We start from the raw sequence: 72,089 nt of genomic DNA, 5'->3' as shown, positions 1-72,089 counted from the left end.
TATTTTTTTTCCCCAAAATTGTTAGTTGATTCTTTTGTTTATGGTTCATCATGGTGATCAAATACAACCGAAATTAAGCTCTATTTGTGGGAAAAAAAGGACATTGATTTTGTTTGGGTGCAGCGTCGCATGCCCCCGCGCAATTGTCAGTTAAAGTAACGCAGTGCCATATCGCAAAAAATGGCCTGGTCATGAAGGGGGGTAAATAAACTTCCAGGGGGCAAGTGGTTAAGTGATTCTTTTTTTTTTCTTTAAATGTAGGCCTTCTTTGAAAAAGTGCTTGCTATTTTTTGTTTGTTGTCTCTTGTCTTTCATTTTTGTTTTCTCCCAGTCGTTGTGTAGAACTGAAAAAAGAAGGATTACAAACTCACCTGGTTCCTATGTACTACACAGTATAACTGGGATGTGTAGTCAGGTGAGGCAGGTGAGGCAGGGCCATGAACATAAGAAAAAAAAATCGAGGGTCATAGCTCAGCAACCTGGGGGTCATAGAGACCCCAAATTTGGGGGATATGTAGCCTAATTCCTACCCCACAACTGGTTCCAGAGATACGGGGCTTCTATGATCTATGGTTCCGGAGATACGGGGCTTCTATGATCTATGGTTCCGGAGATACGGGGCTCCTACAATCTATGGTTCCGGAGATACGGGGCTCCTATGATCTATGGTTCCGGAGATACGGGACTCCTATGATCTATGGTTCCGGAGATATGGGGCGCCTACGATCTATGGTTCCGGAGATATGGGGCTCCTTGCACAGCCTGTCAGAAGCTACATACAGAGCGGCCACTTTAAATACAAGCTGGAACACTCTGTTTGCAGCAGATTGAGGATGAGCTCACAGTGCCTCTCCTCACTTCTTGTCAGAAGCACTGAGCTCAATGAACAGCTTGGAGTCATAGACCAATGGTAAAGTATCATTGGTCCCATCTGTCCAATAAAAATGCTGCAGTGGAGGTACGCCTCTCACTGCAGTGTCATAGAAGGGGGCGTGTGTCTAAAAGACAAATACTCCCTTCCAGCCCAGCCCTCTTAACTAGAAGGAAAAAGCATGGGTTTATGTGTATAAGATTTACCCACAATCCCATGTTTTTCTCACACAGTTAAGAGGGAGAAACGGATTGTGTTGAAAAGGTACAAGCTAAATCATATATTATTATGCTATATGTCATAACATAATAATTTATTATTTATCTATTTACTGTGAAATTACTGGTTGGAAGTTATAACTTCAAACTCTAGCAATTTGTCCGTTAAGCCACCTGCTTGAGTACAGATTTTGAAAATATAGTAAATTACCTTAAAAACAATATATAATAATTATATATAATTTTAGCAGACACCCTGTGGAATAAAATGATGGTTGTTGCCTGATTTTTTTTTTGTATATTGTGAAAGATGATGTTACGCCGAGTGAATAGATACCTAACATGTCACGCTTTAAAATTGCACACACTTGTGGAATGGCGCCAAACTTCAGTACTTATAAATCTCCATAGGTGATGCTTTAAAAAATATTATTCAACAGAGAGGCGTGGCTATGGGGGCAAAGTTTGCCTCCAGCCTCGCCAATCTGTTCATGGCCAAGTGGGAGGAGGATGTCGTCTATCATGAGGGTGGTTCTTCCCTGGTACTATGAGCCAGGTACATAGACGACATCCTCCTCCTGTGGGACAGCAGCCCTGAATCTCTAAAGTCCTTCCTTTCCACATTGAATTCCAACGATCGAGGAATTTCCTTGACCTACAAACTTAGTTCCACTCAGGTACAATTTCAGGTACAATTTTTGGATATAGAAATCACGATTAATTTTGGACGTTTCCAGTTTCAAACGTTTTTTAAGCCAACTGACAGAAATTGATTTATTCCCATTGATCGTCCCAAGAAGTCAATTCTTAAGACTTCGTAGGAATTGTAAGGACACAGAGACTTTTAAAAAACAGGCTTTGATCTTGTCAAAAAAGTTTCTGGATAAGGGGTATGACCCAATGTCTGTACACTCACAATACCAGGAAGTTTTAGAGACTGATAGGAGTTCTTTGTTGTTGGATCGTCCACCTAAAGATCGAGATAATTCTTATAAATGGGCCATTCAAACTTCATATTCAGTACAACATAAGGATATCAAAACTATACTGAACAGACATTGGGATGTCCTGAAAATGGATAAGGTGTTACGCCCTTTAATACCTGAACATGCTAAAGTCACATTTAGGGAAGTACCCTCATTACAAAGTAAAATCGCTCCAAATATAATTAACCCTCCTGTTCGCCCTTCCTTCTTTCATAATCTGAAAGGGTATTATCCTTGCAAAAAATGTGTTGTATGCTGCCACAATATAAGTGGCATGTCCAAAACATTGGAATTTAGCTCCACTGTCACCAATCGCGTCTACCAGATAAAAGGTTTCCACACTTGTGCCTCAAGATATGTTGTCTATCTGATAACATGTCCATGTGGGAAGCAATATATTGGACGTACCACCCGTACCTTTTCAATTAGAGTAGGGGAGCATATCGCCAAAATAAAAAGTGGAGACATTAAACATACGGTCCCAAGACACTACAGGGAACATCATGATCTTAACCCTGAAGGTACCAGCTTCTTGCGGATTGACAGCTACATCCCCCCATGGAGAGGTGGGGCGTTAACCAGAGGGGTTTCACAACTCGAAACATATTGGATATACGAACTCCAATCTTACCAACCTTGGGGGATTAATGCAGAATGGGATATAAATGCCTTTTTGAATAAAGCCTAGTCCCAATATGTAAGATCACACATTATGTTTGGTGGTATTAAGATATTTGGGTATTGGGGTTAACCACATAAACTTCTAGGTTTTGCATATCTGAATTATGAGCTTTGACTTTAACATCCCAGTAATCAATTTCAAGCATTATGATCTTTCCTTCCTTTTTTTTTTTTTTTTTTGATCTTTGTTCGTCCATTAGGGGGTGGGTCTTAACTTATGTTGATTTTAATATGTATCATGGTCATCATTATTCATATTTTATATTATATTAATTTTATGCAATTCTTGTTTGATCCCATCCCATACAGTATATATATATATATATGTTTGGGGGTTCTAAGTAATTTTTCTAGCATACTATTTTAAACTTGTACATAACAAATGTCAGAGAAAGGCCTAGTCCTTCCATCTACGATAGAGGAAGGAAGCTGCCTACTGTGAAGGCTTTTTTAATGTCCTGTTTGGCCAAATGGATGGCAGTATCTTTTTTTTTTTTTTCCTTTGCATTTTCATTTGTGTTTTAAAACTAAAACATACTACAGTTTTTACCCAATGGCTTCCTACTCTATACTCAGGGATGTGTGGTGAGATGGGTGGCTGGTGAGGCACTGGCTAGTAACCGAGCCAGATAAACACAGGTTACATGCGCCGCGATTGTTATGCCCCGTGCACGCGATAGGATTTTTCAACGGAAAATGTTCGATGGGAGCTTGTTGTCGGAAATTCCGACCGTGTGTAGGCTCCATCGGACATTTTCCATTGGATCTCAAATTTTCCAACAACAAAATTCATTGTCGTAAATTCCGATCGTGTGTACACAACTCTGACGCACAAAGTTCCATGCATGCTCGGAATCAAGCAGAAGAGCCGCGCTGGCTATTGAACTTCATTTTTCTCGGCTCGCCATACGTGTTGTATGTCACTGAGTTCTTGACTTTCGGAATTTCCGCCAAGATTTGCGTGACTGTGTGTATGCAAGACAAGTTTGAGCCAACATCCGTTGGAAAAAAAACATGGATTTTGTTGTCAGAAAATCCTATCCTGTGTGTGCAGGGCATTAGAGTGAGAGCAATAATTCTAGCACTAGACCTCCTCTGTAACTCTAAACATGTAACCTGTGAAAAATTTTAAAGCATCGTATACAAAAAATGTAAAAAAAAAAAATGCGCTGTCTTATACAAATGTTGGTAGCTGCCAGCACATCAGATAATCTGTGAACGAGTAAACAAATAAAGTAGTATAGTGCAGCGCTAATGAGGATGGAATAGGCAGAAAAATTATCCCAATATAAAGTAGATATGGTAAATAAATGTGCAAAACACAACAGTAAAATTACACAGCAATAGTGATAAAATAACATAAACCATGTTAGTGCATATAAAGTGCGTATAGTCCATATATGACATCAAATATCGTGACTGTGAATCTGTGTGAACTGGTTGTCTGTAGATAATCCACCACCGTAAGGAAAGAGGCTTACCAGACAGGTTGAACCCAACTAGGCATATGCCTGATGAGTCAACCGAGCTTTTGGTGTAGCACACCCAAGGAGGTACAGCAACCACAACTTCCAATGTAAACCAAATCAGATAGGGATCCGTGACAATTTTGACATCAGTGGGTATCCACCATAGAGATAGTGACCAGAATTCGTGAGTGGTTCCTCTCAATATGGCATATGGCAAAAGGAGAAAAAATTGGGCCACATAGTGTGATTCCGTTTAAGAGTAAAACATTTATTTGAAAGAATGATAAAATGGTCACTCTCATTTGAGAAGACATTAAAAGCATTTGGATAAAATCAAAGCAAAGCAGTGGCATCAGCAGAGCCCGTCCCGACGTTTCGTCCTAATAATGCATCCTCTGGGGTGCTGGTCCACTGCAGCCACTGCGTATTTATAAGGTAAATAATCACCACAAATGAGGGCCAGCTCCATGTCAGCCAAAAAAACATAAACAGATCACTTCCGGTTAGTAAAGATGGCGCCCATGGCTTGCAATTCAAGCCTCACTTTGATTTGTGACTCAAGCCTCAATGTGAATGTAAGTCAGACAATGTGCTCTAGGCCGTGCTCCGCTATGCTAATTAGACAGAGAATATCCAAAAGCACAATTAGACTAATCTTAAAAATTCAATACGTTCCGTAATATAATATTAAATCCTGCTGTTGTAATCGCCGTATGGGGACACCGCAGCAAGAGAATGGGACTGAGCATTTTGCATCTTATGACGCCAACAAAATGGGGCCCGAGGAAGCTGACAAGGTCCTCTATTGGACGTCACCACCAAAATGGCGGCAATACCAAAAGAGTATCCCAAGCCTCATTTTGGTCTTGAGTGATGGGAACCAAAAATGATAGATAACTCGGAAGTGAATGGAGAATAAAATGGCGGTTGTTGCAATATTTTATGTCACGCTGTATTTGCACAGTGGTCTTTAACCACTTGCCGCCCGCCTTATTACAGAATGACGGCGGCAAAGTGGTTTGATATTCCTGATCGGACGTCATATGACGTGATCAGGAATATCGAGCCGCTGTGCGCCCCCGGGGGTGCGCATCGCGGCGATCGTTGTTGCGGGGTGTCAGTCTGACACCCTGCAACACCGATCTAGGTAAAGAGTCTCCGACGGAGACTCTATACCACGTGATCAGCCGTGTCCAATCACGGCTGATCACGATGTAAATAGGAAGAGCCGGTGATCGGCTTTTCCTCACTCGCGTCTGACAGACGCGAGTAGAGGAGAGCCGATCGGCTGCTCTCCTGACAGGGGGGGTCTGTGCTGATTGTTTATCAGCACAGCCCCCCCTAGGGTCTACCCAGGACCACCAGGGAAGCCGCCCAGGACCACCAGGGAAGCGATCCACACTGGATTACCAGGTATGTCCCTAGACCACCAGGGAAATGCCACTGTGTGCCCAGGCAGCTGCCAATCTGTGCCCAGGCAGCTGCCAGTCAGTGCCCACTTCAATGCCTACCACAGCCAGTGCCACCAGGGATGCCCATCAGTGCCTCATATCAGTGCCGCGTATCAGTGCCCATCAGTGCCACGTATCAGTGCCCATCAGTGCTGCCTATCAGTGCCCATCAGTGCCCAGCAGTGCCGCCTATCAGTGCCGCCTATCAGCGCCACCCTATCAGTGCCCAGCAGTGCCCAGCAGTGCCGCCTTTCATTGCCCATCAGTGTCGCCCATCAGTGCCCATCAGTGCCACCCAGTGCCACCCATCAGTGCCACCCATCAGTGCCGCCTACCAGTGCCCATCAATGCCGCATATCAGTGCCCATCGTCAGTGCCCATCAGTGCCCGCTCATTGGTGCCACCTCATCGGTGCCGCCGTATCAGTGCCTGTCAGTGCCGCTTTATCAGTGCCCATCAGTGAAAGAGAAAACTTACTTATTTACAATTTTTTTTAACAGAAACAAAAGCAAAACTTTTATTTTTTTCAAAATTTTCGGTCTTTTTTTATTTGTTGAGCAAAAAATAAAAACCGCAGAGGTGATCAAATACCACCAAAAGAAAGCTCTATTTGTGGGAACAAAATGATAAAATTTAGTTTGGTTACAGTGTAGCATGACCGCGCAATTGTCATTCAAACTGCGACAGCGCTGAAAGCTGAAAGTTGGTCTGGGCAGGAAGGTGTCTAAGTGACCTGTATTGAAGTGGTTAAAACGCAATTTTTTGGGGAAAAAATACACTTTCATGAGTTAAAAAAAACGGGAAAATTAGCCCAATTTGGTATAATGAGAAAGATGATGTTACGGTGAGTAAATAGATACCTAACATATCATGCTTTAAAATTGCACACACTCGTGGAATGTTGACAAATTAAAGTGCTTAAAAATCTCCATAGGTCACGCTTTAAAACTTTTTACAGGTTACCTGTTTAGAGTTACAGTGGGGATCTAGTGCTAGAATTATTGCTCTCGCTTTTATGATCGTGGCAATACCTCACATGCGTGGTTTGAACACTGTTTACTTATGTGGGTGCAACTTACGTATGGGCTCGCTTCTGTGCGCGAGCTCGGAGTTATGGGGCACTTTAAATTATTTTATTTTTTTTCTTATTTATTTTACTTTTTATTTTTGATTTTTACACTGTTACTTTAAAACAAAAAATTTTGATCACTTTTATTCCTATTAGAAGGAGTGTAAACATCCCTTGTAATAGAAATAAGCATGACAGGTCCTCTTTATTGTGAGATCTGGGGTCAAAAAGATCTCACATCTTACATTTGGACTTAAAAGCAAAAAAAATAATGACATTTTACATTTACTTACAAAAAAAAGACCCTTCAAGGCCTAGAGGAGGACATGGCGTCAGATGTCGCTTCGGTCCTCCAAGGGCATAAAGTCGAGTGGGGGCCATCTTGCCCTCCATAAACTAGAAAAGCTTTGACCCTTAAAGACAAGAGCATTTTCTCCCAGCAAAAAATACTTCAAAAGACCAGAGCAGGTATACTATAAAGAAGTTTGTGTCCATTTCAGCTGGGCAAATTCTATCACTCACATTCCCCTTTATGCTGAGAAGGTGTGGATCCGTGGGATTGTACTATCTGGGTAGGATAGAAGGAGCACCGGTGTCCAAAAAACTACAACTTTGATGTATGGTTCATATGACGTTTATTAACAGTGTAACAGTGTATCAACAGTTTATTAATGTTTATTACAGTGTAAACGTGTACACTGTCGTGTCAAAAGTATTGGGACACCTGCCTTTACACGCACATGAACTTTAATGGCATCCCAGTCTTAGTCCGTAGGGTTCAATATTGAGTTGATCCATCCTTTGCAGCTATAACAGCTTCAACACTTCTGGGAAGGCTGTCCACAAGGTTTAGGAGTGTGTCTATGGGAATGTTTGACCATTCTTCCAGAAGAGCATTTGTGAGGTCATGCTAAAATTAATAGTCAGCAGCTGCAGTAGCATACCAAGACATTTTGGACAATTGCATGCTCCCAACGTTGTGGGAACGGTTTGGGGATGGCCCCTTCCTGTTCCAACATGACTGCGCACCAGTGCACAAAGCATTGAAAGCTTTTTCATCCTTCTTGAAAGTATCCTTCCGACTGGACTCCCTTATTGAGGGCTGTTTCAAAGTTTGATCTCTTGGTGGGTCTGTGTTCAGGCCATACCAAAGCCCCCTTGCCTGCTTTGATTGCCCCCCCCCACATGCGGATAACTGTATAACAGCTTCTCCATTTGCCCATGGGGTGGGAAACCTTTCTCTTCCTCCTGCCTGATGTGAAATTCAGATTTGAACCCTTGTTTGAACAATCCCTGCAGATTCAGTGTTAATGTAACCAAGTGCCAACTTTGGTGTGGTAGCACATATCCCCTGAGGAAGCCTACGAAGTGGTGAAACATGTCAGGATTGCTACACCATGACAGGCAACTGTAATGAATCTACTATGTGGATATCAAACGTTAATTATTTCCATGTTTTTAATATGTCTATATATATTTTCCTTACTTATTAATATGAAATATATGAATAAAGTGATTGAATTTTAGTATGTGATTACGACTAAAGTTATTGGCACCTCAAAAATCCCAGCTGTTATATAGAGTATTTCAAGTGTCCTGTGTTCAAGATTAAAAATAACCAGATGCTATGTTACGGTCTTTTTTGTGCTGCCACCTTGCTGTAGATACACTTACTATCTCCTTTTCTTACACTACGCCATGTTTCTTTACTCCTTCCAGGTGTTGTTTGTATTTTGTTATTTGCAAAACTGAAAAATAATGTAATGCCTAAATATATGTAGCAATAACTCACAGTAGAGCTGCTGGTTTATAGCGGGCTGTTACCGTCACCTTCGTTACCTCTATTTCACCAGAACCGGGTCTAGGGTCCCGTTGAGTTTAACACCAAACAATGTAGGCACCGGACACTTGGGTATCTTTTCCAATGCTTTAATAAATGTAGATTGAAGGAAGTAGCAGGAAAGAGGTAGAAGGAGAGTTGCAGGGAAGTTCAAATACCTTTTCTTAGTGTAGTATTTGGAATTGAAACTTGTAGATGAATATACTTTCTCTGTAGAGTTAAATCTTTGCCCGCCTGGATAGGTTTCCCTCACTAACCTAGCAGCCAGTATGCAGCACGAACAAAAGTCTCTGCCACAGACTTGATTGGAACAAAACCCGTACGATCCTCTGCCACAGGATGTAATGGTTTACGATGCATAGCAAACACAGCACTAGAACCTTTAAGCCAACCCGGCAGTACTATGCGGTAGGATTACTTTAGGATGCGTCCTCCAACTGAGGCACCAAGCCCCTCTCCAGACCAGCACTCTGCATGATCCTTCCATGACGGGTCCTCCCCTGGGATCTTCTCAGTTGTCCAGCTTCTTCCCGTAGGACAGACAGCACAGGACCATTCCTCTGCTGCTGTGGTAGGCCCCAGACAGACCTCTGGGCCCACCCACACGCCGCAGCGACGTGGGCCTCCCGATCGGAGGACCACGAGGTAGTACTCCTAGCACATACCTGTCGGCCAGGAGGGCCAGCAGGCGGAAGGAAAAGAAACCTAAAACATGGCGTCTGTCCCATAAATACTCTCTCCCAGAATGCAACTCGGAGGACCACCTCCACCGAGTTATCCCCGGGGACAGAGGAGCACTCATACGCTTCAACGTGTTGCCTTTCCAACACCGACCCATGATGACAACAACACCCACAGGTACAGTGTGAAACTACATGCAACTCAGCCAAGCTGGAACAGAGGCAAATCTGACTATGTATAACAGATAACCCACTAAATTTACCTATAAGCAGTAGATTGAAAATCTACCAGCGCTACATATATATATATATATATATATATATATATATATATATATATATATATATATATATATATATATATATATATATATATATATATGTTTGTGGACACCTGACTATCAAACGTCTATATTAGCTTGTGGGACATCCCATTCTAAATCCTCTGGCATTAAAGAATTCTTACTTGCCGCTTGAGACAAGTGACGGCAAGAGGAATGCATTCCTCCATTTCAAAGCCATTGTTTCTCATTTTTAGGGACTCGTTAATGACTGCAATAGTACCACTGGATTGGTGTAAGGCCAATGTGGTGCCTCTATTTAAGAAAGGGATCAAAGTCTTTTCAAAGTTACCATAGACCAGTTTAACTTCTATAGTCGGAAAGATACTGGAGAGTTTAACCACTTGCCTACTGGGCACTTAAAACCCCTTCCTGCCCATGCTAATTTTTTTTTCACACAAATAGAGCTTTTTTTGGTGGTATTTAATCACCACTGGGGTTTTTGTTTTTTGCTAAACAAACAAAAAAAGGCAGGAAAAAAAAAAAGTGTTCATAGTTTGTTATAACATTTTGCAAATAGGTCATTTTTCTCCTTCATTGATGTGCGCTAATGAGGCTGCACTAATGGACACTGATAATGCGGCACTGGTGGGCATTGATAGGTGGCACTGATGAGGCACTGATGGGCACTGATAGGTGGCACTGGTGGGCATTAATTGGTGACACTGCTAATATGCACTGGTAGGTGGCACTGGTGGGCACTGCTTAACAGCAGTGGGTCTGGAGTGTGTGAGACCGATGTCCCGTTTACTCGAGACGGTAATAGGCATTTTTTTTTCTCCTCGTGCTTACAGAGAGGGAAAAAAAAGCCGATTACCGGCTCTGTTTACATCACGTGATCAGCTGTCATTGGCTGACAGCTGATCATGTGATAAGGGGCAGAGGGCGCACAGGCAGCTCATGCACAGGAGGACATACATGGATGCACTCCTGTCAATTTTGGCCCACGCTGTAGCCGTCTTTCGGCTATGGCGTGGGCGGGAAGAGGTTAATAAAAGACCACATAGATGAGTTCTTGCTGGAAAAAAATATTTTAGGCAGTAGCGAGCATGGATTAATGAAAGACAGAAGTTGTCAAACAAAGCTGATTTCTTTTTATGAAAAGGTGAGCAAAACCTTGGACAGAGGGGTGGCTGTGGACAAGGTATACAAGGACAGAGGGGTGGCTGTGGACGAGGTATACATGGACAGAGGGGTGGCTGTGGACGAGGTATACATGGACAGAGAGGTGGCTGTGGACAAGGTATACTTGAATTTTGCAAAAGCATTTGATACAGTTCCCCACACATGGCTCATGTGTATGGTAAAGTCTACAGGCTTGGAAAGATCAAATTGTAAATGGATAGAAAACTGTCTAAAAAAATGAATTCAGAGAGTAGTGGTTAATGATTCTTGCTCTAAATGGTCTAAGGTTATCAGTGGTGTACCCCAAGGTTCAGTGTTGGGACCCTTACTGTTTTAATACATTTATAAATGATATCGGGTCTGGGGTGAAAAGTACCATTTCAGTCTTTGCAGATGACACCAAGCTATGCAGTGGAATAACGTCCTTACAGGATGTCTCCAATTTACAAGCCAACCTCTGCACTGTCTAATTGGGCAACTATGTGGCAAATGAGGTTTAATGTTGATAAATGTAAAGTTATGCACTTGGGGGCTAAGAATATGCATGCATCATACATACTAGGGGGAGTACAACTGGGGGATCCATAGTGGAGAAGGAACTGGAAGTTTTGGTAGATCATAAGCTCAATAATGGAATGCAGTGCCAAGCTGCGGTTTCCAAAGCGAGCAAAGCCCTTTCTTGTATTAGGAAATGTATGGACTCCAGAGAGAGAGATATCATTTTGCCCCCCTGTACAAATCATTAGTAAGACCTCATCTGGAATATGCAGTTCCGTTTTGGGCACCAGTTCTCAAAAAGGATATCGGGGAACTGGAGAAAGTGCAGAGAAGAGCAACCAAACTGATAAGAGGCATAGAGGAGCTCAGCTTTGAGGAAAGATTAGAGGAACTGAATCTTTTCCCTCTTGAGAAGAGGAGATTAGGGGGGGATATGATCAACATGTACAAATACATCAGGGATCCATAAAGTGAACTTGGTGTTGAGTTATTCACTTTAAGGTCAACACAGTAAGAGCTGTGAAAATGTGGAATAGACTCCCTCCAGAGGTGGTTCTGGCCGGCATTTTTTTTCCATTTTGTTGGTGGAACTAGATGGACTTGTGAGTAGTAGGTGGGGGAGTTTTTTTTTTTTTAATTCTGGCATGATCCCCTGGGTAAGGTTAAAGTTATAGAAAGGGTATTTTCCATGCCTCTCCTGAGGGGGAGACTATGGGAGATGGGGATTTTAAAGTGCCCAGAAACAATAAGTCACTATGGTAAAGCAAATAAAATCACAGAATATTTTAATTATGCAAAATTGTTTAAAAATAATTGCGAGCCAGGCCTTCTTGTCCAACATCAGTGCCTGACCTCACAAATGCACTCCTGGATGAATGGTCAAACATTCCCATAGACACACTCCTAAACCTTGTGGACGGCCTTCCCAGAACAGTTGAAGCTGTTATAGCTGCAAAGGGTGGGCCAACTCAATATTGTACCCTACGGACTAATGCCCTGTAAAAACGATCGGACATTCCGACAACAAAATCCATGGATTTTTTCCGACGGATGTTGGCTCAAACTTGTCTTGCATACACACGGTCACACAAATCTTGTCGGAAATTCCGAACCTCAAGAACGCGGTGACTTACAACACGTACGACAAGCCGAGAAAAATGAAGTTCAACAGCCAGTGCAGTTCTTCTGCTTGATTCCGAGCATGCGTGGAACTTTGTGTGTCGGAATTGTGTACACACGATCGGAATTTACGACAAGGGATTTTGTTGTCGGAAAATTTGAGATCCAGAGCTCAAATTTTGTGTGACGGAAATTCCGATGGAAAATGTCCGATGGAGCATACATACGGTTGGAATTTCCGACAACAAGCTCCCATCGAACATTTTCTGTCGGAAAATCCAACCATGTGTACGGGGCATAAGACTGGGATGCCATTAAAGTTCATGTTCGTGTAAAGGCAGGTGTCCCAATGCTTTTGGTAATATAGTATATTTAATGTTGAGCTCAAGGTATGATCTGTATTACATAGTTCTATTGGTTCAGCTTGGCACAATGTAAGTATGGGTATGTCATACCTGATGGGGCGCTGGAGAAGCTGACAATCATTGTAGTACTCAGCACTACTACAGTGACAGCTGCGATCTTGTGGATTCTGTGCCAAGCAGCTTCCCCTCTGCACACTGTCCATTTTACAAAAACGTAAAATTTAATTCAAATACTTACCGTAATTTTCCTTTCCATGGCAGCACAGCTGGGTATAGGCTCCGCCCCCCCCCCCCCCCCCCCCCATGCCTCCAGGACTTAACTCATATAAATTTGAGCCCACCTACAGCCTCTGCGTTCTGTAACTAGTCCTACCAAGCTGGGTGGGATCTGTGCTGCCATGGAGCTCGTCAGGAAAGGAAAATACAGTAAGTATTTGAATTCAATTTTCAGTTTTCCTGACGGCTCCATGTCAGCACAGCTGGGAACTAACTAGCCAAAACAGGGGAGGGATAATGCTACACACTCCTCAATTCTGACTAAAAAAACAGAAGCCAGGATGCCTCTGCCAAACTCAACCGTCATTAAAGGGGTTGTAAAGGTAAAAATGTTTTCACCTTAATGCATTCTATGCATTAAGGTGAAGAAACTTTTGACAATACCGCCGCCCCCAGCCCCCCGTTTTACTTACCTGACGCCTCGAATCTTCGCTGCTCGTTCTCGTCATCTTCATTGCAGCTCAGCCTGGTCGCTGATTGGCTGCAGTGGATGGATTGAAAGCAGCGCAGCCATTGGCTCGCGCTGCTGTCAATCACATCCGATGACGCGGCGCGCCGGGGGGCGGGGCTGAGTGATACAGCGAGCGGCTATAGCCGCCGGCTGTATCACGGGAGCGCACCCGCAAGCACTCACCACTATGCGAGGGAGCTCGCATTAAGGTGGTGAATGCTTGCGGGGAGGAGCTGAAACAGCCGCCGAGGGACCCCAGAAGACCAGGTTCGGGGCCACTCTGTGCAGAACGAGCTGCACAGTGAAGGTAAGTATAACATGTTTGTTATTTTAAAAAAAAAAAAATCTTACCTTTACAACCCCTTTAAGCCATGAATATGAATATTTTGGTGCCCACGTAGCTGCCTTCCAGATAGTGTCAGGCACTCAGCCTGCTGCCACTCCCAAGGTCGAGACCCTTCTAGTGAAGGCTGTAGTGATTCTCCTGGCACGGCCAACCCTTTCAACTTCTAGGCCAAGGAGATGAACTTTACCAACCAAGAGGCAATAATCATGCTGGAAGCCGTAAAATCATTATGTGTTCCACCTGGAATGACAAACAGATGCTCTGACTTCTTGATGGCAGAAGTCACCTTGATTAAACATTTTAAAGCTTGGCCCACATCCAATGGGCTAATTTCTTGAGTACTCCCCAAAGGAACGTAGGAGGACAACCTCTTGTGTGATATGGACTCTGAAGGTCAGTTCAGGCTCAAAATTTGAGCATTGGCATGAGTACCACCCTGTCTGGGAAGTATGCGAGTATGGGTTCTTTAAACCTCAAGGCCACCAATGCTGACTCTCTTCTGGCTGATGTTATTGCCACTAGTAAAAGCAGTTTTCAGTGAGAGGTACCACAGGGTGATTGAAGGCATCTAGTGCAATAACGTCCAACAGCAATGGGAGATCCAATTTTGCGGAAAAAATTTGAAAAAAAGTTTCAACCAAATTGCATCTTGAAAAACAGTATAATTAAGTGTTGGATGCCCACTGTATGCCGGTGAAGGCAGAGATAGCCGAAATGTGTGCCTATAGCATACTTACGCATAGACCTAAATAAAGCCACGCCTGCAGGCATTTCAAAACAGACTTCTGAAGAGTCCAGCATAAAATCTTGATCAGCAATAATACTGGGAATTTATGCCATATTCTACTATAGGCGAGGTTAGCGCTGTCCTTTTTTTGTTTTCGTAAGAGTATTTACAATCTTCACAGAGCATTCAAAATCCATTAGCCTCTGCCTCTCTAGACCCAGGCCATCAGCCTGAGCCTGTCGGATGCTGGATGAATTGGACTTTGGAGAAGATTTGAGCTTACATACAGAGGGAGTCAATCCTTGACACTTATAAGGATGAGCAAGGGGTACCAAGACCCCTTTGGCCAATCTGGGATCATCACCAGAACTGTCATCTTCCCCTGCCACAGCCTCAGCTGGAAGCTGAGAATCAGAGGGAGCAGCAGAAAGGCATAAGCTGTCACCGTCAGCACCTCCACCCTGATTGCTTGCGGATTCTGGGCTCTGGAATGGAACTTCAGCAACTTGGTGTTGACTGGGGATGTGAGCGGTCTACCTCTGGAAGAAAAATTCCAAGCTCTGTTGGTTCTCGAAAGACTCGCAGTAGTCTGGACCATTCATTGTCGTCCAGACTTGTCCTGGACAAATAGTTTGCCTGAAGATTCTTCTGACCAGGCACATAGGCCGCAGATAGCTGCAGAAGATTGACTTGGGCAGATTCTAGAATTAGAGAAACCTCCTTCAGAAGGAAGAGACTGAGCCTTGTTTCAAGATGTAGGCTACAGTCGTTGCACTTTACAATTTACCGGGAGAGGCTTACCCTGGAACATTGCAGACAATTTAGTTTCTTCAACCACAAGTTTAGGCCACTGATCCAGAAACCCGACTTGAATGGGAGCGAGAGTTAAACTGAGCCTACCTGAGCTGCTGGAGAGAGGCGATTTCTTTGGCTTAGTCTGAGACGTGAAGGATGAAAGATCTCCAAATATGGCCTAAAATGCTTACCTTAATGGACCACGTGTCAATCACCAAAGCCGTACCTATGTCCACAGAGGAGCCACATAGTGCCCCTAAGGCATGTATTTAGGAGGCACAATCCCAAAATAACAAAGCATCCTGACATGGTACTCTTTACTGACTTCTTGGTTTATGCGTTGGCTTCCCAGTTTTTCCTGGACTCCCAGCCAGAAATGCAGAAGCTAACCTCTCTGGAGTGAGAGTGAGGGTGGAAACTGACCCTTGAGTTTTTCAGTCTCCTTTAACTCAGCAGACATTCATCTTGAGGCAGGAAGCCAAACTGACCACTATTAAATTTAGGCTTGACCTTCTACAATCAAGAAAAATGCAGTGATAGCTTTTGTCCTTGAAGGCCACATATTCTCATGGTATGGACATGTATATGGCCAATCCCAAAAGGGACCCACACTGACCAGAGGGGTGATTCCAACCCCTGGACATCTTTCAGTTCAAAAGGGCATAACTTTCACATCCTGCTATGACAACGTACTCCAATCTTGTAGAACGAGCACTTGATCCATCCAACATAAGGGAATTGTCAAGCTGTCCTCTGGAGGTACCAAATACTTCCAAAACTTTACTTCTATTTAAAGGCATTTCACCAACCTTACCAATCTGGACAAAGGTCGTCCTCATCTTCCTGTTCAGAAGAGACTGAAAAGGATTGCTTGGCTTGAGAAGGCCATGGATAGAAGACTGGACATTGCCAGAATGGATGGCCCTTGCAGAAGATGAATTCAGCAATTTCTTTAGAGTATCTTGACCATATGCTTAATTGTGACAACTTGGTCACCATCATCTTAATCACAGCTTGCCTGAACAAAGTAGGAATCACATGTTCATTCATCTCTACTTGGGAAGAAGCTGACAAGGGTTAATTTGCCTGAGGAGGTTCTGAGACTACTCATTGGCACCATATATGATCCTTTCACAGAGTGTGTGGAAACAAATCCTTTAGAGTGTATTGACCACAAGCTTAATGAATGTGACAACCGGTTAGGTGTTGTCGTCATCTTTATCCTTGGTTGCTTGAACAAGGCAACATTCTTGCAGGCATGCTCGTCTGTCTTCTCTTTGGAAGAATCTGAAGCCGATTGCTTGCCTGGGAAGGCTTGGAGACTGCTCGGTAATCCTTTCACAGGGTGAGTGGAAACACTCCTTTCGAGTGTATTGACCACAAGATTAATGAATGTGACAACCTGTTAGGTGTCATCATCCTTATTCTTGGTTGCTTGAATAAAGCAGAATTATGCAGTCATGTCCATCCGGAAATTTGGAAAATGGTCTGTTTCACCTGGTTTCACCTAGGCAGCTTCTCATTGCCAGAGCAGATAACCCTTTCAAAGGGTGAGCAGAAACCACTCCTTTAGAGTGTATTACTGTGTTTATTGAATGTGACATCCTATTATGTGTCATCCTTATCCTTGGCTGCTTGAGCCAGTGGGATACATACTGTCATGCCCATCCGTGTATTCCTCTTATAGAGTGTGAATAGGGATGTTTTGCTTGGGAAAGCTGTGAGACTGCTCCTTGTCAGAGAATTAAACCCCTTCACAGGGTAAGTGGGAATAACTCCTTTGAGTGTATTGGCCACTTGTTTAATAAATAAGACAACCTGTTAGGTACCATCATCCTCATCTCTGGTTGCTTAATCAAAGCAAGATTCACACAGTCATGTTCCTCCACATCTTCCCCTTTGGAGAGTCTGAAGAGGCTGATTTGCCTGGGAAGGCTATTAGACTGGTCATTGCCAAAACATATAACCATATAAAAGCAAGACTCATACAGCCATGTTCATCCACGTCGTCTTTATTGAAGAATCTGAAGAGGGCTGTTTGCTCTGAGACTGGTAATTACCAATAGATAACCTTTCCACAGGGTTTTGCGAAATAATTGAATGCAGTAAAAAAGTTTGCTTAGTAAACAAACCCTAAAGGATTAACCACTGCTAGAGGGAGACTGAAGCCTCCATCTACAGCCCTGATTCACCAGGTGGTTCATGAGCTAAACCTTGCCCTGCCAGGAATCAGGACATAATGAAAACATTTGGTCAGAACAGTATCAAAAAGGTAGGAATTTTCAACAGAATTACAATAATATTCTGTAATGTACACAAACCAAGGGAATTGTAGACATCATAAACATGCTTCTCCCCCCTTTTTTTTGGTGAAAAACTGGAGAGCACATAGAAATATAAAAGGATATCCCATATCTCAACAGGTCATAGCTGGCTCCAGTAGTCATCCACAGGTGACTCCTCTACCTTCTCTGGAAATGCTGGTCTTTTTAGGGGGTTGGCACAATAGCAAAGCAAACATGAGAAGCCACCAGCAGGTTATTGCCATGTGTGAACAGACAAAGTATTACTTTTGAGTACCTGTTATGCAGAGTACTGTGGAGGAGCTCAGGCTATGCATAGAGGCTGCAGGGAGCAAGGCACCACAATACCCAGCAATGCAGCATTCATTTGGATACAAAGCATTTTTCAAATTTAGCTCACCCAACCTCCGTCATCCGACCGTAAACACCGGCACAGCGCGAGTGCATAGGGGAGACTCTGCCAACACCACTGCCCACTTTACATGGACCCAGCGGACCCCAGACAAGGCTGTTAGCCCCGATAAATAGCTGCCCCAAGGACCAGCAGCGGGGCTCCCTGGATTATGGGTCATTTAGCCGAGACACCAGGGACTACGTCCAGTCTAATCCACACATGGACGGACCTTTAGACCAGGTAGAGGAGCACACCTAGGTCCTGTGCATAGGAGGAAAAAAGAAGAACGCAGAGGCTGTAGGTGGGCTCAAATTTATATGAGTTAAGCCCTGGAGGCATGGGGGGCGTGGAGCCCATACCCAGCTGTGCTGACATGGAGCCGTCAGGAAAGCATTCTATGGTTGAATGGGATAGAAGTTTCTTCCAATCACGAATGTCTTATATTTATTGAAAAGATAAAAGGCGCTCTGTGAATGGTGGTGGTGCCAGGCACGTGCCACCCACCCCCCCCCCCCCCCCCGGGTCAGTGTGCTGAGGGAAAGCCCCTCATACAGGAACCGGAAGATTGGAGCGATGTTTCACAAAAATTTTGACACAATACGAGATTTTTTTTTTACAGAGGTGCTTTATTTCCAAATAAGCAATACAGCATAATAAATACTAACCAAAGTTCAGTACAATGTTAGATAAGGGAACATACACACATAGCCTATCTTGACAGGCAAACATGACCACCGCAGTAGACAGTGAAACAAAGTTAGTTATACCAATCATGAGTACAGTATATGCAATACTACCCAAAGAAACCGACTTTGTCATAATGGGAAACTTTTCAGATCAGGGTCCAGGGGGACCATACTTTTTCATATTTCCACGGGCATCTCATTTAAATGGAAGAGCCACGTTCACCTTAACCTCCCAAGAGGACACTTCAGGTGGGACTGAGGACAACCATCTCATCAGAATTTCTTAGCATAATAAAGGAGATATGATATTAGTAGTTTAGAATGATGGGAGCGCTGCTCATCATCTGGAATCCCTAAAAGGGCCAAAGAAGCAGTGGGCGATTTGGTAAGTTGTAACCCAAGATTTACTGTATCTCATCAAAGATAGCCTTCCAATAGGACACAATAGAAGGGAAATCCCAGAACATATGCAAGTACGATTCCAGTTGGAGTCTATAACGGGGACAGTGAGGGTCTTGTTCAGGGAACACTTAGTGGAGCCTTGAGGGAGTAAAGTACACCCGGTGAAGAAATTTGATTTCATTAGTGGAAATTACAAGTTTTGGTCCCTGTTCCAAACAGTCTTCCCAGGTCTCCCGGTCCAGAGAGAAGATATCCCCTATCCAGTGCTCACACAATTTTTCAATTTTGGGTGAATGAACTGAAAGGAGGGCACTATAGAGCAACGTTTCTCAACCAGGGTTCCTCAAGAGCAGGAGAAGACAACCTTTAAGAGATGGAGATCTACTTGAACAACACTAATGAAGTCAAAGATCACCACACCCCCCCCATAAAAAGACAGTATGACCGACTTTTTTGTTTTATAAAATATTTTTACTCCGTACAAAAATAAAATAAGTATTACAAGAGAGTGTAGGGTTTAGGAGTGCCTTATGCAGAGAATGCAGGGTTCACCAGTGTATTATGCTCAGAATGCAGGGATCAGGAGTGTGTTGTGCACAGAATGTAGGGATCAGTGATTGGGGTGTACACAGTATTGATCAGTGATTGGGGTGTACATAGCATTGATCAGTGATTGGGGTGTACACAGTATTGATCAGTGATTGGGGTGTACACAGTATTGATCAGTGATAGGGGTGTACACAGTATTGATCAGTGATTGGGGTGTACACAGTATTGATCAGTGATTGGGGTGTACACAGTATTGATCAGCGATTGGGGTGTACAAAGTATTGATCAGTGATTGGGGTGTACACAGTATTGATTGGGGTGTACATAGTATTGATCAGTGATTGTGGTGTGCACAGTATTGATCAGTGATTGGGGTGTACACAGTATTGATCAGTGATTGGGGTGTACACAGTATTGATCAGTGATAGGGGTGTACACAGTATTGATCAGTGATTGGGGTGTACACAGTATTGATCAGTGATTGGGGTGTACACAGTATTGATCAGCGATTGGGGTGTACAAAGTATTGATCAGTGATTGGGGTGTACACAGTATTGATTGGGGTGTACATAGTATTGATCAGTGATTGTGGTGTGCACAGTATTGATCAGTGATTGGGGTGTACACAGTATTGATCAGTGATTGGGGTGTACACAGTATTGTTCAGTGATTGGGGTGTACACAATATTGATCAGTGATTGGGGTGTACACAGTATTGATCAGTGATTGGGGTGTACACAGTATTGATCAGTGATTGGAGTGTACACAGTAATGATCAGTGATTGGGGTGTACATAGTATTGATCAGTGATTGGGGTGTGCACAGTATTGATCAGTGATTGGGGTGTACACAGTATTGATCAGTGATTGGGGTGTACACAGTATTGATTGGGGTATACACAATATTGATCAGTGATTGGGGTTTACATAGTACTGATCAGTGATTGGGGTGTACACAGTACTGATCAGTGATTGGGGTGTACACAGTATTGATTGGGTTATACACAGTATTGATCAGTGATTGGGGTGTACACAGTAATGATCAGTGATTGGGGTGTACACAGTAATGATCAGTGATTGGGGTGTACACAGTAATGATCAGTGATTGGGGTGTACACAGTATTGACCAGTGATTGGGGTGTACACAGTACTGATCAGTGATTGTGGTGTGCACAGTATTGATCAGTGATTGGGGTGTACACAGTAATGACCAGTGATTGGGGTGTACACAGTATTGATCAGTGATTGGGGTGTATATAGTATTGATCAGTGATTGGGGTGTACACAGTATTGATCAGTGATTGGAGTGTACACAGTATTGATCAGTGATTGGGGTGTACACAATATTGATCAGTGATTGATGTGTACAGTATTGATCAGTGATTGGGGTGTACACAGTAATGACCAGTGATTGGGGTGTACACAGTATTGATCAGTGATTGGGGTGTACACAGTATTGATCAATGATTGGGGTGTACACAGTATTGATCAGTGATTGGGGTGTACACAATATTGATCAGTGATTGATGTGTACAGTATTGATCAGTGATTGGGGTGTACACAGTAATGACCAGTGATTGGGGTGTACACAGTATTGATCAGTGATTGGGGTGTACACAGTATTGATCAGTGATTGGGGTGTACACAGTATTGATCAGTGATTGGGGTGTACACAGTATTGATCAGTGATTGGGGTGTACACAGTATTGATCAATGATTGGGGTGTATATAGTATTGATCAGTGATTGGGGTGTATATAGTATTGATCAGTGATTGGGGTGTACACAGTATTGATCAGTGATTGGGGTGTATATAGTATTGATCAATGATTGGGGTGTACACAGTATTGATCAGTGATTGGGGTGTACAGTATTAATCAGTGAATAACACGGCCTTCTTCCAGTCACACAGAAAAGGGCGCGCTCTGTCCTGTGACTGGAGTGATGCGGCTCTGTGATGCGCGGAGGGAATTGAGGATCAGAAAGTAGTTCCGGCCCCTCAGCCAGCTTGCCGCGCACTTGGCGCCCTTGGAGCCATGTCCCCGCCCCCTTTTCCCGTCCGTGTGACGCCATCACGCCGTGAGGGCACGCACTCTTTATTGATTGTTCCTCCGGTCGGTGTGTTGGGGGGATTCTTCTTTCCGCGCGGTTCTGTGTGAGGAAGAGGTGCTTCGCCCGTATCCATCCGCCAGCCGGAGAACCAGCCGCCCCCTCGCCCTATACCGCCCGCCCGAGGACACACCATGTCGGCCTCCGCCACCCGTGAGAAGAGGAGCGCGGCCGCCTCAGTCTCCGCCGCCGCTGCTGCGACCGCCACTACCAATAACGGGGAGAGCGGCGGGGCCGAGGCGGACGGACCGGAGTCTCTGGAGAACTGCGGGGTGTGCCAGGCCCGACTGAGCGCCGAGCGGGAGCCGCAGCTGCTGCCCTGCCTGCACTCCGTGTGCCGCGACTGCCTGAGCCCCGAGCCCGCCGAGAGCAGCGCCGAGCCCGAAGCAGGTGAGACCCAGAGAGAGAGCGCGGGATATCCCGGCATGCCGTGCGGCCCTCACCCCCCCCCCTCCTCTCCGCCTGCCCGGCACCACGAGGCCGCAGAACAAAGAGCGGAGCGGCTTCCGGGGGACGGGCCTTCCCTACAGGCCGGGCGGGCCGCCTCCTCTGACCCGCACATGAGGGGGGGGGGGGTTGCTAGGGGCGACCGCTGTTATTGTTTATAGGCCCGCCATCTCCCATAGCAACCAGCCCGGGACCACGTGACACACCCCCCACGCACGTGGTGCTGGATGGAGAGCTGAGCGGCCGCATTGTATTGGAGCAGCCAATCAGATTTCTGGTGTGCGGATCCTGAACTCCTCCCCCCCTCCTACAGGCGACCACACACACACACCTTACAATCTGGTTGTACAACCTTTAGAATCTCCCAGCAGTGATGGGAAGAGTCAACCAAGTACAGCCCTTGTATCTAATACCATCTTATCCAATATCCTCCTACCACCATAACAGGGATGTGCAATTAGAGGACCTCCAGTTGTTGCAAAACTACAAGTCCCATCATGCCTCTGGGTGTCATGCTTGTGGCTGCCAGTCTTGCTATGCCTCGTGGGAGTTGTAGTCCTGCAACAGCTGGAGGTCCTCTGACTGCATATCCCCGTACTATAAGTTGTTGTAAGGGACTTGCCCGTGGAGGGGGGTGGGCCCTTAACTTGCCCGTAGTAGATTGTAGATCTGAGTGTTCACACTATGACATGCATACAAACGTGCTTGCAATTTTTATTATGCCCTTTACATATAGTTGATTGTAGATCTTATGGCCCTTACACTGCGACTCCTAAGAATGTGCACTCAGTGTATCTTGTTTCTGTACACTCATTTCTTTCTATGCAGAAAGGTGAGCCATCCATTCATCAGTAATCAATGGGGCGGGCCCTTTAACTGCCTTTAGTTGATTGTAGAGCTAAGGGCCTATTCACACAACACCCATAGAAAGGTGTGCATCTTCTATGCATTTCTTTTTTTTTTCTCTCCCATGCAGGAGTGTGAACCATCCATTCATCTGTAATAGGCGGGGTGGGCCCTTTAACTACCCTCTTAGTTTCATTGTAGACCCGAGGGCCCAATTATATTATGCACATAAAATATGCACATGGTGAATCTTGTTTCTGTACATTCCTTTTTACCATACAGAATGGTGAGCCATCCAGTCATCTGTACTCTGAACCATCCATGCATCAGTAATCAATGGGGTGGGCCCTTTTATCTATAGTAGATTTAAGGGCCCATTCACACTACAACTCCATAGAAAGGTGTGCAGTGCATCTTGTTTCTGTGCATTGTTTCCATGCAGAAGGGTGAACCATCCATTCATCAGTAATCAGTGGGGAGGCCCCTTTACCTTTAGTGGATTTTTAAATCTAAGGACCCATTCTCAGTACAATACACTTATGCCTCGTCTCCACTGAGCGGATCGGTTTTGGTGCGCTATTTTGAGTGTTTCCATTATGAAAGCGGCCCATACAACTGAACCGCACCATTCTCGGTCCTGCTTCAGTTGTGGGGCCATAGAAAATGGTACGGTTCGTTAAGGGCGGAGCTACGATACATTCCACTGATTGGACGTGTGACGCCATGCTAGGCATTTTTTCTAAACCCACGTATGGCCCCTGTCGGTCCGACTTGCAGTGGAAACGCTCACCTGAATAGGCCGGTGTCTTGCCGAGAATGTTCCCTCGGCGGATAAGTTCCCCCCCCCCCTGTACTGCGCAGGCGCAGCGCCTGCGCAGTACATACTACTCTCAGCCGCCGAAGATAGCCGAAGCTCATATGCTTCAATCAGCTGTACACGGCGCCTGCGCCCTAGGTCCAGGTTCCTTCCCCACCATCCAAGTGGACCTAGAGGGGGAATCTAAAAGTGCCGAGCGCAGCGAGGCCGTGCCCGAAGCGTGGCGAGCGCAGCGAGGGGCCCTCTTACAGGCGCCGTGTACAGCTGATTTTCAGCTGTTCTGCTTCGGCTATTTCCGCCGATACCTACTGCGCAGTAGAGGGGGGAACTTATACGCCGAGCGGAACTTTCTCGGCAGAACACCGGATCATTCTAGGCCTTCCAAACTGTACCGACCCGAACCGATCCGCTCAGTGGAAACGAGGCAATATGTTCCCAGCAGTGCATTGTTTCCATGTCTGCTCCCATGCATGTCTGTTTGTTTTGTTTTTTTTTTCTTTTCCCCTGAGGCTCTTTACTTATAGCTGATTGTAGTTCTAAGAGCCCGTTCACACTCCAACATACATAATGTTCCATCAGTGCATTGTTTCCATATGTTTCTGTGCATTCCTATAATTTTTTTTTTTTTTTTGGGTTGGGCCCCTTATCTATAGTTGGCTTTAAAGTAGAACTAAAGGCAAAACTTTGTTTTGTATAGAGTGGAGAGGTATTGGAATTCCTATCTGTTTTTATTGCTGTCTGTGCCCCCATTAGGGAGATTCTCTATTTGTCCTGTTTACCTTTTTCGGTGAAAGTAACAAAATCTCAAACTTTTGGGTTGTCACCAGAAAAGTAATAGAGGGGAAATTTTCCAATGGGGACACTGGTTCTGGTGACCTGGGGGGTTCCATTAATTTGCAGGAATTTCCTCCCACTTGTGTGGCTTTGGGACAAGAAGTGAAGGGAAATCTTTCGCAAAGGGACATGGAAAATACTTACAGGGTAACCCTCCCTTACTGTATCTAAAATGGGGAGAAAAAACGTTTTGCCTATAATTCTTCTATAAGTGCCCATTCACTATACAATATACATATAAAAATGTTCCAGCCATGCGTTGTTTGTGTCTCTTGCCCGCGTGTATCTGTCCACCTCCTTTTTCACGCAACTCTTTTTCCTAAAGTTGATTGTAGATGTAAGTGCCTGCCCACACTACAATTGTAATATGTGTGAACTACACATCCCTGTTTTTATTGCAAGTAGAGTTCCACCAATACTGGTGTTGGTGCCGTTACTAAGCATTTGCATGAGTACTTGTCCAAATACTCTGATATCTTTTTGCGGTGCTATTTGATCCCATACAAGATATAAAAAAAAGTTGTGCTGCAAAGAATTGCATGTGACTTGAACCTTTGCCCGACGAAGGGGCCCCGCGTGGCTCTGAAATGTTGCTGTATGTTATGTGACCGCGGAAAAAATATAACTTTGGGCCCTTTCGAGGAATCCTTGGTGTGCTGATAACATTTCTTCATTTTGAACAGGAATGCAGTGCGATTCTTATGTGAACCCAGGCTTGTCAGTGACTTCAGTCTGTGTTCACACAGGGGGACAGGAGTCTCACGGCTTGGGCTGGGGAAAAAATCGATTTGAATCTTGAATGGAGTTAACATCAAATCAATTCAAATTTTTAGCAAATCGCTTTTTGCTTTTTTTTTTTTTTTTTCCCACCAGGACCGGTGCTGACACCGCACCAGTCCTGAGGAGCTGCGGGCAGGAGTTTTTAGGCGGACTAGGCCGCGGCCTCGCCTAAACTCCTGCCCGCAGCTCCGCGGTGTCCATCAAAAAAAAAAATTCGAATTGTGAATCGAGTGGGGTTTTTTTCTCAAAAAAAAAATCGTCCAGCTCTACTCACCGCATTCCTGTACAAGTCGTGTGCGATTTGAGCTCATTCATTTTTGCATGGGATCAAATCGCACCTCAAAGGATTGGTATTGGCGAGTACTTGAGTACACGTATCAGTACTCGTTCTCTGATTTAAAAAAAAAAACAAAACGTTATCGGTACAACCCTATTTGCATTGTTTTGCTGTAAAGAGTATGTAGCAGTGTGCAGAGGGGTTCATCCAGTATTTTTGGTATCCACACTTGTGGATCTAAGGGCCCAATCGCTACAGTGTGCATTTTTGCCAGCTCACCACAGATCAGCAAGTTTCATCCAAAAGTTTGATAGAATGATCCCAATGGACCAATTACAACATTTCGGAGCCACGCAGGACACCTTCATCTGATGCCTGACAAAGAGGTGTCCCGCGTGACCCTGGAACGTTGCACTTGGTCCGATGTGATCATTCTACTATCAAACTTTTGAATGGTACTTGTTGATCTGGGGTGCTCTGGCAAAAATGCTCATTGATCTGTGATGCCGCCAGTTGGTTGTTGCTGCACCACCCACTTTGCTACCAAACCCAGCAACGTGTGCGATGAGAATATGGACGTTATTATTCACACTACAATGCACATAAAAATGTATCTCCAGTGCGTTGCATTTCCATGCGTGTGTCTGAGCGCTCCTTTACCTATAGGTGATTGTAGATCTAAGGGCACGGTGGGGTAGATTTACTAAAGCTGGTGCAGCTGTGCATGGTAGCCAATCAACTTTTTACCCCAGCTTGTTCAATTAAAAGGGTAACCACTTTCGTGGGGCAAAAAATTGCAAATAAAAGGAAAAATATAGCCCATATAATTGCGACACTAATTGTAATTGAATGTTATTGAAAATGTAATTTTTAATGTGTAGTCAATGTAATTTTCTGAGAATACAATATGGCTACCTTGAGCTGCTCTGTACAGTTTGTACTGACCACTCCCCGGAAACATCACTTCCTGCTTGTGTGATTGGCTCACCAATTTTCCCAGCAGTGCTGTTACTGATTATGAAGTGTGTGAGCTGGAGTTTGGCTTCAATCTGTGTATTTAAATCTGCTAGTACAATAACACTCCCCTCCCCCCCCCCCCCCAGACTGACAATGCTTCTTTGTCCCCCGTTCGCCTTCCTCCAGAGTGGGGGCGCTCTAATACAGGAGGTGTGACTGGTCAGATCATCAGGGGAAAAGCCTAATGAAAGTAAATTAATGCAGCCACCACATCTAATTGGTAAGCTGCAGAATATATATTTGGTTCAAATTCTGCTCTTCCTAATAGAGCTGAATGAGATTGTACAATCAGGTTGTATGGTGAGTGGACCTTCACCCTGAAGGTGATGTTGGGCCTCCCTTCCTCCCCCCCCCCCCCCCCCCCCCACCTTTTTCTTACCAGTGGAATTTTTTTCTAAAGTCCTTTGTTCTAACTGCATAGCAGCACTTCCTGCCTTAATCACCTAGGTGAGAAGTCATGTCTCCTCTCCCCTCCCCCCTTTCCCCTTCTCCCCCACACATGTACACTCTGTGCTTGTGTAGAGATGGGCTCAGGTACCAATCATATCCTGCAGCACATCTGCTCATGGACCAGTTTCCTCGGTCATCTGCGCATGCGTGGAGTTTAACAGACTACTAGTAAGCAAGTCCAAATGCTCCCCTGACTCTGCGTGTGTTCAAATGGGCCGAGGGGCTCTGGAATTGGAATAAACACCAATGACTGATTGGGATGGACAGTGATTGCGATGGACAGTGATAGATTGATGGGTTTTTGGAATACAGTGTCATAGATTGATTAGGGGGGGGGGTCTCAGTGTGGTAGTTTTAGTGGTTGGAATGAACAGTGTGATTCATTCATTGATCAGTGTTGGGATGAACATAACTATTTTCATCTCAAGTGCTGATCAATAAATTATTTTACTGTTCATCCCGATCAATAAACTATTATACGATGTTCATTCCAATTATTAATCGGTAAACTATTATACTGTTAACTATTATACTGTTAATACCTAATCCATAAACTATTGATCAGTGATTATAATGGACAGTGAAAGTTTATTGATTGGGATGAACACAAAATAATATATTATTGATGTGATCAGTCGGCCAAGGGGCTCTGCCAAGACCCAGAGGCTGGGTAGAGCCTGTTTGCACACATGCAACATAATGGTGGTACCTAAAGGGTGAGGGGGAATGAAGTGCTGCTTTAAAGCCTTGTGCATGCTGGGTGTCTGTCTTGTGTTAGTATGCAATGCATACTAACACAACTTTGACTTGCATGAAAAAAAAAAAAAAAAAAATATTGCTTGTTTTAACGCTTTTAATACCAGCTTATCCTGGAGTACTGCTGCCCATGTCTGTGGGTGTCTGTATGCAGCACGTGAGCTTTCACGGCGGAAATAATTTCATGGACTCATGTGAAAGTGGTCAAATGGAGACATTTCAAAACTGTAAACCCCCAGTGCCCCATGTGGGACTGTTTTTATAAGGCGGAGCAAGTCATACAGGCAGTCCCGAGTTACGAACGACTCTGACTTACGAACGGCCTCAAATGCCGGCCACTTGTGCTCCATGCTGGTTCTGGATGCCTCCGGACACGTACCATATTGCATGGCCAGAAGAGCCCCAGATAACATGACAAGCGCCCGGAACATCCCACATCCATGCACAGGCGGACGTTACACTTACAAATGCAGTGCTGCGACTTACGAACAACTTCACCTTACGAACAAACCTACAGTCCCTATTGTGTTCCTAACTCTGGGACTTCCTGTAATGTAGAGAATTTATTTTCTTGCATTTGAAAAAACACCCCCGATAAGTTGTTGGGCCATGTGATGGACCCGGAAAGTATCCAGGACACTTTAACTTGACAGAACCCATGTTTAAAATGTCCATTTTGCCACATTTACATGTCATGTTTAGAAGCGATTTAAAAAAAAAAAAAAAAAAATTTTTGTCATGAAAAACTCTAGTAAACGAAACCCGTTTAGAAGTGTTTGGTGCTTGAAATGCCTCACACGGCTTCTGAACCCTTTCTTTTTTTTGGAACGCAAAAAAAAAGCCTCTAAATTCAGCTGCCTAGAAACTACTATAAATGACCCTGTGTACATGTACTGATAAGATAACATAGAGGAGAGATGGGATCCTGTGTACATGTACTGATAAGATAACATAGAGGAGAGATCGGGGATCCTGTGTACATGTATTGATAGGATAACATAGAGGAGAGATGGAATCCTGTGTACATGTACTGATAAGATAACAGAGGAAAGATCTGGGATCCTGTGTACATGTACTGATAAGATAACACAGAGGAGAGATCGGGGATCCTGTGTACATGTACTGATAAGATAACACAGAGGAGAGATCGGGGATCCTGTGTACATGTACTGATAAGATAACACAGAGGAGAGATCGGGGATCCTGTGTACATGTACTGATAAGATAACAGAGGAGAGATGGGATCCTGTGTACATGTACTGATAAGATAACAGAGGAGAGATCGGGGATCCTGTGTACATGTACTGATAAGATAACATAGAGGAGAGATCGGGGATCCTGTGTACATGTACTGATAAGATAACATAGAGAAGAGATCGGGGATCCTGTGTACATGTACTGATAAGATAACATAGAGGAGAGTTCAGGAGCAGTTGAAAAAAAAAAAATGCCCAACTGCTCCTAAACGTCTGTTTACCAGCAGCAGTGTACATGAGGCCTAAAGTGTTTGTAACCTCTAAAAAAAAAAAAAAAAAAAAAGAGCTCCCTTATAGCGGGTTAAACAGCAGTGCTTGTGTGGTCTTACCTGCCCTTTTCTAAGCTGCAAAAAACCTGGCTGATCCTGCCGCTTCCTGTGTTGTCCCCCCCCCCAATGTACTGACCACAATGATCATGGCTGCTCAGTCCTGATCACTGTGGTCAGTTTAAATGCCTCTGCCATCTGCAGCTCTGCTCGGTGTCCGCCCCCCACCACCATTAGACAATAAAAGGTTACAAATTGTCACTGGCAGCCACTTTATTATATCTGGGCATAACAGAGAGGCTAAGGCTGCTTTCACACTGAGGCGCTAAAGTGCTAAAAATAAGTGCCTGCAAAGCCCCCTGAAAGAGCCGCTCAATGCACTTCAATGTGAAAGCACCGAGGGCTTTCACACTGGAGCGGTGCGCTTGCAGGGCAGTCAAGTCTTGCAAGCTGCATCTTTGGAGCGGTGTATTTACCGCTCCTAAAGTGCCCCTTCCCATTAAAAACAATGGGGCAGAGCTGCAAAGCGCCACTGCAGCGGCACTTTGCGGGAGGTTTTAACCCTTTTTCGGCCGCTGGGGGGGGTTAAAACTGCCCCGCTAGTGGCCGAATAGTGCCTGTAAAGCGGCACTATGTTTAGCAGCGCTGTACTGCCAGCGCCCGCACGCCTCATTGTGAATGTAGCCTTAGGCTCGGTTCACATGGGGGCGACTTGTCAGGCGACCTAGCCGCCTGACAAGTCGCCTCCCGTTCTGTACAATGGAACCGTTCTAATCGGAGTGACGCAAGTCGCTCCGACTTAGAAGAAAGGTTCCTGTACTACTTTGGGGGCGACTTGCATAGACTTCTATACTTAGTGTTTTAGTAAAACAATCCACACCTGCACCTTGTGCATCCTGTGAGATTTAGAAACTGGAGCTACTGGACATGACAAGCCTATCGGATGTAATCTAATTTTGTGTATGCTGTAGAACTGTTACTGCTCCCTGCAAGGGAAAACCAGAAAGATGTGCTTCACTGACCTGACCGACTTGTATTGTCTTCACTGGCAGGAGCTGTAAATTAGTACAGTGGTCTTGCCCCATGCAGTCATTACATACTGCATACTTCTGTGAGAAAGCAGCAGTTTAGAAAAAAGGGAAGTCACCATGTAGTTCTATAAGGGTCGGTTCACAATGGACCGCACAGTCCCTGTTTTGACAGCCCATTTATTACAATGGGCTGCCAAACATACAGGAACATGGGGGGGAAAAAGTAGTTCAAGCATTACTTTGTCAGATCACACTACATTGTAATGTGGTTTGGTGGTTGCGAACCTGCTGCATTTGCTAGAAGAGGTTTGGGGTGTCAACAATTGGCACCTGTGCGTCTCACAAGGGCAGCATGTTCACTTGCATTGTGGGAAACTAGCCTGGAACTTTCCTTTCCTGCACCACTTTCTGCTGTTAACAGACCCTCAAACACTGTGCTGTCCACACTTGGCTGTCTAAAATCTCATGATTTAGAGCATGGTCAAATAAATGCACAGGCTACCAGCTTGAAGTTTTGAGTAAACTGGTTCATTGCAATTATTATGGCTCCAAGCAGCGGAAACATTAAGCAGTTCTGTGAAATGATAGACTAGATTGGGGTTGTACAGTTGCTTATTGCTGCATTAGAGTCACATTTCCTATGTAGGTAATGTCTCTCCATAGGGTGTTCCCTGGCCCCCCTATGTGTACAACTCCTTGCTACTCTGCATCTGGGAAGAATGCTTGGACATATGGGTAGAGAAGTGCATGAGACCTGCTCCCCTGTGGATCTAGAAGCCAACAAATGTCACATCGCCAAAGGTGTAAAGTCAGTGCCGTTCCTGGGCTTGCAGGTACAGCACATATGGGGGTCTGAGGTCTCCAGCTAATTGAAGACTGGAGTAAAATATTTATTGCTAGTAAATTGCACAAATTTGGATCTCACTATTTTACTATGGGCTGTTATTTTGAAATTAGAGCAGTTCACTTCAACTCATAGTGAAATCTTTAGGAGAGCTGTACAGAGCATGCTATAATATATGAAGCCCCACCTACTTCCCACCTAGGCCAATTGTGGCATTTCTCCCCTACATGTAAAAATCCTCTTTCTAGCGCCAAAAAACATATATATATATATATATATATATATATATATATATATATATATATATATATATATATATATATATATATATATATATATATATTTTAGTGGGCGTTACAATTTGTCACGGTATTTTAAAAGCAATCTTTTAAATGCAGTATTTATAAAAAAAAAAAAAAAGCTTTAATTTTAATGCAAAAAATATATAGGCCAATTTTTTGGTAACATATATAATGGGTATCCATTTACTTGGCATAACATGTTGTGCTTTAAAATTGAGCTCGTCGAATAGTGCCAAACCACCGTACTTAAAAACCTCTCTAGGCGATGCTTTAACATTTTTACAGGTTTTTACAGGTTCTCGCTAGAACGTTCGCTTACGGCAATACCTCACATGTGGTGCATACAGTTTACATACAGTTGTGCTCATAAGTTTACATACCCTGGCAGAATATTTTGATTTCTTGGCCATTTTTCAGAGAATATAAATAACACAAACTTTTCTTTCACTCATGGTTAGTGTTTGGCTGAAGCCATTTATTATCAATCAACTATGTTTACTCTTTTCAAATCATGACGACAAACTACCCATGACCCTGATCAAAAGTTTACATACCCCAGTTCTTAATACAGTATTTTGCCCCCTTTGACATCAATGACAGCTTGAAGTCTTTTGTGGTATTTATGGATGAGCCTCTTTATCTTAGATGGTAAAGCTGCCCATTCCTCTTGGCAAAAAGCCTCCAGTTCCTGTAAATTCTTGGGCTGTCTTGCATGAACGGCACGTTTTGAGATCTCCCCAGAGTGTCTCAATGATATTGAGGACTGGAGACTGAAATGGCCACTCCAGAACCTTCACTTTATTCTGCTGTAGCCAATGACAGGTCAACTTGGTCTTGTGTTTTGGATCATTGTCATGTTGGAATGTCCAAGTACGTCCCATGTGCAGCTTCCTGGCTGGTGACAAAAAAAATATTGGAGGAACATTTGCAGTTAAGGTACTGTATTCATCTTGCCATCAGTTTTGACCAAATTTCCTGTGCCTTTGTAGCTCACACATCCCCAAAACATCAGTGACCCACCTCCGTGTTTCACAGTAGGAATGGTGTACCTTTCATCATAAATCTTGTTGACTCCTCTCCAAATGTAGTGTTTATGGTTGTGACCAAAAAGCTCAATTTTGGTCTCATCACTCCAAATGACTTTGTGCCAGAAGGTTTGAGGCTTGTCTCTGTGCTGTTTGGCGTATTGTAAGCGGGATACTTTGTGACATTTGCGGCCCATCTTTCTTCAAGTGCCTCCTTATTGTACATCTTTAAACAGCCACACCACATGTTTTCAGAGAGTCCTGTATTTCACCTGAAGTTTATTTGTGGGTTTTTCTTTGCATCCCAAACAATCTTCCTGGCAGTTGTGACTGAAATTTTAGTTGGTCTACCTGACCGTGGTTTGGTTTCAACAGAACCCCTCATTTTCCACTTCTTGATTAGTTTGAACACTGCTGATTGGCATTCTCAATTCCTTGGATATCTTTTTATATCCCTTTCCTGTTTTATACAGTTCAACAACCTATTCCCGAGGATCCTTTGACAATTCTTTTGCTTTCCCCATGACTCAGAATCCAGAAACGTCAGTGCAGCACTGAATGAAAGATGCAAGGCTGTCAGAGGTGTGTGTGTGTGTGTGTATATATGTATATATTCTCTATCTTTAATAGCCATTCAAACACCTTTATGTCAACTTGTGTGCATGTTATCAGGCCAAAATCCCCAGGGTGTGTAAACTTTTGATCAGGGTCATTTGGGTACTTTCTGTTGTCGTTATGATTTAAAGAGTAAACGATTGATAATAAATGGCTTCAGCCAAACACTAACCATGAGTCAAAGTTTTTGTGTTATCATTCATATTCTCTGAAAAATGGACAAATCACAAATTCTGCCAGGGTATGTAAACTTATAAGCACAACTGGGGGGGATTGGTCACTGCTTTCCAGGGGGGAAAAAGGGGAATTGTTTACATCTGCCAGAGCTGAACATTGGTGAAAGATGTACTATAGCTTGCATAAAATGTGACTTTTGTTTCACAGCCATTGTGCAGCTAGAGACTTGTTTCAGGTTTTACTAATGCCAAGAACTCAATTGGTGTACAATTGCACGCTAACATACCCACACCCCCCCCCCTCCATTTTCTCCCTAAGCCCTGGGTTACACTGGTGCAATAAGTCATTCAATGTGACTGTTCCAAAGCGCATGGCAAGTCGCCCGCCATTGTTGGCAATGACACTGTTCATGTCACAGCATTTATGAAAGGTTCTTGCACTACTTTTTTTTTTTTTTCTCTATTCTCATTGTGACTTTCATTGTCTTCTGTTAAATGAAGTCTCAAGATGCAGTGCAAATCGCACTGATCTGCGGCTTTGAAATTGTCCTAAAGTAGTACTACTCTAGCACAATTTCAAAGCCACACCAGTGTCCCATGAAGCTCTCCAGACCAGTGGTCATCAACCCTGTCCTCAGGGCCCACTAACAGGCCAGGTTTTTTGTATTGCCTTGGGGGGGGATACAGACTGCAATCACTGAGCAGCAAATGATATCACCTGTCATGTATTTCAGTTATCTTGCAAAGCTGGCCTGTTAGTGGGCCCTGAGGACAGGGTTGATCACCACTGGTCTAGATGACCTAGAAGGCCCAGCACTTTTTGTGCTACTCACATTGGCTGTAGGATGATATGGGGGGGGGGATGCATAATCCAGGCTTGCCTTCAATTAAAACTGAAAGTAAAGTAGATTTAGGCCCCTTTCTCCTCTGTTTGGTGGACTCCACTTGCTTATAGGATCGCTCAGCTGATCCCCTTGCCAAGCAGGTGAATGACGAGTCCATCTTCGCTCACTGTGCAGAGCGGTGATCCAGTCCCGCTCTCCTCTATGGGGGGGAAAACGGACCGCCTTTTTTTTTTTTTTTTTTTTTTTTTTTTGAACAGTTCCGCCAGACAAATAGAAAATGGGACCACCGGATCAGATAGTGGTGGATGTCTGGTGGACATTTGTCGGCTGACATCCACTGCTCCATAAGGGAGCATTCAAGGTCCAGTCGGGTCCACCAAAAAAAAAAAAAAAAAAACCCGACAGGTGGATCCAATTGGACGGCCCGTGTAAAAGGAGCAACTAAAATTGTTGCAAAACCTCAACCGTTCCTGAGAAAGCTTGGCTCTGCCAGATCATCACAGTCATGTCTCTGTAGGTGCAAAATTTGTGTGGCTTTTTTTTTCCTTGTCTTTTTGTAGTAGCAGATTCTTCTTGGTATTGGCAGTGTAGATTTACAAATCTTTGTTCTCTTCTCCTATTTGACTTTTCTTTAAAGTGGCAGTGATGAGTCGCGCAGGGGTACGGACCTCGGCTGTATCATGGGAGCCGAATGCAGATTTTGATGTTTCTGAGACTTGTCAACGTGTAGTTGGCTGCTTGGAACTGGTCTGCATGAGACTGTCGCCCGACTGAGCCACACCTTTACAATCCACGGCCTCTGCAGCTATTTCTGGACTTTCTGCTTTTAATTTCCTCTTTATTCCTGTAAAATACGTTTTTTAGTTCTAATTCACAAACTTTTTTTCAGATCTCAGTAGTACACACTTTGCTTCTTTGTTCGGTTCAATACATTTTCACCCCCTTCCTTCCCAGACCAATTTTTAGTTTTCAGCGCTGTCGCACTTTAAACGACAATTGCGCGGCCGTGCGACGTTGTACCCAAACAAAATTGACGTCCTTTTTTTTTTTTTTTTTTTTTCCCCCCACAAATGGAGCTTTCTTTTGATGGTATTTGATCACCCCTGCGGTTTTTATTTGTTGCGCTATAAACAAAAGAGCTACAATTTTGAAAAAAACACAATATTTTTTACTTTTTGCTATAATAAATATCCCAATTTCAAAAAAAAAAAATTTTTCCTCAGTTTCGGCCGATACGTATTCTTCATATTTTTGGTTAAAAAAATCGCAATATTCGTATATTGATTGGTTTGCGCATAGATTTATGGCATTTTAAAAAAAAAAAAAATTTCTTTACTAGTAATAGCGGCGATCGCGATTTTTTTTTTTTTTTTTTTTTTTTTTTTTTTCCCCGTGACTTCGACATTATGGCGGACACTTTTGACACATTTTTGGGACCATTCACATTAATACAGCGATGCGTGCTATAAAATTGCATTGATTACTGTATAAATGTGACAGGCAGTGAAGGGGTTAACCACTAGGGGGACACAAGGGGTTAAATGTTTTCTAGGGAATGATTCTAACTGTGGGGGGCGGGGACGTACAAGGGGAGGAGACTGATCGGTGTTCCTCTGTACTGGGAACACAGATCGGTCTCCTCTCAACTGACAGGACGTGGATCTGTGGGTTTACACCCACAGATCCACTGTCCGGCCCGGTTAACGGGCAATCGCGGGTGCCTGGCGGGCAATCGCGGGTGCCTGGCGATGTCTACCGGGCACACGCACCGGGTCCCGAGCAACGTGGCAGGCGCGCGCACCCTAGACGGTCGGGAAGCCCAGGCAGTCATATGACGTCCACCCAGGATGGGAGATCCCATCTGTGGACGTCATATTACAATACGCGGGTAGTGAAGTGGCTAAACCATGCACTGTTAGTACTTCAAGTTTCTTTGGGGAAATATTGGCTTAGTTACTAGGTGAGCTTTTGAAATGAATATTATGCTGTGTTCTATGTGTAAGCTTAGAACTGTTGTATATTAGATTGTAATGGCAGCAGGGTGGATTTGATTTAAATCACTAGTAAAAAGGCTTGCTTTAAATCAACTTGATGTAAGTTTTTTTATTTTTAAAGAGCAACTCTTATCTCTGTCCTGCAGCAGCTCCTCCTCTGACCCGCTGTTGAATCACCAACAGTCTCATTCACTTTAATGGGACGCTTGGTGATGGGGCAGTGACACAACAAGGTGAGGGACGTGGCGGCAGCAGGTGAGTGGATGCCCGCTAACAGGCACTGCCATGATGGATCTGATATGACAGGTGCTGTTTAAATGTAAGGACTCATTCTTGCTGGTAGTTAGAATCTTTAATATATTTGCAAACAAAATGAAGGTTTCCTATTTGGAATAATAAGCTGTCAGGTTAGTAAAACAGCGATATCACAACCGATTCAATCATACAGTTTGTAGTGTACATAGATTTGCAAAACAATGGGATAAAGGAATATTCCTGACATTTTGTTTTATCTCATAGTTACTGTGAAATTGTGTGACTGCATCAATGCAGTGCATGTTATCTCAGCTTGCAGAGCTTGGATTTATTGAATGAGTTTACTAAAAATGTAAACCTTGCAGAATATACAGCCTCATGCTACATAACTAAGCTCCATTTCATGCTGCTTAAACTAAATTATTAATGTATCTTAAATAGAAAACTAGCTTTAGATAGATCTTTACTCCAAAAGCATTTTATTAAAATGCATTTGATAATCAAAATCGATTATTTAAATCCTCTTGATTTAAAAAAAAATCATTGACTTATATCTACCCTGAAAGGTATGCCTCATACCAGGCCATCTAAAGTAGATATAAACTCAATCGCAACCTCTTAACATATATGCCAAGGCAGAAAAAAAACTTGGTAAATTTAGTATATGCACGTTTCCATGCGTTTTAGGTCTTTACAGAAAAATACCTGTAATTGTGCCAGTATTCCAGTGTGCTTCAAATGTTTTGGACTAACGCAGTGCCCACAAAGTCCATTCACACTAGAAACTGCAGACCTTTTTTTTCCTTGTATGTATCCATGCTTTCGTGCATTTTTCTGCACATTTACATGCAGTTGATGTGCATTTTGCATTCTCAGCAAAACATTGCATCTGCCTTGACTCCCAAGAGCTTGCATGCTGTGTAGATAAAGAGCTCTTGGAATAGGTGGTTCTGTGGTGCGTATTTGTCAGTAGAAACTGAGCTCACAGGCGGACCCGATCAGACTGTCTGAAAGGGGACCTAAGACTTTCACACTGATGCGCTGTGGTGCAGTACACCTGTGTCTTTTTAGGATTAGCCGCATTTTGTTATCGACTTCTATTATATCCTGCAGGTGTGGTGTACTTTCTGAAAGCCAAACCCACAGGTAACAGAAGTCTGTCTCGGTGCAGGTAACATGCAGGAGCTCCTGTGGATCAGTTTGAAAGTTGCCCAGTAACCACTGCAGAAGATGCCCATATATACTGTGATGTTAGAATATAAACTGTCCTTTAAAGTGTAACCGGAAAACATTCCCCCTCAGATCTCTGTACAGTGCAAGGATTATAACAAACTTTGTTGCAGATTCCTACCTTTTTTTTGTTCTGAAGAAATCCCTGTGTGTTTGTCTGTGCCTCTGTTCTGAGTGGGTCTAATGGGAGGGCTTTCATTAACTGACAGGTGCGGAGCTGAAGGGCACTAATGATATCTGCTGGGCCTGCATCTTCTTCTTTTTTTTTTTTTTTTTTTTTTGACGGGTTCCTTTTTGAAAGTATCTCTCAAAAAAATGACATTTTTGTTGCAGGGGATGCCTGAAATCTGACTTGTATCTAAGGCTGGCCATACACTATACAATTTTCTCGTTCAACTTTTCCATTAGATTTACCAAAACCATATAATATAAAGTCACACCTAAGCCCTTTCAATTTGTATGCAATCAGGCAGGCCCTTGTACTACATAGTTGAAGGTAAATCTAAAGGAAATTGAATAAGAAAATTGTATAGTGTATGGCCAGCCTTATGCAGACTTCTGGGAAAAATTGCTGAGCCAATCACACAAGCAGGAAATGATGTTTCTGGGGAGTGGTCAGTACTCTGTGTACAGAAAACTCCAGCCATATTGCATTCTATTCTCACAATTACATTGGCTGCAGATTGGAAAGTTAACTTCTTAATTACAAAATGATTAGTGTCACAATCATGCGATATATTTTATTTCCCACGAAAGTGGATTTACCGTTTAATAATCTATTCAAGAATCTCCCTTGCTACAGGTATTGCCGACCGTTGCTGTCCCAGGCGGAGTGCAATTGGAATCACTTCGCCTATGACGGGATCTGGCGCTATACAGGAAGCATCGTCTTGTGTGTCTGCTCCCTCCACAGTCGTGCTTCCTCTAATGCAGGCTCCATTCATAACACTGATGCTCTTGAATGACGGGTCAGGAACCTGCGATCTGGGCTTGTCAACCTGCCATCCCCAGACCAGTAGGTCGTGGCCCGCAAGCCAGAGGTTGAGCACCCCTGATCTACACCTTAACATGTTGGGGTCTATGTTGATGGCAGCAGTTTGGCATTAGTTCAAGATGTTTCTTGGACCATTCAGAATGACTTGTTGGTAGCATGTTTTTTGATTCCCTTAGACTGGGTGGTGATGCAAAATCTGTTGGAAGTAAACAAGTCTGACACAGGCTCTTAACTGAGTTTTAGAAACTTTTTTTGTTTAGGCGGATATTCTATATATTTCTGGTAATAAAAATTGCAATAAGCGTATATTGGTTGGTTGTGCAAAAGTTATAGCGTCTACAAAATAAGGGATAGATTTATGGCATTTGTATTTTTATAAAAAAATTTTTTTTTTATGACTGCGACATTATGGTGGACACTTTTGACACATTTTTGGGACGTTTGACAATTTTACAGCAATCGGTGCTATAAAAAAATGCAGTGATTACTGTATAAATGTCACTGGCAGGGATGGGGTTAACACTAGGGGTCAATCTAGGTGTTAACTGTGTTCCCTGACTGTGTTCTAACTGTAGGGGGAGGGGATGACAGATTGTGGTTCCTAGCTATTAGGAACTCACGATCTGTCTCTCCTCACATAATGGGGATTTGTGTGTTTATACACACACGTACGTACGTCCCTGTTCTGCCTCTCGTGCCCGCGATCGCATGTGGCCAGCGACCATCGGCACCCCCGCAGTGCAGCGGGCGCACGCCTGCTATCCCACTTAAAGGAGCTGACGTACAGCTACGATGGCTCACGGGAACGTGCCAACCTGCCGCAGTATAATGGCGGCAGCTGGTCGGCAAGCGGTTAAGTTCACCCTGGGACCGCTGCAAGGAGATTGGAAAGTGGTTCTACATTATAGGTTTTTTTTTTTTTTTTTTTTTTTTTTTTTTTATTTATACACTGACCTTTTCATTTTTAAAGCAAACTTTATTTTGTGATTCAGAAGGATTTATGACTAATTTGTGTCGAGACCAATGAGATGCTGTTCTATACAGAAAGTGTGGTGTTGGTGTGCACGGCGGGCCATTTTTATCGCGCTCTGGCACTTCAACAGACTTGCAAAGTTACCAGTCCAGCCACACAGCAACCTTCTTTATAATTTATTTTCGTTTGTTAACAATGTGTGGCATGCCTTAATAGTTCTCTAAATAGCCTTTTTATAGTTCTCCAAATTGTACAGGGCACAGACCAAGTATTCATAGACCCTGGGTCATGGACTCATCATACCTTCAGGTGTCACACAGGTCTTTGTAAACTGTAGCTGTTGGTAAAACTGACGGAGAATGTACAGCTGAATTAAGTTAACACCTTTTTCAGTATTTTGAAAGTTATTGGAACTTGAGCATGCTTCAATCTTAATATACAGAAGATGTTCTGTGCTAAATTCTGGTGTTTGCTTAATGTTTTTTTTTTTTTTTTTTATTTCCAGCCGTGGTCAATTGTCCAGTGTGTAAGAATCAGTGCTTACAGAGGGACCTAGTTGAAAACTACTTCCTTAGAGAGGATTCAGCATCCGGTCAAGCAGCAGAGACTATTCACGTAAGACCATTTTAAAAATGTGATAAATAAAAAGGAGCAGACTTGTGTGGGCGGTGTAATCCATCTTCCTAGGTAAATGGACCGTAAGCAAAAATGCATAGCTGTCAGGACTGAATTTCTGGCTTTAGAGCAGTAAAGCCTTAAAGTAAAACTATAGGAAAAACTTCTCTATCCAAAAAAAAAAGCACGGGAGGGTTATAACCCCTGTCAAACGAATGTAGCCACCACATCTAATGATTGGTAAGCTGCAACATATAAAATTTTAGTTTTTGCTTTTAATACCACTTTAAAAGTTCCCAGCAATTCGACTATATTTAAAAGGGGTTGTAAACCCTTGTGTTTTATTTACTTTAAGGTGAAAAAACTTTGAACACCGTTCCTGAGAAAGCTTGGCTCTGCCTTGCCTCTGTCAGACTGTCCATCACATTCAGGTCTCTGTAGGTGCAAAATTTGTGTGGTGTTTGTTTTGTTTTCCTGGTCTTTTTGTAGTAGATTATTCTTGGGGCCCTTTCACACGGGGGCGGCATCGGCGGTAAAGCGCCGCTATTGTTAGCAGTCCTTTACCGTCGGTATTTGGCTATTAGCGGGGTGGTTTTACCCCCTGCTAGCGTCCGAGAAAGGGTTAAAAACCACTGCAAAGTGCCTCTGCAGAGGCATTTTGCTGGCAGTATAGCTGCGCTGTCCCATTGATTTCAATGGGCAGGAGCGGTATACACTCCGCTCCTTCACCGCTCCAAAGATGCTGCTAGCAGGACTTTTTTTTTTTTTCCCGTCCTGCCAGCGCACCGCTCCAGTGTGAAAGCCCTCGGGGCTTTCACACTGGAATCAAAGCAGAGGCACTTTCGGGTCGGTTTGCAGGCGCTATTAGCGCAATAGCCCCTTACATACCGCCCCAGTGTGACAGGGCCCTTAGTATTGGCAGCATAGATTTACAAATCTTCTTTTCTATTCATTTGACTTTTCTTTTAAAGTGGCAGTGATGAGTCGCGCAGGGGTACGGACCTCGGCTGTATCATGGGAGCCGAATGCAGATGTGATGTTTCTGAGATTTGTCAACGTGTAGTTGGCTGCTTGGAACTGGTCTGCATGAGACTGTCGCCCGACTGAGCCACACCTTTACAATCCACGGCCTCTGCAGCTATTTCATTCTTCTGGACTTTCTGCTTTTAATATCCTCTTTATTCCTGTAAAATTAGGAAGTTTTAGTTTAGTTCTAATTCACAAACTTTTTTTCAGATCTCAGTAGTACACACTTTGCTTGATTGGTTTATACTTGTCAGAACCTGATGATTTTTCTTGTTTCTTAAACCATGCACTGTTAGTACTTCAAGTTTCTTTGGGGAAATATTGGCTTAGTTACTAGGCGAGCTTTTGAAATGAAAATTTTAGATTATGCTTTTAATACCACTTTAAAAGTTCCCAGCAATTTGACTATTTAAAGGGGTTGTAAACCCTTGTGTTTTTTCGCATTAAGGTGAAAACTTCTGTCACTGACCAGCTGAACACAACCACTCCCCACCCCCCCCCCCCCCCTTTTTTTTTAATCACCCATAGTTCCCACGTGGAAAAAGTGCTCACACTCTTGGCCCGTTGTCTCGGCTCTTGATTGGATAGATGGCAGCGCAGCCATTGGCTCCCGCTGGTGTCAATCAAATCCAGTGACGCAGGGGACGGGGCCGAGTCCCTCTTTCTGTGTGAATACACGCAGAAGCAGGACTCGGGAGCGAGCCCGCATGGGTGTCTACTGAGGAGAGCGCTTCTCCGACGTGGACATCTGTCGCCGGGGGGGGGGGGGCTGGGGTGCTACCAGCACCGCCAGGGGACCCCAGAATAGGTGGATCGGGGCCCCCCTGTGCAAAACAAACTGCAGTGGTGGCAAGTATGACATGTTTTAAAGAGGGTTTACAACCCCTTTACCGTTTTCACATCACTTTTTTTTGTTTCATTTTGAGATTTTCATAGTATTTAATTTTCTGTAATGCAGAGGTGCACCAGCTGCGAGGACAATGCCATAGCTAATAGTTACTGTGTGGAGTGCACCGAATGGCTGTGCGAGACTTGTGTGGAAGCCCATCAGCGAGTCAAGTATACTAAGGATCATACTGTCAAAGTCAAAGGTAACAAGTGTATCCGTTAACTTTTTTCATAAGCATCATGAGAAGGATTTGGGTAACCAGATGTAGTTTTTCTTCCAAAATCGTAGTAGAATTTTACCCCCAGCAGCATCTTTGTGTTGTAAGTAATGTCTCCTCATTCTTTTGCACGTTGTCTTTAGCGTCAAAGCTTCATAGTGTTCTTATGACTCATTCTGAGCAAATGCTGCTGTTTGGGGGTGTATGGTGCATGAGACGTAAAAGGAGATGCTGCAAAAGTTTTGATGCCCTATTTAGTGTCTCAACGGGGTTTGAGTTTTTATTAAAGTGGCATGTCTTACCGTCTTGGAAAATTAAGGCTGTCCCTTGACTTTTTTTCTGCTGCAATGCCAATATCCTCCTAGTGCAGTGATGGTGAACCTTGGCACCCCAGATGTTTTGGAGCTACATTTCCCATGATGCTCATGCATATAGTATGCAGTATAGTTAAGCATAATGGAAAATGTAGTTCCAAAACATCTGGGGTGCCAAGGTTCGCAATCACTGCCCTAGGGGAATGGCCTTGCTCTCATTCCAGGTAGATTATTGGCTCTGGACAGGCTTGGCTGCTCTCGGACAAGCCTGTGATCTCCGGTTTGGACCATGGTCCATTTCACTGTAGAATTATTGGCTTTATTTAAATTTGATGCGTTTTAAGCTAGAGTTTCCAAATATGTACAACTTTTCTGCTTCTATTAGGTGGATCCCAGAAGGAGACGGAATATACTGTATTCTGCCCAGTCCATAAGCAGGAGCCTCTCATGCTGTTCTGTGATACTTGTGATACATTGACCTGCCGTGACTGCCAACTACAGGGACACAAGGACCACCAGTAAGCATTAGTTTTGTACTTTATCTGCTATTTAGGTAAAAGTGCATTTTCTGCATGACTTTTAGAATGTGTACTTGTCCCTACTGCTTTTTAAAAACATTTTTAATAAAGTTAATGCATGCAATAAGCCCGACTGCCAGCATCATTACCTGCACCCGCAAAGCTGTGTACACCCCACCCCCCTGCAGCTGGGACACTCGCAAAGCGCAGCAAACTTCGCCCATACACAGTAGGAAACTGAAGCCGCAAGGCTTGCCTGCTGGTTTCCCTTAGACAAGATTGTGGCGTGAGCACCTGATAGCTGATTGAGGAATTGGCTCGGGGAGGACACCGCTGGAATCTTGGACAGGTAAGTGCCCTAATAAAAGTCAACACCTACAGTATTTGTAGCTGCTGACTTTAAAAAAAAAAAAAAAAAAAATACTGAAGGAGCCTGGAGCTCCACTTTAACTTTGGAAATATCTTTTGATTAAGGTAATATATTGGCAAAAGGTTAAGTAGCATTCTAAAAGCGAATTGAAAATTGTCTAAACTTTCCAGGTATCAATTTTTTGAGGATGCTGTCAAGAATCAGCGCAAAATCTTGTCTGCTCTTGTGAAAAGACTTGGAGAAAAACATACTACCCTTCAGAAATCTACCAAGGATGTTCGTAACTCGTAAGTATTTCTAGAATCTGTTGCTGCTTTTTCTTTCCTGTATCCAATAAACCAGAATGTAAATCCTAGGATTAAAATTTTAGGAAATGGGGGTAGTACAAGCCACATAAGGGAAGGATGTGCCTGGCTCACCAACCCATAGACTACCAAATCTTATATGTGCCTTCCGCATTTTGTTACTCTAGCTTACGGCAATATACCCTTCTGTTGCTTTTTGCTAACCTGTTTTGCCAACTTTGCTCATTAATCTGGGGGCTAATCTTAAATTTTGGCTTGCAGGATTCGTCAAGTGATTGATATGCAGAAAAGGCTACAGGTAGATGTGAAAATGGCCATCTTACAAATCATGAAAGAGCTCAACAAGCGTGGAAAGCTACTTGTTAGCGATATGCAGGTTTGTCTGCTCATGTGACGGTCATGGTTTTTTATTTTTTTTTATACATTTCGGTTCAGTATGTTTTAAAGCTATGTTGATGCCGCCCCCCAAAAATGACTAATGTGGCATGTCAGGGGGTCAACTCCCTTAAAGTGGAAGTTCCATTTTTGGGTGGAACTCTGCTTTAATCCTCTCTGGTTCCTCATGCTCCCCATCAACATGCTGATGAAACATTTTTAAATCCCTTCTAGTTTTCAGTGTATTTGAGAATCGCATTCACCCCCCCCCCCCCCCATTAAACATTGTGCGAGCTGACTTGGATGTTGTACTTTGGCTTCAGTCAAGCGCAACATATTCCCAAGAGAAATTATTAAGGATGCACCGATACTTTTTTTTTTTTTTTTTTTTTTTTTGGGACATGTACTAGTACCGTTACTTTACCTCAAGTACGCACCAATACCAATTACTGATGCCTATTTTTAGTGTTGTGACTTTTTAATTGGTCAAAAAAAAATGTATTCCTGTTTCATTGTAATTATGAAGAGCTGATTATGAAACAACATCTTTGCTTGTCACAAAGTTGTGAAAGCTCAAATTTCACAGAACATATTCAAATTATATTATAAATGTGCATCTTTACACAGGATGTATGAACTGTTCACAGCAGATGGATGAGCTCAATGAACTAGAAGTGCATGCACAGGTGGAGATGCTGGCTGGAAGCTTGGATAGATGGATAATCCACTCCTCTGATGTAGATCAGTGCAGTATTAAGTGGGTGTGAGCTGCTATCCCACTATGAATGGATAGGCTGCAAGCTGACTATAAAGTAGATATGGCACAGGACTCTGTGCATGAAATAGATAAGCTGTGATGGTAGACCGTCCTAATAGCATGTAGGGCTAGTGCAATAAACCTAGATGAACAGTCCAAAGTAGTAAAAGATGTCTGTGTATGCCGTCCTGTCTGATAACCATAAATTGACATGACTACAAGAGACATGCGGGACATGAAACAGGAATCATAGCCATGTGGGGAGGGATGCGGCCCTATCCTCCCTCCAAACTGACGTCACTTCCAGTATTTTTTTTATTTTTTTATTTTTTTTCAGGTATTGGCGCATTTGCACGCGTACAGATACTCGTGCAAATACTTGGGGGTTGATTTACTAAAGGCAAGTGCACTTGGAAGTGCAGTCGCTGTAGATCCGAGGGAAGGTCTGAAATGAGGGGAAGCTCTGCTGATTTCTATCATCCAAGCAAAAATATGTACAAGCAAAAATGCTGTTTTATTTCCCTTGCATGTCCCCCCTCAGATCTAGTGACTGCACTTCTGTGTGCAGTGCAGAGTGGATTTGCCTTTAGTAAATCCCTTAGTATCGGCGCCAATACTCGTATCGTGCAACCCTAGAAATGATTTGTTCGTACTAAGGTTGGTATGTGATTTGCCTAAAAAAAGCATTCACATTGACTTTTGTATGAAGAAATAAATCCAACAAGCTTTTAAGTTGGTACACTTCTTCTTTTTTTTGGTAACATGTTCCAAACAGGTGTAACATGCCTGTATAAAGTACCCAGCAGAGGTGATTCCTTCCTGGGGGGGGGGGATCCAAGCGATTTCTTTCTGTGGGGCTGAATGAGTGAAATCTAACAGTGTATGGCTAGCTTGACTCTATTGTGCCCATGGGTTATGTTTTAAAGTAGACCTAGCATCTCAAACGGTTCTAGTGCAATTCTCAGGTAGTGTTTTTGTTAACATGAATTTGTCAATCTGGTTCTGTATTTAGAAAGTGACAGAAGGACATCAGGATAAACTAGAAAAGCAGCACTGGAATATGACCAAGCTACAGAAGCAGCAAGAACACATTCTGAGATTTGCTTCCTGGGCTCTTGAGAGCAGCAATAACACTGCTTTGCTGCTTTCCAAAAAAATGGTACGTGGATTTTAATTTCCGAGGACACTACGTTACCTACTTGACACATCATACACTAACAAATTAATTCTTCTCTTCTAGATCTACTTTCAGCTGCACCATTCTCTGAAGGTTGCCGTAGATCCAGTTGAACCATTAGGTGATCTAAGATTCCAGTGGGATTCTGAAACCTGGACAAAACATGCTGAGTTCTTTGGTAAAGCTTTCCTACAATAAGTATAATCTTTGTGAATGTACACTCACACATTAGGATGTCAGTTGTAAATGTCTGTATCTGGATTTCATCAAGTGGAGCGGGCACACCTGGGTCTCGATCTCTATTTTTTACTTTGCTCTAAACAGAAAATGTTGCCCTTTTTTTCACCGTTGGGCTGCGCTGATTTTCAGTGTAGGTGTGCCTTTCAGAATTGCCGTTTCACAGCATTAGGAGAGCTGGTAAAGTGCATGAGGAAAGTACTGCCGACAAAGGGCACGTCTGTTTACTATGTGGCTTAGTTTAGTGATTGGACACAGCTATGTGGCTTAGTTTAGTGGTAAAGGGCTGCTGTGATTGGCCATTTACCTTAATCTGTGATGAGCTGTGTCCAAAGGACACTTTTTTTTTGTCGGTTCTGGGAGGACATCAATAGATTCCCTCCCAGAACTAGCCGACCTTGTTGGCAACAACCTGCTTAGAATTGCATGTCCGGGGTGTTGGGCAATAGGAATTTCACACCTGGGAATGGGCTGACAAAAACCCAGGCACCAGGACGCAATTCCTAGTCGCCATGGCGACCTGGGATTTGTCGAGACTGGCTTTCAACATTTAGGCTTTTCATGGAAAAAGCAAATGAGTTTGCTGGCACTATGTTTGGGTAGTATATGCATTTTATGGTCCGCATTATAGGGTTGTGCAATCTTTTTGGCTTGCGCCCTCAGTGTTTCCATCTGCAGTGGATACCATTCCCTATGTGAAAGAATCCTAAGGCCTAGTATAGGAAGTTGGGTCTGTAAGTCTACTATGGAGGTTGTCTTTAATTATGAATCAAGATGTGGTTGCTATGTAGGTAGAGGAAGTAACTGAGCGATTGATAAAATCAGATCTAGCAATCATTTTTCAACAGCTTGTGCAACAAGCTTTTCAATAATGGACTGTCTTGTTGCATTAAAGTAGTTGTACAGCATGAAGGTTTTTTTACCTTCATGCATTCTATACATGAAGGTAAAAACCTTTAGTATGCAGCTCGCCACAGCAGTCCCCCTAATAGTTAAACCAGATCTGGCAATGTACACTAGAGTGACTGCTGTCCAGTCAACATCTGAAGAGTAAGGCCTTCACACATGCTTCCCTAAGCATACGTATGGTTCATGCAAAGGGCTGTATTTGGCCGCAGGCGATGCACAGGTGTCTGTACATCTGGGTGCAGGCACTCCTATTCGTGTCTGTTGGCACGCATGGACACAGCTGCTGCTCCTAATATGACGCTCATGGCTGTGGTTGTGTCCATAAACTCCCTGTCTGCATTCGGGGATACACACTTACACGGTAAAGTGGAAGCAGCGCCTGTGTCTGTGCGGTAGACCTAAATGGGACTGGCTGCACTAAACACCTGTGCATTCCATGTGGGTAAACACAGCCCTTCGCATGGACATGCGCTTAATTACGCCCACTGAATTGGGCCTACAGGTCTGAAAACAAATCCCAGTTGGATACCAATTTTTGGCATGTTATAAAATTTAAAAATTTCGCTTTTTTTTTTTTTTTTTTTTTTTTTATTTCAGGAAAGATTGTATCAGACAAAACTGGTGTCCTGCCATCGTCGCATAATTCGAATTCTCAAGTGCTGACACCTCTTACTAACTTCAGTCCAATGGTACAAAACCGGTCCAGATCTGGTCAAGGGAGAGGTAACTTTATTCAAGATGACTTTGCAGGTGTGTTTGTTTTCCAGTGACTTACGCCATTGGTACAGGTAAGCTGTATTATGTGAGATTTTTAACGTTGTTTTTTTTTCTCTTCTAGAGGGTGAATCTTCTGGGTTAGATTCTGTTGGTCAAAAAAGGTAAAGTTCTCTATCGTATCATACGTTATATGCCTAAATGACCAATGGTCTCTTTACTGTAAAGCCTAATTATGTATATATTTTCTTTAAAGGGGGCGTAATTCAGAGGGAGGTGATAATGAACAGCTGAAGAAAGTTCCTAGAGTTAGCTTGGAGCGTTTGGATGTTGATCTTAGTCCAGCTACGCAACCCCCAGTTTTTAAAGTGTTTCCTGGAAACACCACAGAGGACTATAATCTAATTGTAATTGAGAGGGGGAATGCAGCTGCCGCTGCTGCAGCGGCGGCAGCAGGTGGAGATCCTATTGTAAAGGTAAGTAAAATATAACCTGTAAGTTGAGTTTCATATTCTGTGTGCCCGACAATGTTTGCCTTTAGTTAACCACTCCCAGCCCAAGCCAATTTTGGTACTCCTCTCCTACATGTAAAAAACATCTATTTTTTTTGCTATAAAAAAAAAAAAAAACCCAAACATTGTTAAGCAGAGACCCTATGGGGAAAAAAAATGGCGGGGGGGGGGGGGGGGTTTCGTGAAGTTACCCCTATTTATTTATTTTATGATATACTAAGTAAATGGATACTCAACATGTCATGCTTTAAAATTGCGGGCACTCATGGAATGTTGCAAAACTTTGGTACTTAAATATTGCCATAGGCAACGCTTTAGATATTTTTACAGGGTAGCAGTTTAACTTTAGACGAGGTCTTGGACTAGAATTATTGGTCTCTCTCAAACGTACGAGGTGATACCTCACGTGTGGTTTGAACGCCGTTTACATATGCTACTTATCTGTTCCTCTCTGCTTTACAGAGACAAAGTGCTTTAAAAAAAATATATATTTTTATCACTTTTATTCCCATTTCAAGGAATGTAAGAAACATCCCTTGTAATAGGAATAGGGCATGATGGGTTCTCTTTTAGAGATCTGTGGTCTATAAGTCCCGAGATCTCTATAGGCTAGAAAGCACGGGTGTTTGGTGGTCTTTTGTTTGTGTTTTTTTTTTTTTTTTTTTCTCTCTTCCTGGCTTTCCGGCTAAAAAAGCAGGGGGTATATTTGGCGCCGCAAGTGACGTCGCTCCCGGGTTCCGAAGGTCATAGAGATGGTGGGTGACCATCTGGTTCTCGGTCAGTCCTATGGTGAACGGCCGCCACCGGCCGATTTATTCTCCGGCTCGCCGATCATGGTAGAAGCACAGGAGGGTGACGGATGTCACCCTCCCACTGCCTGTAAACTATTAAGTAGCTGATATGATTGTTTTTACTTTGCAGGGAAATGCCTGCTAAAAAGAGATCTGAATGTCTGCGAATTATGTGGGGACGTTTTCTTTAGAAAGATCCAGGACTTTAAATAGTTTTCATTTGAATGTGACAGAATTGGTGGGCTTATACTTGAGTAATGATGCTTTGAACTCGTGTGGCAATTCTAACTTTCCAAAAATGGCATTGATTCTGCTGCAGTGTACTTAACCTACTTTGCTGGAAGAGCAGTTTTGAAGATTTAGTTAAAACAATTTAAGTGTCAGGTATTTAAGCGGGGGGGGGGGGGTCAAAATGGCGGACCTACAGCTGTTGCGGAACTATAAGTCCCATCATACCTCTGCCTGAGGGAGTCATGCTTGTAACTCGGCCACTAAATGCCTCATGGGACTTGTAGTTTTGCAACTGCTGGAGGGCCACCAGTTTGACACCTGTGCAACTTTAATGAAACATCAGGGGTATTGGACCCCTAGTCTCACAGGCTGAAGGAGCTGGCGCTAGAAGTGACATAATGCTAGTATAGCAGCTAGGAGTGTTGAAAAGGCTGTACTGCTGCCAATTGCCAACAGGAGGCTTATATTGGCAGTGGAAGGAAAATGTATATATATTTTTCTATCTTGTTTAGTTTCTTTACCTTTTAAACTCTGAAATGATACGCTTCAGATTATATTTCATTTTCAATTGTTTTTCTTGGCAGGAAGAGGCAATGGAAACGGGCATCAGCATCCCAACCGGTGAATCCAATGAGGAAAAACCTCAAGTGCGACCCGATGGCTTGCCTGAAAATGCTTCTGCAGCTCGCCCAGCAAGTGCAACCAGCGATGGTATTGCTTCAGATGCTCCAGGTGCTAGCACTGGGTTATCAGATACTGGCTCTGTTGCTCGCTGTAAAGTCTGCCAGAAAGATGGGACACTGCTTACTTGTGGTCAGTGTAAAAACAGCTTCCACAGAGACTGCCATCTGCCTGCTGTTGAAGTAGCAAGGTATTGTTATTGATTTATAACTTGTTTAAAATTTATTCATTTGTGCTAAAACAATGTAGCTGAGCTCTGAAAATCTGGAGGGAAGGGAACTAAAGCTTTTCCCAGTTTAAAGCATTTTTAATGCAAGTATGGGTGGGTAAAGAACAATTTAACTATTTTAAAGACCACCCCATAGCAGTTTTACTGCTACAGGGTGGCTCGCCTGTATGGAATCGTGTGATTCTGCATTTCCGCATTCAAGGGGTGCACCGCCTCTGCTGTGCTTCACGGCAGAAGGCAATCTATGGGTGCCGGGCACTGGATACCCGCTGATAGTCTGAAAAACACAAAAGAGATTTGCCTGTTAACCCTTTGATTGCACTAGATGTTTAACCCCTTCCCAGCCAGTGTCATTAGTACAGTGACAGTGCATCATTTTGGCACTGGATCACTGTATTAGTCACTTGTTTCCACAAAGTGTCCGTATCGGATTGTCTGCAATATCGCAGTACTGCTATAAGTTGCTGATTGCCGCCATTACTTTTATAAATGACTTCCATAAATCTATCCCATAGTTTGTAGACACTAGAACGTTTGCGTAAGCCAATCATCATATGCTCATTGGGGAATTTTTTTTAATTTTTTTACAAAAATATGTAGCAGAGTACATAGTGACCTAAATTGATGAATTTATTTATTTATTGGATATGGTTTTGGGCCTCATGCACACAAAGCGTTTTTAAAAAATGAGCTGCCACACCAGGAAAAAGTGGCTGTGGAAACCAGCTTTTAGAGTTTTGCATTTGAATGTGCTGGTCCTGGAGGGTTTTTTTATGCAGCTTAAACTCCTATGCCATTTACAGCCTGTACAGTGGAGCGTTTTTTTTTTTTTTTTTTTTTTTTTTGCTGTAGGAAAAAAAAAACACCTGATGCCCCTAGGAGCAGATGTAAAACATCCTGTGTGCATATGAGGGCTTGGAGCAGAAAGTAAAAATATTCAAAATTTATGGGCACCCAAAAAAAGTCGTGATCAAATGCCATCAAAAGAGGGCTATTTGTGTGTGGGGGGGGATTAAATTTTTTTTGGGGGGGGGGTGCAGGGCTGCAGCATTGCATGACTGCACAATTGTCAAAGTAATGCATTGCCGTATCGTGAAAAAATGGCCTGGTCATGGGGGGGGGTTAATCTTCTGGAGTGGTTAAAGTGTAAGTAAACCCCCCTATTGTTTTCAGCCAAGGAAGCTGCCATCTTGGCCTCTGTTTAATCTACAACTGCCATGATGCTGCACATGTGATCAGTTATGACACCAGCCATTGGATGGTTTGACAGTTTAGTTGAGAGCACAACCAATAGGAGTGTTACATTTCCGGCACGTGCCAGAAATGAAACTGTTTTATGGATGGGTTTACTTCCGCTTTAAAGGCATCCACATGGCATACAGAGACATTGGTCCAAGCTCTTGCTTGTGAGTAGGTGTTACTGTCAACTAAAAGTTGGTTGTTTTGTGGGGCGGTGACAATGAATACAAAGTCGGCTGGCTTTAATTTATTTATTTTGAGCCCCTGTTCGTATGAGTTCAGCTGAACTGAAACTGATTTTTCAAACCTGCATTTTGGGAGCGATTTGAGACGTGTGTGGGTTCATGCACCGATGTCTATTAATCTCTCCCCCCGCCCCCCAAGTTCTGCAAAAGTTGTGCCGCAACTACTTTTGGAAATCTGTGTGGCACCACAGTCAGCGCTGCACCCATTGCGACGGTGCCGTTGCCAGCAATAGGCATGCGATTTGACATGCCTATGTGAACAGGGGCTAAAGGTCAGTTCAGAAATAGTTATGAATGTTCAACACAATTTTCTCTCCCTTCCCCAGTAGCTGCTACCTCCAGCTTGTGTTTTTCCTCATTAAATCTCTCTATCAAATGAGGAAAGGTTGCTCCAGGACCTTTGATGGGGAAAGTGTAAACGCAGTAATACAATGCATTCAGTGGCTTACTAATGTTTGTTGTTGTCTAGCGGAGAGTGGAAGTGTATGCTGTGCCAGGATTTTCCAAAGACTGTTCAAGGAGACGTTCCAGCAGATGCTAATCCCTCTGACATGTCAGGAGCTGATCAGAAGGTTTGTGTGAAGTATATTTTGATTCAAAATCTCTTATGTGGTCCCCTTATTTGGCATGCACGCGAGATAACTGAAAACCCGCATGGCCATTCCTCCACAGTAAATCATAGCAGTCAGTGTAAGTGAGTAAGCTTTGCTTTTTTTTTTTCTCTCCAATGACTTTCCAGTAGTCTGCTTGTGCAAAGGAGTTAAATACCACCGCGCTACTATGTGGGAGGCAATTAAGTGCAATCTATATAGCGTTTTGTTTTTTGTTTTTTTTTCTGTTGGACTCTTGTGTGTTCCCACACCTCCGGTAAATAACTTTATTTTCTGGAGGTGTAGGGACATAATCCCTGTGGCAGATACTGAGAAATAGCTGACGTAAAACGGCTCAGCTAGACCTAGCATTGGATGGGTGCTTGAATTTTATTTTTTTTTCTAATGGGAACCACAAAAAAAAGTTGTGTTGTAAATTATAATCTGTCAGTGGCCCCCCAAGGTGTCTGAGCAATACAGACGGCTTTTTATATTTTTCTTTAAAAGTAACTTTTGGGTTCAGCAGTTGTGATATGCAGCCTGTGTGTTTTCCAGCATTCTGAACACTTCTTCTTTTTTTTTTTTTTCACAATTGTCATTTCAGAAGTGTGAACGTGTACTGCTGGAACTATTTTGCCATGAGCCGTGCCGGCCTTTTCACAGACTCTCAAGCGGAGCGGTAAGTATGTAATTTAGTTTTGCAGGCCAATGCCTCCTGAATTTACTCATAACTGCTGTATAAAGTATGATTTGTATTTTTTAAAGGGGTGTCTTCTTTGACCACCCCACACCCCCCCCCCCAAAAATAACTTCCACTTAAAGTACTCGTAACCCCCTGACGTGATGCATTTGGCATGTCATTTTTTCTTGGGGTGGGCGGCGCTGAGTGGAAGTTCACCTCTCCCTCCAATCTTCTGGAACACGTCACAGGACCCAGAAGATTGCCTGGCCATTCAAGACAGCGCAGCGTGACTTGCCGGCACCGTGGAGATGAAGGGGAGCGGGGTTTTGGGCGGCTGCATCGCTGGACCATGGGACAGGCGCGTGTCTGTCAAGTCAGCTGCTACATTTTTATTTTTTTTTATTTTTGTAGCTGCTGACTTTTGTGGGTTGAACTCCACTTGAACTGGCCCGTGGATAATTTCTATTAGGACCTGTTTGAGCCTCTATATGGTGGAGGGGAAAAAAATGTAGTTGATGGAGCCAGGAACCTGGATCTTCTACTTATGATGCATTATAAATGTATATTCTGCTGTGTAAGCGGTACTGTCCTTTATTGAAAAGAATATCTGCAAAATACACGTACTCCAGTTTGTTGGCATTAACACAGCAGTTTCCACACAGCATTCACTACAGGTGTTTACCCCATATAGTTTCCAGAATGCAATACTTTCACCGTAGTGGTTGTAAAAAGCGATAGTAAACGCCACTTGGTGAGACAGAATGTTTCCCTCATCGTTTAAACGTGTTTCACTAGTACTGCAGCTGGTGAAGTCACTGGCTCACTGTGTTTTAAATGGACGGCATACTGAGTATTCTGCCCATTCAGGGCCCTGTGCCACAATTGTGGTTCCTGTGCGCACGCACGGGAGTGATGTCATCACGGCTCGGCCATTCAAATGGCTAGAGCTCGCAAACTCAGACCAGGCGAAGATGAAAGCCCTGTCAGCTTTGATAGCGTGCCATTGGAGGGGGTTTGTCTAGAGGTGCACCGAATGGAAATTTTGCTGCCGAAAATTTCAACTGCACTTGACGGAAGACCAAAAATTAGGTTTTAAAAAATGTTAATTTTCATATTGTAATTGAATTTGATATTTAAATGATTGACACCTTTAGCTTAAATGTATCCCTTTAAATTCTATATGTCTGCACACTGGTCTGTTGGGCTTCCATTGTGGTGGTAAAAATCTTGCTTGCTGCGTTTTTGGTCAGTTAAAAAAAAAAAAAGGCACCTTCCAGTTGAAATGCTTTGAAAAGGCAGCAGAAACACATTAACGCACCTGTTACGTTTTTCATGCAGTTTTTGAGTCCATAACCTATGAAAAACACCATAAGCACAGCAAAATAGTGTGTTTTTTGGTGCCTTTTTTTCTTTTTCTTGGCTGAATGCTGATAACGCCATTTTTGGCCAAACTTTTGGTGCATCTCTAGCTTTGTTATAACAAGTCTTCATGCATGTCTAGTCTGGTATGCATACTAGCAAATTTTGCCATTGACTTGCAAGAGGAAGCCCCCCCCCCCCCCTCAGGCTTTACTACTGCTTTAAATTAGGGCTGCAGAAATTAACAATGAATTGTTAATTTTTTTTGATTAAAATTCTTTTGATCTGCGCCGGCTCCCGGGTCTTCAGGGAGTTCCATCGCGATCCGGTAACGTCATGGACATCGACGTCACTGGACTCCAACACCCCCCCCTCCCCCGTGCCTCCATCTGCTAACGAAGGGAAGGGGGCAGGAGTCCGGTGACATCTATGTCCGTGATGTCACCGGACAGCCTGGACAGTAAAGGTAAATATTGATGTGGTTAACTGGGATCATTCAGTGAGCTAAGTGTAGGCAAATTTGATAACCTCCAGTAACTTTCTACGTTTTTCTTAGTTTAATAAAAAAATACTTACGTCAGTGCTAAAGTTTGAATTTAAAACGTATTTGTGTGAAGTTAAGTCATGGACTAATGCGGAGTTGCAATGCAAGGAGATCAACTAAAAGTAGTTGGATCTGTATGTGCGTTTATAATCAAAATTAGTCGATAAATTGATTAATCCAACACACAAATTTTAATCAGTAACGGCTCTACTTTAAATGTCTTAGGAATAATGCTTATTGTCTTGCTTTGTATATTTCAGGATGATGCCCCATTGATCGACTTAACACTTATTCGAGCCAAGCTGCAGCAAAAGCTCTCTCCTTTCTACACCAACCCTGATGAATTTGTTAAAGATGTCTGGTTGATGTTCAGAAATATCAGCAAGCTTGCGGAGGTTAGAAAACCTTAATTCTGTTTTTTAAAGATTTAACCACTTTGCATCCAGGACATTTCTGACACTTCGCTCCTACATGTCAAAAATCATCATTTCTTTGCTATAAAATTAGATAGAACCCCCAAACATTATATATGTTTTTTTTTTTTTTAGCAGAGACCCTAGAGAATACAATGGCAGTCATTGCAACTTTTTATCTTGCACGGTATTTGCGCAGCAATTTTTCAAACGCGTTTTTTTTGGAAAAAAAGTTTCATGCTTTAAAAAAAAAAACAAAACAGCAAAGTTAGCCAAATTTTTTTGCATTGTGTGAAAGATGAAGTTACGCCGAGTAAATAGATACCTAACATGTCACGCTTCAAAATTGCACACGCTCGTGGAATGGTGCCAAATTTGGTACTTAAAAATCCCCATAGGCGACGCTTTAACATTTTTTACTGGTTACATGTTTTGAGTTACAGAGGAGGTCTAGGGCCAAAATTATTGCTCTCGCTCTAACGTTCGCGGCGATACCTCACATGTGTGGTTTGAACACCGTTTTCATATGTGGGCGGGACTTACGTATGCGTTCGCTTCTGCGTTCGAGCTCATGGGGACAGGGGCGCTTTAAAAATTTTTTTTTTTATTGTTAATTTTACTTAATTTTTATTTTTACACTTTAAAAAAAATTTTTTTTTTTTGATCACTTTTATTCCTATTACAAGGAATGTAAACATCCCTTGTAATAGGAATATGACATGATCAGTCCTCTTTACAGTGAGATATGGGGTCAGTAAGACCCCACATCTCACCTCTAGGCTGGGAAGCCTAAAATCAAAAAAAAAAATAAAACGATCGCCGCTTCACAGCCGAAGCGGCGCCATTTTTTTTGAATGCAGAGGCCGGGCGTGACGTCATAACATCGCGCCCGGCCTCCGAACGATCATAGAGACTCCGGCGACCATCTGGTCTGCCGGAAATCTCTATGGTGAACATCCGGCGCCGGCGGATCCGCTATCCGACTCACCGATCGCTGAGGTGAGTCGGTAGTAGCACCGGAGGGCGGCGGGAGGGGGGGGACGTCCCCTCCCGCCACCCGTAAGAACGATCAAGCGGCGGAACAGCCGCTATGATCGTTCTTATGGTGTACGGAATCGCCGGCTGAAAATGCCGGTATCTGAATGATGTCTGTAGCCTCAGACATCATTCAGATATAAGCCCCGAAAGTCGAGGACGTCATATGACGTCCTCCGGATGTCAAGCGGTTAAACATGTCTATTAGAGGTTTTTGTCCAAATGTTTGCCATAAGCCTTTCCGTACATTGAAAGTGCTTTTCTGAAAGTACCAGGTTTACATGGCATTCCTGGAAGCGAAAGCCTTAGTGTCATTCTTAGCCAGGAGAGAGGACTAAAAATATTGTACATGGCAGTCATGCTTCTATTGTAGAGAATCTGAAGTTATCAAGGAAATATTTGGCCGTCCTTTCATAAATTACTGAACAAAAGGCCATGAGCTGCAAGAAAGGAGGTATCCATGGGGCGTGGAAACAGGCAAGCCTTATAGAACATGATTTTCCTTGCCTATGACCGTTGTATTACACCAGAAACTGCAAAACACAAGAACATGCATTCCACATTAAAGTGTAACTTTTTACCTTTTAACTTGATTTTAAAAAAAATATTCTTTAGCAAGGAACATGCATGTCACATAAGTTTTTGTTTTATTTTTTGCTACCAAAATTAGCATGTGCTGTAAATTGACTCCAGCATTGCCTTTGTTTTCTACCTACAGGTAGGCTTGATCATAAGTACCTGTAGGTAGAAATGGCAGACCCAGTTTTACTACCACTTTGAAAGCATGCAACTGTTTTCACTTTGCTGTGGCTGAAATGCATCACCACGCTGCCCTGCAGTAACGAAAATGTGTATATTCCTACAGGATAAAGCAGTGGTTCAGTCCATCATCGAGCTGCAGTCATTTTTCGAAGCCAGACTCAGCCTGCTCTTCGGAGATCGCAAGTTTACTTGCCTCGCAAGCGAAGCTGGCCTGGATGAAGATCAGCAAAACGAAAGCTCGACTCAGCGGAGTTCCCCCATGAGCACAACCAGCGAGAGCGTATCGTCTGTAAGGAACAGCGGTGATGCAGAATAAGTCCTTCCTGCCCAGAATCCAACCTGATTTTTTTTTTTTTTTTTTCTTTCCATCTAATCCAAGTGGACATGCGCATGTTTTGTCTTCATACGAAGTCACAACTGCGCAAATGACTGGAGATTTTATTATAGTCCTTCCCTATTTCCTTTTTCAATAGCTGAGTGATAGGTTGTCACTGGAACATGAGTGAGTGGATGTCTTTGGCAGTGGAAGTTTTCCTGAGAGGTAAATGTAGTTGTTGGAGGGCTTTTTTTTTTTTTTCTTTTTTTTCTTTTTTTTTTTTTTTTTTTTTTTTTTTTTTCTTCCATTCGCCTGTATCTTTTTGTTCAATGCCTCCTGAAGTTCCACCTATATGCAAAAAATCCCCCTGAAGTCACGACAACCATTTTGGTCACCGCACACATTTCTCTAGTCAGTTTAAGATGTTCCACCTGGACAGGTGCTGTTACTCTGTAAACGCTTTCTTCTTGGATGGAGAGTTCGGGGAAAACATCTACTATAAAGTTCTAATGTAAAGATCTCTCCAGTTATTTTTGTAGTTTCTTTGCAGTTGGTCAAATTTAGTTTTGTATATTACTGTCAAGCTCCACTTCTGTCGTTTATTGATAGAAGCTCCAATCGTAGTACTGTTAAAACTCCATCTGTCGCTTACGATGGAAGATTTTTGCCCTTTAAATGTTTAATTTCTGAAAGCATATAATTTCATATGACTGTTTTTTGTTTTGTTATAGCCTTGTTTATGTATGTAATTTGGTACAAAACTAACAGGATAACAGCGCTTGTACTAGTGTTACCTGTTATGTCAATGAAACACTTCAGTTGGGGTTCTCCAGACCTGCAAACTTTCTATAATCCAGTTGACGTGTTGCCTTTTTTCCTCTTGGCGCTGAGCGGCCGCATATTTGCGTTGGCACCGACAGTGCTGTGCCGAGAGCGCGCTCCTGGCAGTGACTGACGGCTCACGGAAAGTTTCCCCATTGCAGTTTGCGATTTTTAGCTTTTCCAATCGTGTTTCAGCCAATCGCAGTGGTCGTGTGGCCATAAGCACTGCCTCCCGGCATAGCAAACCCCTTAAAGGGCCGGGGGGCGGCCGGCATCCAGGGGTTAAAGGAAACCTTTCAGGAAGAACAATGGAGGTTGCCATTGCTCAACTCTCCTGAAGATGCTGTTTACGCAGAGCCACTAGACACTGACCCAAAAGACTTTTCTGGTCTGAATGTTTTGGGGGGGGGGTGGAGACTTGGTGCCTGCAAGGGTCAGCATAACAGACAGCCTTCACATTTCTTTCGTGACAGGTTTGCTTTAAACTGAATTTGGTTCTTTCAATTAAAAAAATTGGTGGGTTAGCAGAACTGGAGAACCCCTTTTTTGTTCAACTAAACTTCATCTACACTATTAAATGTGCCATTCCAATCAAACGTCACTCCTGCTTTGTCGTATGTATTATGGTTATCCCAGCTGCTCACAGGTATTAGGGTTTTACAGCACTGTGAAAGGCAAGTGGCGTGGTTGGAAAATTTCAAGAAAACTACTAGACTTTGGACTTCTAAAGCAGTCCGTTCCCCTTCCCCCACCCATCATTTTCTTCAATCAAGTTGTAAATAGACAGTTCATCCTTTTCTCTTTCCTGTCTCAATATTGTCTTTAATTTTTTTTTTTTTTTTTTAAGACATTTGCCAGGTTGCAATTAAAGACCTGACGTGATCAGCTTTTCACGCCAACATGGAGGTTTTTTCTTTATTTTTTTTTATTTTTTGGCACGCTCAAATGAAGTGTAACATGAACTTGAATGAATTAATTTTGGGCCAGAAATCCGCTAAAGGTTGCAGTTCCAGGAATGCAGTTCCCAAAAGATTGCAATGGTGTTAGAATGAAACACTTTGGGAATATGTAACCTTTGAAGGAATGTGCGTGTCCTTGTATTGTTACTATACTGTTTAAGATCCAAACTTGACACACCCCTTTCATTACTGTGTAGCCTTTAAATAAAAAAAGCCAATGTATTCTTATTAGCCAGTGTGCTGTTCTGTTTGCCTAGATATTGACTGCGATAACTGGTTTTGTTCATTTTTGTAAGAGCAGTAAACACAACAAAAGTTCATCTTTTTTCCTTTGTGCTTTTTTTTTTTTTTTTTTTGTACTAAATAAACACTTCAAAAGTTTATTGTATCCGCTAACATGCTTTTGTTTTTGTTCCACAGAAGTGGCCTTTCATTTTAGTTTTATTTTACAGAATTTACCATTCCTAGCAAAATTTAAGCCTGTATATTTTAGAATGCTTTCATGTGAAATAAACATTTCAAACTTGGTGCAAATGGTTTACTTACTGAGATTTACGGTTCTTTTTAGAGCAGGTCTTTTTAATATGGGTAATCCATGTCATGCCGCCAGTTCAATTTTGTTTTATTGTGCCTATAGAAATTTTTTTTTTTTTTTTTTTTTTTTTTATATCCAAACTGTGACTTTAAATTTCATGCCCATGAATGTCTGTTTTTTGTTTTGTTTTGTTTTTTTTTTTTTTTTTTTTTTTTTTTTGAGTGAAAAATTATGGGACCTGCAAAATAGATTTCTCGCCATTTTCCAAGAGGTCCATGGTAACTCTGGAGGAACTGCAGAGATCCACAGCTCAGGTGGGAGAATCTGTCCACAGGACAACGATTAGTCGTTTACTCTTAAATCTGGCCTTTATGGAGGAGTGGCAAGAAGAAAGTTATTGTTGAAAGAAAGACATAAGAAATCCAATTTGTAAGAAGCCTTGTGGGGGACACAGCAAATGTGGAAGAAGGTGCTCTGGTTAGATGATACCATAATTGAAATTGGCCTAAAAGCAAAATGCTATGTGTGGCAGAACGCTAACACAGCACATCACCCTGACCCCACTGTGAAACGTGGTGGGTAGTATATTGTGGGGATGCCTTTCTTCAGCAGGGACAAGGAAGCTGGTCATAGATGGAGCCAAAATATCGGGCAATCTTAGAAGAAAACCCTGCAAAAGACGTTAGACTGGGGCGGAGGTTCACCTTCCAGCAGGACAATGACCCTAAACATAGAGCCAGAGCTATAATAGAATGGTTTAGATCAAAGCATATTTAATGTGTTAGAATGGCCCAGTCAAAGTCCAGACCTAAATCCAATTAAGAATCTGTGGCAAGACTTGAAAATTGCTGTTCAGACGCTCTCCATCCAATCTGACAGAGCTTGAGCTATTTTGAAAAGAAGAATGGGCAAAAATGTCCCTCTAGATGTGCAAAGCTGGTAGAGACATCCCCAAAAAGACTTGCAGCTGTAATTGCAGTGAAAGGAGGTTCTACAAAGTATTGACTCAGGGGGGCGCCATACAAATGTACCCCCCACACTTTTCACATATTTATTTGTAAAAAATGTTGAAACCCATTTATCATTTTCCTTCCACTTCACAATTATGAGCCACTTTGAGTTGGTCTTATCACATAAAATCCCAATAAAATAATTTTGTTTTTGGTTGTGACATTGCAAAATGTGGAACATTCTTTTAACGGGTATAAATACTTTTTCAAGGAACTGTAACTATGTAAAAATACAACATGCCTGGAATTCTTCTTTAATCTTTCTACAGCCATGTATGCATAATCTGGCCGTTGATCATCTTTTGAAGTAAAGATGGTCATGGCTCTTAAGTGTATGGAAACTTCAAAGATGTACTTCAATAATTTGCTTCTTTTTGGTTTGGTAAATATACCATTGGAAATGTTTTAGTTATGGAATAGATATAAGTGCTATAAATACCTGTCGACCCGGCCAGAAATCCTATGAGCTGATAATGTTATATGCTATCAAATATCATTGTTCTCAGTGGGCTACAAAACTCTTCCACCCCCTATGTTATTTAGATGAGAATGGAGATGTTCTTTAATCCCAACCCACTTCCTGGAGGTCACCTAAACAATCCTGAAAAGCACTTGGACCCTGTAGGAAAGTGAGAGAGTGGTTATAGCGTGTTAGCAGGTCTAGACTATAAATGCTTTCAGTAGAGCAAGGTCGGAATTATCTTTTTATGTAATCATATTGTCAAAGTGCAACAATCAAAGGCTGATTTACTAAAGAAGTTGAAGTTTTTCTGGACTGAACCCAGTAGATCTTGATGACCATAGGATATTTTCTGTTCTGTACATCCTTTATGATTTGGGCTACAAGAGGCACTATGACGAATATCTGGTCTGCCTATTCACGCATCCCCAGAACACCAGCTTAGTTGAAATTATTTTCCTATTTTATTAATTAACTTCTAGGATCTAGGTAGTTTTTTTTTTTGCAAATTCTATTAAAGTGATACTAAAGTCTTGTTTGTTATTTTTAAATGGGGGGGGGGAAATGTTATACTTACCTGCTCTGTTGCAGTGGTTTTGCACACAGCAGCCCAGATCATCCTCTTCTCAGGTCCCTCTTCGGCCCTTCTGGCTCCTCCATCCCGTTGCGTGCCCCCACAGCAAGCAGCTTGCTATGGGGCGCTCCAGCAAAGCTGCAGCTCTCTGTGTCCATTCAGACACAGAGCAGAGACCTGGCCCTGTCCCCTCTCTCTCCCCTCATTGGCTCATTGACTTTGACAGCAGTCGGAGCCAATGGTGCTCTGTTGCTGTGTCAGCCAATCGGGAGGGAGAGTCCCAGCCAGCCAAGTCTTTTTGTGGCAACATCGCTGGATCGAGAGGGGGCTCAGGTAAGTATGAGGGGGGGTGCTGCACACAGAAGGCTTTTTATCTTAATGCATTGTATGCTTTCACACTGAGGTGCTTTACAGGCGCTATAGCGCTAAAAAATAGCGCCTGTACAGCGCCTCTTCTGTCAATCCAGTGTGAAAGCCTGAGGGCTTTCACACTGTAGTGGTGCCCTGGCAGGACACCCAAAAAAGTCCTGCAAGTCGCATCTTTGAGGTGGTGTATACACTGCTCCTAATGGGCAAAGCGTCACTTTGCGGGTGCATTTAACCCTTTTCGGCCGCTAGCGGGGCGCTTTTAACCCCTGCTAATGGCCGAAAAAGTGCCGCTAAAAGTAGCGGCGCTTTACCGCCAACACCCCAGTGTGAAAGTAGCCCAAGGATAAAAAAAAACACCTGCCTTTACAATCACTTTAAGTATTTAGATGCGTATTACAAACAAAGCCTGTTGGACATACCTAGGCTTGGACAACTACTGTACATAGAAAAGCCAACCAGCCTATTCCATGGCAACTAGTATCCTCTGAAACGAAATGTACAGTTTACAGTAGATCAATCATGGATGGAATGACAGAAAACTTCCAACAGAAAAAATAATTTGATGCCCCCCACCACATAAAAGAAAATGATAGCATCACAAAAATGAGTTGACTATATCATTTGGAAGCAAGCAAATTAGCGGAATCTATCCAAAGATCCCAGACCTTTGAAAAAAATTTTAGGGCATCCCCTAGATTCAGAAATAAATTTATATAATGGGGCTGCTGCATTATCTAGGTGTTTCCATAGACCAATTGTGGGAGCCTGAGGGGACTTCCATTTGAGAAGGACAACTATGAGTAGACATAGCCAAGTGATGGACCAGTCCCAGGATGCACACACCAACAGTTAAGGGTATAGGTATTTATGGAATATATACACCTGGACACAGCTTCCCAAAAAGACTGAATAACAGGGCATTCCCAGAAGACATGTATAAACTTTGCCGGATCTTCCAGACAATGCCAAAATTTAGCAGAATTTAATGGAAAAATCCTATGTAGTTTTTGAGGAGTGAAATATTTTCTATGGGGAATTTTAAATTGTATTAACCTCCCTGACGGTATGATTATTTCAGTTTTTTGTTTCTCAAAGCGGTACAATTATTTTGCATAGAAATTTGGCGTTTTATATTGTAGGTCTATAATTCTTAGCAATAACACACTTAAATCTGTCCACCAAGAGTCTAGTAGATATGATGAAGTTTGAAACACAAAATCATAAATTATAATAAATAATTTTAAATAATAAAATAAATTTCCCCACGATTCACTGTCGCTCAATTCTGCAAGTGTTCTAATTTACTATCGCTGTTTTCTAGCTGGTCTAAAGCCACTTTTGACGTAAAGGGACACTTTTTGGTTGCTATGAACAATCTCAAGTTTCCACCTCTGGGTTCCACGGAGAGGAGATGGCGAACCTTTATCCCCAGACACCAGTTGCAGAGACAAGGGTTTTGATAGACTTTTCTGCTGAGGAAGAACAACTTGGTGAGCCTCCAGCAGAAGAAGAGCTGTTATTAGAGCCAAACTTAAAGGGGTTGTAAAGGTAAAAATTTTTTCACCTTAATGCATTCTATGCATTAAGGTGAAAAAACTTTTGACAGTACCGCCGCCCCCAGGCCCCCCGTTTTACTTACCTGACGCCTCGAATCTTCGCTCCTCGTCCTCGTCAGCTTCATTGCAGCTCAGCCTGGTCGCTGATTGGCTGCAGTGGATGGATTGAAAGCAGCGCAGCCATTGGCTCGCGCTGCTGTCAATCACATCCGATGACGCGGCGCGCCGGGGGGCGGGGCCGAGTGATACAGCGAGCGGCTATAGCCGCCGGCTGTATCATGGGAGCGCGCCCGCAAGCACTCACCACCGTGCGAGGGAGCTCGCATGAAGGTGGTAAATGCTTGCGGGGAGGAGCTGAAACAGCCGCCGAGGGACCCCAGAAGACCAGGTTCGGGGCCACTCTGTGCAGAACGAGCTGCACAGTGAAGGTAAGTATAACATGTTTGTTATTTAAAAAAAAAAATAAATAAATAACTTTACAACCCCTTTAACTGTGCTCTGCCCAGCACCAACAGAAGTATCTGTGGAGTTACAAGGAACTTCCCCAGCTGAAGCGCTGGCAACCGGACAGAGGGTCCAAGATCTCTGCCCTACACCTGCAGCAGTTCCGGAGGCTCAGGGTGAGAAGGAGGTGCTCACTTCCCAGCAGCTGATCAGGATACAGGGGGAGAAGGGAGAGGAGGTGTTCGTCGTCCCTCCCCAACAGTTGGCCAGGGTGGAGGAAGTGGTGTTTCCTCCCCAGCAAAGATCCGTGCACCTGGGTGACAGTACCACAAACATATCGTCCCAGCATCCAGATGAGGGAATGGAAAAGGGAGCAGCCGGCTCACCTCCCCAATGGCAGTTACACAGTTTGGGAGTGGAGGAAGCCAGCCTCCTGCCTTATCAGCGGCCCTGAGCTCAGTGCATTTATAGGGAAGCAATCCAGGATGATGCATATTGGAATCAGAAACTGAATTGTCACTTCATGACAAAAGTGAGGTTGTGTAAGGGTTAAACAATTGGTTCTCTCCAATAGCTTACTTATTTGACAGGGATAGGGTTACATTTAAGTAGTATCATAAGAGACAAGACATTGCTACTTCTTTCTGTGTATGGGCCTGATTCTTCCCTGTTTAGTTGTCACTGTCAGGCAGAAAAGTATCAATAAGTATTAATTGTCATGTCCTGTTCATGCACTATGTACCAGCTTGTATGATATATGGGGGTTCCACTATTGGATGTATAGTTTTGGGAAGTACCCCCCTCATTGGTGGAAAGAAATATTAACACCCATATGTCCTTGTATACTTAAGATTAGGGATCGGCCGATATTCACTTTATTAGAAGTATCGGTCAAAAAAAATGACTGATATTACCAATATTGCTTCAAGGGGTTTTACGGGGGTGATGGTACCCTGGTACCGTTCTTTAGAGCGGACGGTCGCCTTTATTGTAATAACAACCGACGCGGCTCAGCAAACGCTCGACTGTTATTACAAGCAGCGGGAGGGGATGTTCCCGAAACGCGCTTCCGCCGCTCGCCTGGGACCTTCCACCGCTCGCCACCGGGAGGCTCGAGGAACCAGCCGGCACGTCTGATCCGCCGTCTCGGATCGAGTAATCCAGAAGCGATGTCATGACATCACTTCTCTGATTACTGGCATCATAAAGGCACCAGTTTTAAAAAATAAAGTATTCAAAAACGCTGATCTTGACATTTTGAATACTTTGAAGTGCAGAGGAGGGGTTTGGGGTCTTATAGACCCCCCGATCTCCCCATAAAGAGTACCTGTCAATGCCTATTACTGTCACAAGAGATGTTTACATTTCTTGTGACAGCAATAACAGTGATAAATAACGGAAAAAAAAGTAAAATGACAGTGTAAAAAAAATGTTTTAAACGTACAAAATATCGGCTATCGGCAGGAGAGTTGGCTGAAATATCGGTATCGTATCGGCACCAAAAAATGACATTGGTCAATCCCTACTTAAGATGGTGTGACAAAATAAATAAACGAGTTCTCCTTTTCATGATCCAGAATGTGTGACTGAACTGCATCACTCCCAGGGCCCTGCGTCAAGATAAAGGTGGAATAGAGGCAGACGGTAAGAATGAACCTCTTCAGTGACCAGTTATGAGAGGACACAGGGAGCTTTAACCGCTACACATCCGCGCTATGGCCGAATGACGGCCACAGCGCGGACCTGAATTCCCGGGAGGCCGTCATATGACGGCCTCCCCTGTGCACGCTCCCTGAGCCGAGCGCGCTGTGATCCTCGAGTCACTGAGACTCGGCTGATCACCGATCCAAGTAAGGGGCTGGTCCCGGCCCCTTACCATGTGATCAGCTGTCAGCCAATGACAGCTGATCACATGATGTAAACAAAAGATCGGTAATCGTTTTTTTTTTCTACTCACGCTGACAGCGTGAGTAGAAAAAAAAGCCAATCACCGGCTCGGATGTAAGGGACATCGGTCCCCAAGTGGAAGAGGCACATCTGCCTCATCAGTGCCACCTAACAGTGCCCACAAGTGCCACCTATCAATGCCCACAAGTGCCACCTATCAATGCCCACCTGTAGTGCCAATCAGTGCCACCTGGCAGTACTGCCACCCATCAGTGCCCATCACTGCCGCCCATCACTGCCACCTATCAGTGCCCATCACTGCCGCCTCATCAGCGTACATCAATGAAGGAGAAAAATTACCTGTTTTAAATTTTTTATAACAAAATATAAAGGAATAAAACATGTTTTTTTTTTTTTAATTCAGTTTTTTACATTTTAACAAAAAGTAAAAACTGCAGAGGTGATCAAATACCACCAAAAGAAAGCTCTATTTGTGGTGAAAAAATGATAAAAATTTCATTTGGGTACAGTGTTGTATGACCGCGCAATTGTCATTGAAAGTGTGTCAGCGCTGAAAGCTGAAAATTGGTCAGGATAGGAGGGGGGTTAAAGTGCCCTGTAAGCAAGTGGTTAAACTCCAGGCCTCGATGAGTACCTTCATGGGCTGTGTAATATGGTAAGGGGCCGAAGTTCCTCTATACTAGGTGCTTTTTTTGAAAGCATAAGTGCCCCTTGGGCACATGTGTCAAACGCAAGGACCGCGGGCCAAATCCGGCCCTCCAGGCCATTTCATGTTGCCCTTGTACCCTGGGGGAGGGGTGGAAGAGATGTAAATAGCCTGTGAAAGAGCAGATTCTTGCACCCTGTACATATGGCACCACTGAACTCCGCACATAATGCACTGCTGGTATTTATTGCGCCTTTAAGATCCTCCCACTGTTGATGCAATTTGGCCACACCCATTTTCAATGCGGTTTGGTGAGGGGCGTGGTTGAGTTCCTTCACCTATTCTGAGGGGGGAAAAAAAAGCCCTGCATAAATTGATATGGTCTTAGATAAAACCGGACCTTTGAGAACAACCATAATGCTGATTCGTCCCACAATGAAATGGCGTTTGACACCCCTTGCCCCATGGCAGTGCTTCTCAACCCCTCTAGTGCCGTGACCCCTTGATAAAATTTCCCAAGTTGTGGAGACCCCCAACCGCAAAATTATTTTCATAGCATGGGTTGTCAGCACCCAAGGCAAGACAAGTAATTTGCACCCCTAACCCATGGACATTTAGTGCTCCCTGAGTCCCTTCCACTTCTACAGTATTAAAACTCTTTATGGTACATTTTAGGATGTACCACTCTTACTCTTTTCTTTCCCTTTTATCTCTCTCTATCCTAATTTCTTGTTTTTTTTCCCATCCCTCTTTCTGGCCATCTTTCTTGTTCTTTCTCTTATGCCGCGTACACACAGTCGGACTTTTCAACTACAAAAGTCCGACAGCCCGTCCGACGGACTTCCGGCGGACTTTCTAACGAACAGACTTGCCTACATATGATCACACAAAAGTACGACGGATTCGTACGTGATGACGAACACCGGACTAAAATAAGGAAGTTGATAGCCAGTAGCCAATAGCTGCCCTAGCGTGGGTTTTTGTCCGTCGGACTAGCATACAGACGAGCGGATTTCTGGATCCGGCGGAGTTACGACATAAAGATTTGTGGCTGGAAAAGTCCGGGGAAGCTCACACACGATCAGATTGTCCGCTGGATTTGGTCCGTCGGCGTCCGTCGGACTTTTGTAGACAAAAAGTCCGACTGCGTGTACGCGGCATTATTCTTTCTCCCTTTTTCTTTGTTCCTCCCCCTCTTTTCCTCTCCCTTCCATGTATTCTCTATTTTTATTCCTTCTCTTACTCCTTGGTGGGGGGAATGGGATGAGTGGCAATGTTGGCGGGGAGTTCTGATCAGCCAACTTAGGTGCTCTTGATCAAGGTCATCTGCTGATCTGAGAACTGTAGTGGGGACTTTTAATGGCAACTATAATCACAGGTAGTGTTACTCACTGTGACTCCGACTTTGTGGTGTCTCGTAGCAGTGACACCTATGCCAAAATCAGTTGATAGGGTCTCCTCCAGACTGTGGGCGACTGCAGGCTCCAGGGACAGCCCTGCTGGGCGGCCACAAAAAGGCTGGGAGAGCGGTGCAGGCTTCAGAAACAGCCAAGGATTTGGTGACCCCTGGCAAATCATCATTTGACCCCCAGGTTGAGGACCATTGCCCTATGGGGACTTGAGACACTGGTTGAGAAACTTGGACATGACTTTCGCAAATAGAAGTTGCTCCACACACAATGGCTTTCTGCATACAGTATATTCTTCATGGCACGAGTTGTGTAATTATGTGCAGAGAAGACGCACATTTTCTGTTATTGGATGGTTCTATTCCCGGCCGTGGCTCATTAGAAGTGACTGACCCTTCGAGTCTCCTGGGAGGTTGAGGTGATGAAGATTACATCTCGTTACAGCTTGTCTAATTGTTCTAATATACATTGCTGGATGGACTAACGAGATTTGCAAATGGGTTTTCATGAGAAGAAGCAATTATTCCAAGTACAACAGTGTGAGCCCTCCCTCTGGAGAGTAGGTATTTTTTTTAGTTCCCATCCCAACACACTTCCTGTTTATAAACCAAAGATTAAAAAATTGTAGTGTTTCTCGTAACAAGTTAGAACATTTTCACGGAAGCCATTTTTTTTTTAATCTTTGCTTTTGTCCTGTCCTAGGACTACAGATGGAAACTAGTTCAGAAGAAACACCTCCGCTGATCCCAATCTCTCACACACCAGCGATAAGTCTGTATTGCTGGACCGACCTTGGGTGACCTTAATAGCTCTATAATTGCTTCTGCTGAAGAATGGAAATGGATGGTTGTAAGGCAGAAGACATTGATAACAAATGGGTTCCTTTGAGTTGGCCAACTAATTAAAAGCAATGCGCCCCATGTGGCTGAGGCCGAATCTCAACAGATGTTACCTACTTGCTGACCAGCCGCCGTCTTTCTACGTCGGCAGGTTGGCTCCCCTACGCGAATCACCATAGCTGTATGGTGGCCGCTATAGGGGGCGCGTGTGACCCTGGAGCTGATGCGTGTAGCCGCGATGTCTGCCGGTGACCCGCGACTGCTCCACAGAGAGCCAGAACGGGGATCTTTCAGTGTAAACAGACACATCCCCCGTTCTGTCAGGGGAGTAGAAAGAGATCTGCTGTTCCTAGTGATCAGGAACAGCGATCTCTCTCTACTCCCTGTCAGTCCCCTCCCCCCCCACAGTTAGAAACACCTCCCTAGGGAACACTTAACCCCCTTGATCGCCCCACTAGTGTTAACCCCTTCCCTGCCAGAGACATTTACACAGTAATCAGTGCATTTTTATAGCACTGATCGCTGTATAAATGTCAATGGTTCCAAAAAAGGTGTCCAATCTGTCCGCTGCAATGTCGCAGTCCCGCTAAAAATCGCACATCGCCACCGTTACTAGTAAAAAATAAATAATTAAAATGCCATAAATATATCCCCTATTTTGTAGACGCTATAACTTTTGCGCAAACCCATCAATATACGCTTATTGTGATTTTTATTACCAACAATTATGTAGAAGAATACATATTGGCCTAAACTGATAAAGAGATTTTTTTTTAATATTTATTATAGCAAAAAGTAAAAAATATTGTTTTTTTTTCAAACTTGTCGGTATTTTTTTATTTATAGCGCAAAAAATAAAAACCGCAGAGGTGATCAAATACCACCAAAAGAAGGCTCTATTTCTGGGGAAAAAAAGGACGTAAATTTTGTTTGGGTACAGCATCGCACGACCGCGCAATTATCAGTTAAAGCGTTACAGTGCCGTATCGCAAAAAACGGCCTGGTCATTAAGTGGTTGATTAACCTGTCTAACAGTTTGCATTAAAAACAGGGGTTTAGTTAGCACACATTTTGCAAAATACATCTGTAAGCTGCAGAGCCTGTGACAAGGAACCCCATTATTATCCGCAGTCCTAACTCTATACATTTTTGAGAGCCTCCATAGTAGAAGCACATGCATTATAATGGAGACGCAGAGGGCAGGTGAGCCTGGAGGGAGCCCACCCCTCCTTAAAGGCACAGGGACGCACTGGACACCCAGCACATAGCACTATGGCAGCGAAGGTGTCCAGCGCGTCCCCTCACCAGTATTCCAACAGTACAAACAAATGGCCATCTAAGTAAGCCTATTGCTTTGCCCTGCATAAACAAAGCCCAGGTTCACTTTTATTTATTTTTATTTATTTACGGTACTTATATAGCGCCATCAATTTACGCAGCGCTTTACATATACATTGTACATTCACATCAGTCCCTACCCTCAAGGAGCTTACAATCTAAGGTCCCCAACTCACATTCATACATACTAGGGACAATTTAGACAGGATCCAATTAACCTACCAGCAGGTCTTTAGAGTGTGGGAGGAAACCGGAGTACCCGGAGGAAACCCACGCAGGCACAGGGAGAACATGCAAACTCCAAGCAGGTAGTGTCATGGTTGGGATTCAAACCAGTGACCCTTCTTACTGCTAGGTGAAAGTGCTACCCACTGCACCACTGTGCCGCCCAACTTTAAAGCTGAACTCCAGGCATATATGAAAGACACAATTGAATGCAGCTCTGTATTCATGAATACCTCATTTATTTCAAATACAAGCAGTTCAGCTTTAAATATTCTGGTTGATAATATCACATTTTTTTAATATAGGCTTTGGGGATAATGATATCCCGTGGAGGACCTTCATGGTCATCATCACAGTCTTCACTACACCTGTCATATTGAATATAAGACTGGATTGATGATGCGCCATATTGGAAGCAACACTTGAAGAATTCTCTGGCATATGGGGGCATGCCTACCCCAGGTTGAGAATCACTGGTGTTTATGATTAAGTCCATATGGGTTAAACACAGAGCAGCTTAAAGGGAGGGTGTTTTGATGGCTTGTTGGATCTGCAATAAAGTTGCTTTTACTTCAGTGACATCATCAGTGTGGGGCCGTCATTCCTTTGATACTCAGTGGATTGAGTAAGGACACACTGGTAGATATGCAACGGTATTTTTTTGAGACTGCGTGGAGGACATGGGCACTTGGAACGGTGTTATCCTCTAGACCAGGGGTCTCCAAACTTTCTAAACAAAGGGCCAGTTTACTGTCCCTCAGACATTATGGGGGCCAAACTGTGGCCAATGGGAGTAGAAAATGCCCAAGCATCAGTGGAAGTAAACTATGCACCATCATTGGTTTTAGTGGATGAATAGTGCCCTAGTGTTGATATCAGTGGGAGGATTAGCATCCTATACTTGGTGTCAGTGGGATGAATAGTGTCCCATCATTAGTGTCAGTTGTGGATGGAATAGTGCCCCAAGGGCTGCATAGAGGCAAGCAAAGGGCCGCACCTGGCCTCAGGGCCGCAGTTTGAGACCACTGCTCCAGACCAGAGTTTCTTAACCAGGGTTCTGTTGAACTGCAGGGTTCCTCCAAAGGTTGCTAGGGGCTTCTTGAGCAATGAGCAATTTCTGCCTCTCAGATAAGTTCCCACTGACACCATTGATTTTTGTAGCTA

General features: G+C 43.4%; 1 protein-coding gene and 2 non-coding genes across 4 annotated transcripts; all 3 read left to right on the top strand.

Moving 5' to 3' along the window:
• Positions 1–21,687: 21,687 nt before the first annotated feature.
• On the top strand, positions 21,688–60,140 carry TRIM28 (tripartite motif containing 28). Of its 2 annotated transcripts, none has more exons than XM_073603577.1 (16): positions 21,688–22,139; positions 40,285–40,394; positions 42,379–42,511; positions 43,226–43,358; positions 43,899–44,015; positions 44,295–44,409; positions 46,178–46,324; positions 46,406–46,520; positions 48,086–48,211; positions 48,327–48,366; positions 48,459–48,678; positions 50,321–50,607; positions 52,600–52,702; positions 53,325–53,399; positions 55,566–55,700; positions 57,619–60,140. In XM_073603577.1, exons 1-16 carry the CDS (start codon positions 21,884–21,886, stop codon positions 57,829–57,831), a joined length of 2,325 nt encoding a protein of 774 aa, XP_073459678.1. In that variant the 5' UTR covers positions 21,688–21,883; the 3' UTR covers positions 57,832–60,140. The 2 variants fall into 2 exon arrangements, with proteins under 2 accessions (XP_073459678.1, XP_073459677.1); XM_073603576.1 differs by having other exon boundaries at positions 48,086–48,238.
• Positions 34,970–35,112, top strand: LOC141111574 (small nucleolar RNA SNORD94). Its single transcript, XR_012236460.1, has one exon. It is a non-coding gene; the product is annotated as a small nucleolar RNA SNORD94 (small nucleolar RNA).
• On the top strand, positions 41,365–41,506 carry LOC141111573 (small nucleolar RNA SNORD94). Its single transcript, XR_012236459.1, has one exon. It is a non-coding gene; the product is annotated as a small nucleolar RNA SNORD94 (small nucleolar RNA).
• Positions 60,141–72,089: the final 11,949 nt, after the last annotated feature.

The sequence above is a fragment of the Aquarana catesbeiana genome, linkage group LG10 (assembly GCF_042186555.1).
Source record: "Aquarana catesbeiana isolate 2022-GZ linkage group LG10, ASM4218655v1, whole genome shotgun sequence".
In the NCBI taxonomy this organism is placed as follows: Eukaryota; Metazoa; Chordata; class Amphibia; order Anura; family Ranidae; genus Aquarana; species Aquarana catesbeiana.
This window is presented reverse-complemented; position numbering and strand designations above follow the sequence as displayed.

What these genes read in the sequence shown, in the direction of transcription:
- TRIM28 (XM_073603576.1), top strand. Translation starts at nt 21,884, where the DNA reads ATGTCGGCCTCCGCCACCCGTGAGAAGAGGAGCGCGGCCGCCTCAGTC. An exon ending in TATTCAAGATGACTTTGCAG is followed by an intron (nt 48,239 to 48,326) that starts GTGTGTTTGTTT and finishes TTTCTCTTCTAG; the next exon opens with AGGGTGAATCTTCTGGGTTA. An exon ending in CCTGCTGTTGAAGTAGCAAG is followed by an intron (nt 50,608 to 52,599) that starts GTATTGTTATTG and finishes GTTGTTGTCTAG; the next exon opens with CGGAGAGTGGAAGTGTATGC.